The 72,089-nt window shown below is 38.4% G+C and overlaps 1 pseudogene; it reads left to right on the top strand.

Annotated features, from left to right (window-relative positions):
* The first annotated feature begins 28,312 nt into the window (after positions 1-28,312).
* Positions 28,313-70,790, top strand: LOC127227316 (sorting nexin-1-like; annotated as a pseudogene).
* Positions 70,791-72,089: the final 1,299 nt, after the last annotated feature.

The raw sequence follows: 72,089 nt of genomic DNA, 5'->3' as shown, positions 1-72,089 counted from the left end.
GTTGTCGGAGGAAACTTTGGTTTTCTGATGTTTGTGTTGATCCATTGATACCTTCTGTTATTATCGTGTTTAAAGAGACAGATCTGGGAATGCAAACAAGACCCACTTCTTAGTGCTTGTGTACATTGAGTACATCATTTAACACCTCAGCTCTTAATGTTCCTAGTTTTAAAAAAAGTCACTATCTGGCTTTTAACCTTCTATTAGAAATAAGTAATACATTCCATAGGAGATGTGTAACTAGGTGGTGGGTATATGAAAAGAGATTGTTGCTGAAAGTCTCTGGCAGTCAGCTTTTCAAACACTGTAGCAAAATACTTGAGACAAATCAGTGCATAAGGAGAAAGGCTTGCTTCTACCTCTTCGTTCTATCTATCTGTCTGTCTGTCTGTCTATCTATCTATCTATCTATCTATCTATCTATCTATCTATCTATCTATCTATCTATCGAAAGAATATGTCATGTGATGGCTCAAACTGCCAATCCAAGCCTGGGAGTTAGAGAGCTAGAGAAATGGCAGATCTTCAGTAGAAGATGTCTTACTAGTCTCTGACAATCCCCTCCCTCCATGTATGTGTGATGCGCTTGGAGCAGAGAGGTCGTCTTTGGGGCATCTTCTTCTGTCACTTTACATCTTGTTTTCTGACAAGGGTTCTCGCTGAATCTAGCGCTCACTGTCTCAGCGCTCACTGTCTCAGCTCGGTTGACTGAGCAGTGAGTTTCAAGGTTCCACTTGGCTTTTTTTCTCCCACCCAGTGCTGGAGTTACAGGCACGCACTGCCACAGTTCCCAGATTCCACATGGGTGCTGAGGATTGGAACTTGAGTCTTCAGGCTTGTGGAACAAAAGCACTCCACCCACCCAGCTATCTCCCCAGCTCGATTCTACCTCTTAACATTTGAACTATCTAGAAGTGCCGAGGTGAGGGGTAGCCCTTTAACTGGCCGAAGTATTGGAGTACCATAGTTTATTATAAACCAGAATTGGCAGGGTGTCTGGTTGGTAAAAGAGTAGGAGGACTTACTTATAAGGTGTGCAAGTTGGTTGTGGCTTACACCGGTAATGACCCACTGAAAAGGCTCAACAGGACTCAGAGTGGAGGACGGGGCTTTGTTCTCTTTTGTGGCTCTAGCTGGAAGCCTGTCTCCTAGCTTTGGCCGAAAGTCTTTCCATTCTCTATTCCTCCCTAAGGTCAATGAAATCGCACCCAAGATGAATAAGATTTGGAAATGCAGGAAGGAAAGGGAAAGGGGTGTTGTGCTGATTATTAGAGGATCCAAGCTGGCTTAATTTCAGGAATCTGGGTAATTTGATTTTTTTTTTTTTTGGCGTATTTTCCTAGCTTGACAGCAGATATATTTAGGAAAATCATCTTGCTATTATCTTAAATGTTTTAGGGGATTCGGGAAGGATCAGAGCAGTAATACTTCAGCAGCTTGTAGGACTGCTGTGAGGGAGGAGCGGGCCTCTGTGGTTGCTTTAGCACGGACATCCACCTGCAGGTGTAGAAATGCATTCTCCCATCACGCATTCCACACACAGCCCCCAAACCAATCCAAACGGGTAGCAGTCACGTCACTGAGATGCATGATTTAATAAGAGAGGCAGCGCTTTCGCAGTCAATATTTCAACTGCGACATTCTGAGAAGAGCACAATTGGGAGAGAGGAAGGCTTAAAATGGATTAAAATTTAAACAATTCCCAATCAAATGGAAATGTTCTGGGAATAGTGCCAGGGAGTATTGTTGAATTGGTTTTAATATAAGCATTCTAAATTTAACCAGCTGGGATTATTTGCAATTTGTGGGGGGAAATTATATATGTGGAGATGTTGAATGGCTATTTAAAATACAATATTTATGCTTTATGAAAAATCAGACCCAGCTCTTGTTGGCTGAGGTGTCAGAATCCATATTGTGTCCTGAATACTGGATCACAGAATTTTAAGATGAGATAGAATCTAGAGGTCAGAAAATGAAGTTCTCTTTCTTATTGATGGTGAAACAAACTAGGGAACCAGGCTCAGCTCCAGGAAGCAGTGAGCTCAGGCAAGACCTTGTTCTGCTTGTGTCCAGCAAGGGCCCTTTTTCCTGACCCAGCTGAGTTCCCAATAAATGTGCTAGGCTGCCACAGACCTGCTTTCTGGACAGCCAGGCTTTTCCACTGACCTTACTGGGTCACAGATGTGATTCTAAACAAAAGTAGTAGCAGGCCTGGAAGGTACAGAATACACTGTATTAGGCTGAGCAGGTGTCTTAGACTATCAGTGATGCAGAGATTGTTTTTTAAAAAAATAGACTATGGATCGTACAAGCATCAAGTTCACTGGACTGTCTTGGCAAATGTCTGCTCGAGGTGGCAAAATTAGAAACAATTCACCCCCAAAGACATTTAGAGTTCTTTCTCCATCATGGCTAGTACCAGCAAGAACATCATTGGAATAGCTTTGCTCCCCTCATCTCCTACACTTTATCTAAAGAAAAGATGGATTCAGGTAAAGAGCCCCATAAAAAGAATGGGAACATTAATGTTAGGGTTAGGTAAAACTGACCCAGGGTGGAGCTATGGCTGCACTGCTGGCTTCAAAACGCACATGCCTTTGCAGCCTCCTCCAGTCCCACCTAGAGCTGGCCAGCACCCATCTCCAAACTGCAGTGCAGAGAGGAAAGCTGATTTAGGTGTCCTAGAGCTCTCACCCCATCCAGCTTACTGTGCAGAACAGTGGGAAGCCTGCCTTTAGACGTGCTGGGAGCTGTAGCTTCTGCACTGTGTGCAGCTCCGGCTATAGAGTCACTTTTTGGGTGAGGGTGACAAGTGGGTTAGCAGATGGAGGCTTGTTGTTGACAATTCCCAGAGCAGGGAAGGAATAACTCCACTAGTGACTGAAGCTCGCAGTGAAAGCACCAAGGGAAAATTCTGAACCGCTAAAGTGAGTTCAAGAGGCTGGGGAAAAAAAATCACTATGAAAAGACATCACTGGCTATTTACATAGTCAGTCAAAAATGAGGTATTGCCAGTTGAGCATAATGTAGGAAAACGGACAGGAGACAAGATGTCAAGTGACAGAGTTCGTTTCCCTTTCATATGTATTCCCTTGTCTTTCTATCATTTTTATTTCTGACCAGTGTTCTATAAAACCCACATAGGGTTGTTCCATCCTTAAAAATAAACATGCACTTTGGATTGCACGTTATTGGCTCTCTTGACAGCACAGACAAGATTTCTAACCCCAGGCGGTCAAATTCTTTATTCTGAAAAGTAAGAAACTCAGCCTTCTTCTCTGACCACTGGAACAGCTTATTTGAAATGACTGGAGGTATTTTTGTACATGTAAGTTCATGTCAGCATGTATATTAATACTCATATGACTGTGGGAATGTGTACAAACTTGTGTGGGCAAGTATAGATATGTGTAAATATGTATAAGTTGTATTTCACATGTAGGAATCTGAGTGTATGTGAGTATGTGTATGAATTTGAGAATGTGGGTGTGCATATGGTTGCCTATGTGTGTATGTGAATGTATGTGAGAATGTGTGTGTATGGGTACAGGTGTGTATATGTGGACATATATGTTCATCAGTGCAGAAGAGCAAAGGGCTTAACATGCTTTGGATTAAAAGTTGACATGTTCAGACACCCTCTCCACTATTGCTATGAGTCTTAGTTGGGGTCATCCTTGTAGATTCCTGGTAATTTCTGTAGCACCAGGTTTCTCCCTAACCTCATAGCAGCTCACTCTATCAAAATATCTCTTTCATTGCTCTCTCCCTCTGCCCCTCCCCCAATGTAGTCTTCTTGATCCCTCATGTTCCCATCCCCATCCCCTTCCTTGGAGGAAACAAGATGGAAAGAAAGGTACTGGCTGATAATGTCATGTTACTGCAGTAATGACACTGTCACTTGCTTAGATGGTTGAGTTATTTTCTTTACGGCCCCTTTGGGGTCAGGAATGGCATTTAGTTTGTTCTTGTGTGTTTGATGTTTTGGTTCAGTTTACATAATGGGGCTCTCCTGTTCTGGAAGCCCAGAGTTACAACATTTGAAGTTGGCTTTTTATCTCATTCATTAACTTGGTTCCTTTACTTTGGAAACTGAAGTCTCTCAGTTCCTGGATGAATCACTTGGCTTAAATGTTTTTTTTTTTTTTTTTTCTCTAAAATTTTAGCTTTGTATTTCTGGAGTTCTCACTTTACCTAATTCCTCATGCTGATATCCTGTTTTTTTTTTTTTTTTTTTTTTTTTTTTTATCTTTCTCATTTCTGTGACCTCGTATGTGATTTCTGAGTCATATCTTAAAACTTACTGGATAGAGAAGTTGTAGATGTTTTCTTCATGAAGGTTTTTCTTTTTTAATTTAATTTTATTTCTTTTTCTGCAATTTCTCTTTTTTATTAACCTAAAAAACATTTATTTGTGTTGATGTATTGTTTATGATCTAATAAAGCTTGCCTGGTGATCAGAAAAGCAAAGCAGCTGGCCATTAGCTCTTACCTCTACCGGGGCTGGGGAGAGCTTGTCCTTATTGTGGCTAGGGACTGAATACCCAAGATTAAGACTGAATACTTACTGTCCTGCTCCTATCTTATATATGTCTCTAGTGCTGGGATTAAAGGCATGTGCTCTGTTACTGTTCTAGACTGATTCATTCTTGTGTAGTCCTAGGTGGCCTTAAACTCACAGAGACCCATCTGCCTCTGTCCCCTGAGTCCTGGGATTAGGTGTGTGCCACTATCACCCAACTTCTATGGCTGTGGTTAGTTTTGCATTCTGATCCCCAGGTAAGCTTTATTAGATCATAAACAATATATCACATTGATTTGTTTATTGTGTGGCCATGTGTCATGGAAGATGTGTAGAGGTCAGAGAACTTTTTTGTGGGTCAGTTTTCTCTTTCCATCATCCATGTTCCAAGAACTGAACTCAGATCATCAGGCTTGGTAGAAGTGTGTTTACCAGCTGGACCCACCTTGGGCCAGTGTTTTTAGATCAAGGCTTCACCCTGTTCCTTGTGACAGAACCTATAACTATACCTTGCTCTGTTCTGCATTGTTTCTAATTTTTATCGTTTACTTATTTGCCCAAGGCCCTTTTCCCTAATGTCTGGTGAATTTTTTTGCTGCCAACTCATATTGAGACTTAAGTAGTAGAAGTAACAGATGTGGTATGTGTGTGTGTGTGTGTGTGTGTGTGTGTGTGTGTGTGTGTGTGTGTTTGTGAAAATTTGAGTAACAGGCTTTCCAATAGTATATTAGTCTGGACTGTTTTACAGAATACTATTATTTTCATCCTCTTGTGATGGAAGATGTCATTCTGTAAATATGTTTCTCATACTGGTTAATGAATAAAGCACTGTTGGCCAATAGGAAAGCAAGATAGGCGGGACTAGGAGACAAGGAGGATTCTAAGAGGGAGTAAGGAGGAGTCAAGATGGAAGACTGAGAGAGCAGAACGAATGGCGGCCTCTCTCTCCGGTAAGATGAAACCACGTGTAAATACTTAGATTAACAGAAATGGGTTAATACTTAAGACAGAGCTAGCCGATAAGAAACTAGTACCAGGCCAACAGCATATCAAATACAGAGTCTCTGTGCATTATTTGGAGCTTGCGTGGCGGCAGGACAAGACCAGCGGCGGGCGGAAAAAACCTTACTCCTTACACTCTTGTACTTTTAAATTATGAGATAACGTGTTTTGTCTTAGAAAAGGCTGTTCCTTTGAGATAGATATTTTTCAGATTCCATCTGAAATACAGTATCCTGGCTTTCTGTGAGCTTAGTCCAGACTAGGTGGGAAGGATGTGGGATGCTTCCCTTCACATGTGGATTGTCTGGACAGAGACCCAGGATCTCAACATCAGCTTCTCTCTTAAATTAAAATTCTTTACATTTACTCTCTCTCTGTTAGTAGTGTGTGTGCACAGAGGTCAGAGAATAACTCGCGGGAGTTATTTTTCTTTTTTACCATGTGGACTCCAGATAGCAAACTCAGGTCATCAGACTTGGAAGCAAGCTCCTTTACTAACTGAGCCATCCTTCCAATGCTATATCTCTTGACTTTTATGGTGGAAAAAAATGTCAGCTAGCTGCACTTGGGGCCACAGTGGGGCTCCATGCCTTCTTTGAGAGCTATCCAGTACATCCCGTTCCTAGGATTTCCTGGGGTTTGTACACTCAGTCAGCAGACACTTAAGACCACCTCACTGCAGACTTTGGCCTCTCTCCTTTTGTGGTGTGCTAAATCAGTCATCACTGTTTCCAGACTTCAAAAGTTTTCTTGTTGTCTTTTCTCCAATTCTCTTTTCTTTGAGGTTACTGCCCTGTGCTATGCTCATAAATTTCATAGCTGCCCTTTCAGTAAAGTGTGGTTATGGACAAATATGTATGTCTTTAATCAGCCAATTTTTATTGGACCAGATCCCCAAAATATAAATTCTGAGCCCCATACATGAATATATTTAAAGTGTTGATACATATTAGCATTTTTGGAAAATTCAATTTATTTTACAATAGTTTGGCTGAAACTAATTAAATTACACTAAGCTACATATGCCCAATTTCATAATTCTGACACGTGTGCATACATATACACACACGTATAGTAACAATAGAATACAGGCATATTTATCATCTCCTAAAATGTTTATAATATGCTTAGACTATTTTATTTATTGATGATTTTGGAAGGAATTAATATCTTAATATAATTGAATTATCAGATACATGGATATGGTATTTTAGATTGCTCCATTTCTCTTATAAATATTTTGAAGTTGTAGTGTGTGTGTGTGTGTTTAGGCCAGAGGACAACTAGGGCTATTGTTTCTCAGGAGAAATTTACCTCACTTTTTAGATGCAGTGTCAGTCTCTGACACCTGGGTTTATTTCTTGGGGAAGGGTGGCTGGCCATCAAGCTTTGAGGATACTCTTGTCTCTGCCTCTCAATGTTTGGGGGATTACAAAAGCATTCCACCACACTGATCTTTTTATATGAGTGTTAAGGATCAAACTTGAGTCATTGTGTTTGTGTAGTAAGTGCATTTCTGACAGCTGTCTGACCTGCCCAGGACTGTAGTTCCCTTTGTCAGATATAACCTTAAATATATCATATGTACTGATACCACTGAAATAATATTATAAAGATTTTTCCAATTTTCTTTTGTGCATTTTTAGTATATAGACATACAATTGATTCTGTTGGGCCTAAAAAGGCCTGGATTCAAGGCCTAGTGAAACTTCCTGAGATTGGCTAAAGTTTGGAGACCCATCTTTGGCCTATAACATCCACATGGGAGTGACTCAGCAAGGCCTAATGTAAGACTGACCCCTGTCAGCTAACTGCTAGCTTGGTAGAATATTATTGGTCCTTACTCCTCATATCACCTTACCCCATCCTAAGATTCTCACCCCCTACCTCAACCCTATAGTCACTGCTTGACACAATAAAAGGAGATCCTGCTTTGACAGTATCCTGGCTCAGTGTGTATTCCTCCCTGGTAACTAGGAGAGGGAGGTTCGTCGACACCCACCATCCCACTCAGCCCCGGGAGGAGACAGGCTGGACCAGCCCTTTCCAAGCCCTACCTGCTAGAGATGCTTGCATTAAAGCAATGTAGTTAAGGAGGCAAGACTTATACACACAAAATATTCTCAAATGCCAAGGTGATGACCTACAAGGCTCTGGAACATCTAGGGGCAAAGTCTGGAGACAGTGGTAATAACTGCAACTATAAGGTGCTTTTCTAGTGTGTGGAGGTCATGAATGTTGCCATATAGAAAACTGCCTTGGTCAAAATAATGATTATGCCGAGGCTGAGAAAGGCTTCTCTGAACACTCATTGGAAAAGCCTGTGTGGGGAGGAGACACCAGCAGAACTTCATTAAAGAGCTGTGCTTTCCACCAGCCTCTTGCGTGGGGACATCTAGAGAACCACAGCATAAATAAGATTCTGGAGGGGGAAATCAGCATTGTTTATTTTGAGAGCAACAAGAAACCCAGTGCAGCGAGAATGGAAGGCTCAGATATCAGCTGGAGGACTAGGTTCCTGCTGTATTGTGGACAACCTCAAATGCCAGCATGAAGATTTCTTGCTTTATTTATTAGACAACAGGGAGCCATTCTGTGGTTATACTTTAGAGTAAGCAGAGTTTAGTTAGATTAGTCTGGCAGCGGTCTGAGAAACTATTGTAGTGGAGAAGTTGGGAGACAATCAGGATATTATTACAACAATCCAACCTTGAGGTATGGTGTATTAATTCAAGCAGAACTGTATTGAACTGCAATGCTTATACCACATATCCTTGTTTAAATGCAATTACAGGTTAGGGTTGTGTCATCCGCAGCAGCAGCATCAAGTTGTGTCTTTACTAAGTGCATAAATGGTACTTTCCAGGTGACATGGCTTAGTTAAGCCTTGTGATTTTGCTCATGTGTTTACATCAAGTGTGTTTGATACGTTTAAAAAATTGTGATTTTTATTTTGCCAACATAAGAGAAGAAGAAGAGGAAGAAGAAAAAGAAGAAAAACCCAAACCCTTTACAGACACATTATCTTTTGTGGCTCTGATGTAGATCCTTTTGTCCCTTGTTTCTGTGTTCTGTAATGCTACTCTTCTTAAACATTGGGGTTTGTGAATGACAGCAGTCCACAGAATACTTTACTTTGTGTGTTTACCACCAAGTTTGTTTCCTCTCATCTAGGCAAAATAGTCACCAGAAGTTCACCCTTCAAGAGACTCTCAGTGGGAGGCAACAGGAGGATGCTGGGAAGTTAGTTCAATGCGTCTCATGACTGACCTAGTATCAGTGAAGGGTGGGTGACAATTTTTCCTCTTTTATTATCTACTTTACTAAGTACCATTTGAACAGCTAACATTCCTTATGTCTGTGTAATTAATACTTTGAAACTTAGATTGGACCAGAGGATTAGTCCTTAAAATTGAAAAGAAATAATCTTATGATAGTTACTCTTAAATCAAATAGTTTTAATTAATGATTACCTTGTTATATTCTGTTTCCAGCAGGACATCGATAAATACCAAAGAAATGGATGAACGATGAATGAATGGAATGTACTCAGTACAGATACTAATTCTTATTTATTATGAAAAATAGAATTTTTTTCCAGTAGAAAGAACATTTTAGGACAGCGCCCCTTATCAGCAGGAAGTAGTTTGGAAAGAACAATGCCCAAATTCCCAAATATTGTGTATAAATGTTTGGACTTTGTTATATAAAATAAAATAAAAAAGAACATTTCAGGATATTTTAAATATAATTTTATAACAGTTAACTTTTGGTTAATTAAGTAGTAAACTATAAATCATGTATATATAAAGTTGAGTGGTTTTTAAAAATTATTTTTATATTTAGTTATGTGTGTTTGAATGTGTTGGAAGGTGAGTTTTGGACCATGAGTTCAGGTGCTCACAGGGGTCAGGAGCATTGGGTCCTGCTAGTTAGAGAATAGGCAGTTGTGAGTTGCCCAACAGGGATGCTGGGAGCCAAACCCACATACTATACAGGAGCATCACATGCTCTTAACCATTGAGCATTACAGCCTCTGAAATGAGTTGTAATAAATGAACAGCATGTGCATGCCATTACATTTATTCATCTAAAATGTCTTTTGAGTGATTACTATACAATAAAGACAAAATGCAACCCAGCAGACCACTTAGTTGATAGGATCACACCATTACTCTATGATAGGTCTTGCACCAAGGAGCAAGAAGATAGCCCTTACCTGAGAAAAGCTGAAAACTTCATGCATGCTGAAACATCTCGTTGTATCAGATCACGTGAGAATTCCACTGAAGCCACCCTCCCATGAGCACTGGATGGATTATGTTGCTTTGAACTCTGATCATAAAAGAAGAATGTTGAGGAGACCAGTCAGCGTTATAGTCACAGGAAGTGCTGGAGGTGAAAACAATAGATAGTATACTTGGCTATGATCACTCATTGCAATATTGAAGTTGTCAGGAAACCAGTGCCTGTCATTGAGGACACTATTTCGTTACTCTTGTTGCTGAAGGTCACTAAAAAGGCTGTAGCTACTGCTGGGTGTGATAAAACCATTATCTTTGATCACACATGCTCATTATTTTTCAGAATCTTCTTGAAGGAGATTGGTAGAGATTGATTGACTGCCAAAATCTGCATCCTTCATGCCTACGGTCTTTAGGAGTCACCTGGTGTTGACTAGTTAATGTTCATCTCCGCCATTGTAGGCTGCCCTGCCATGGTAGGCCTCAGTGTGAGGAGATGTCACATTATTTTAAAGTTTATGTGGTAGACATTTGGCAAACTATCGAGAAACTTGTAAAAATGGAGGTAAGTTGTACACCAGAATGTTTTTTGAGAGTCCCAGTGGCAGGTGTTTTGTCCTGTGGTCCAACTATGTAGGACCTGATTTGGGATCCAAAGTTGTAATCAGACCAGAGTGGCAATTATTTAAGATTGATTTGCTCTCTGGGGTCATGGAGCATGCCTTTAATCCTAGCACTTGGGAGGCAAAGGCAGCTGAGTCTCTGTGAGTTTGAGGCCCAGGATAGACAGTGTTGTTAAAAGGACATCAAAAATTAATTTGAATATGTCATCTTAGGGTCTTCATCTAGTAGCTGATGGAAGAAGAAGCAGGCACCCACAGCTAAACACTGAGCTGAATTCTTGAAATCCAGTTGCAGACAAGGATGAGTGATGAGCAAAGGGGTTAAGACCAGGTTGGAGAAATGGATAGAAACTGCTGATCTGAACAAGGGAGAGCTCATGGACTCCAGTCTAATAGCTGGGAAACCAGCATAGGACTGACCCAGACCCCCTGAATGTGGTGTTAGTTGGGAGGACTGGGCAGTCTATGGGGCCTCTGCTAGTGGATCAGTATTTATCCCTAGTATATGGATGGACTTTGGGAGCCCATTCCACATAGAGGGATACTTTCTCAGCCTAGACACATGGGGGAGGGCCTAGGCCCTGCCTCAAATGATATGCTCAGAGCAGGATCTGGAAATTAAGTCAACTTTAAAAATCCTATACAGAGATGTACACTTTACAACTTCGACTTGTTCAGAAATGAGTCAATACTCCCCATGGAAGGCCTCACCCTCCCTAGAGAGCAGAAAGGGGATGGGCTGGGGTTTGGTTGGGGGTGATAGGGAAGGATGGGAGGGTGAGGGAACTGGGATTGATATGTAAAACAACCTTGTTTTAAATTTAAATAAAAAGGATAAAAAATTAATTTGATCATCCATAAACTTAAATACTTGGCTTCAAAGGAAGAATTTTCACTTAAAAATCATGGTAGAATTATTTATCCTTAAAAGTTAAGTTTCACACTAGGAAAATAGTTACTATTAAAACAAAAGTAATATTAGTTTGAAGTATGCCTTAGATTGTAGAATAATGTAAATGTGAAATAGATTATGTTCTATGATTAAGTAAGACAACCTGAGAATTCTACATATGACATTTAGATAGGATAAGCCACACAAAAGGCTTAGGCTTAAGTCTTAGTGTGTGTGTGTGTGGGGGGGGGTATAATTTAAGAAGAGGTTGGGACTCAACAGATCTTACTAGATAAGGACAAATGAAGTTAGTCCAATGACTCAATACATGTTGTTTGGAGTGTGTGTGTGTGTACATTGTTTACTTCTTGATGGCTGAACCAAGGAAGTTGAGAATGGTACTGAAGCTGTCTCCTTCCAAGAACTGCTTCCATTGGTCCATCACTACCAGTCAAGATTTATGTCCTAAAATTTCTAGAATCTCCCCAAATAGCAAGACAAGCAGGAGACTAAGTGTGTAAAAATGAGCTTGTGAGGCATTCTAGACATTAACCATAACAAATAGTAATAACTAAGGGATATTGACAGTAAAATGTTGACTACATATTTCCTTTAGTGGCTTTTGTAATCTAGTCTTAAATCACACTCTCCTACACGTTTAGTAAAAACAGGTGCAACCAAGTTGAGCTAACGATTCTGAGAAGCACAGGAGGAGAAAGTCGGTCTTTCTTTGGGCCCTATAAAAAAGACAGGCACTATAGAGGCAGGAACACAAATCTAATCCGGTTGCTCTTTTTTTTTTGTTTGTTTGCTGGGATAACCAAAAGCAACTTGGGGGAACAAACAGTTGATTTGACTTACATGCACGGTCAACCACTGAGAGAATTTAAGGCAAGAACCCCAGGAAGGGACTGAAGTAGTAACCATGGAGGATAGCTGCCTACTGGATGCCCCCTGGCTTGCTCAGCTCTCTGCCCCGGCCCACCTGCATAGGAGGTCTACTAACTACAGTGGGCTGTATCAATTAATAATCATGACTACTCCCCACAGATGTGTCCATGGGCCAATCTGATTGTGATAATCCCCCAGTTCAGACTCCCTCAGAATACTCCTGGCTGTGTAAAGTCGACAGCTGACACTAATAACTAGGAGATACTTTCTAAGAATTCTAAGGATGAGATACTTGTTGGGCTTTCACTGTACCAAGGATATTTTATCTTCTGTACTGTTCTATTGCCAATTAGAAGATTAGACATTAGACATAATCCCAAGGGGCAAGGGGACAAGGGGAATGGAAGAGATGAGGACCAGAGCTTCAAACTCATGCATTTGAATGTCTTTTATCCTCTTAAGAATTTCATGTAGATCAAGTCAGATTAAATCAAAGCCAGGCATAACCTTGAGGAGAAAAGAAAACATTTTAAAAGCAGGAAGTCTTGAGAAGACAAAAGGAGGCAGGTGAAGATCAGTAGGCATCTACGGAAATCTTTTTGAAGGGCTTGCAGCATACTTCCTGCTTTTACTTAGCACCATCTGGCAAGGCTATGTCTTCTCTCTGGAGGCCTGGGACCTTTCCCAATTTAGTTTTACTGCGTGCTCTCAATATCTATGATTAGCATAGACCCCAACAAAGATGATGATCATGTCACTCTCTTATGGCAAGATGGTTTGGCGATGAAACCACATGCATGCATTGTCAAGCAGTGATTCAGAGGGGTAGGAGTGGGAAGACCATCCACATCAATCTCACTGAAGTTTGTTCTTTTTCTTCTAAAGAAAAGATTTTGTCTCTTTCCCCTTCTCTGGGTGCTGACGTATGTCTCTCTTAGGGTCCTTCTTGCTTCCTAGCTTCTCTGGGGTATGTGAATTGTAGGCTGGTTAGCCTTTGTTCTAAGTCTAAAATCCATATATGAGTGAGTATTTACCATGTTTGGGTTTTTTTCTTTTCTTTTCTTTTTTTTTTTTTTTGCTATGTTACCTCACTCAGGATGGTTTCTTCTTGTTCCATCCATTTGTCTGTGAATTTTTTTTTTCCCACTGAGTAGTATTCCATTGAATAAATATACCACATTTTCTTTATCCATTCTTCAGTTGAGGGGCACTTAGGTTGCTTCCAGATTCTGGCTATCACAAATAATGCTGCTATGAGCACAGTTGGACAGATGTCCTTATGGTATGAATGTGCATCCTTTGGGTATATGCCAAGGAGTGGAAATGCTGGATCTTGAGGTGGACGGTTCCCATTTTTCTGAGAACCCACCATATTGGTTTTTAAAGTTGCTGTACAAGTTTGCATTTTCACCAGCAAAGAAGGAGTGTTCTTCTTTTTCTACATCCTCTCCAGCAAAAACTGTCATTGGTGTTTTTGATTTTAGCCATTCTAACAGATATAAGGTAGTATCTCACAGTTGTTTTGATTTGCATTTCCCTGATGCCTAAGGATGTTGAACAATTTCTTAAATGCTTTTCAGCCATTTTAGATTCCTCTATTGAGAATTCTCTATTTAGTTCTGTACCCCACTTTTTAATTGGATTATTTGGATCTCCTTAGCAAATTGGGAGCATGAGGGGCGGGGGTAGGAGGTAGGAGGAAAAGGATGGGTAGAGGAGAACAGGGATCAAGAAAATTGAGGTGAGGGAAGAGTAGAGAAAGAGAGCAAGGAATGAGATATCTTAATAGAGGGAGCCAGTACACAGTTAAGGAGAAATCTGGTAGTAGGCAAATGTTCAGAGATCCACAAGGATGACCCCAACTAAGAATCTAAGCAATAGTGGAGAGGCTATCTTAAATGCCCTTTCCCCTAAAATGAGATTGATGACTACCTTATATGCCATTGTAGAGCCTTCATCTAGTAGCTGATGGAAGCAGAAGCAGAGACCCACAGCTAAACACTGAACTGAACTCCTGGAATCCAGTTGTAGAGAGGGAGGAGTGATGAGCAAAGGGGACAAGATCATGCTGGGGAAAACCCATAGAAACAGTTGACCTGAGCAAGTGGGAGCTCATGGACCCCAGTCTGACACCTGGGGAACCAGACCCCCTGATGGTGGGTGCCAGTTGGGAGGCCTTGGCTATAGTCTATGGGGCCTTTGGCAGTGGAACTTGTATTTGTGTCTAGTGTACGAACGTACTTTGGGAGCCCATTCCCTATGGAGCAATACTCTTTCAGTCTATATATGTGGGGAAGCACCTAAGCCCTGCCCCAAATAATGTGACAGATTTTGATGAACCCCTTGGGAGGACTCATACTCCCTGGGGAGGGGATGGGGTAGGATGGGGGGCATGGGAGGATGGGAGGGAACAGGGATTGTTATGTAAAATAAGATTGTTTTCAATTTAAATTAAAAAAAGCAAAAACAAAAAAGAACCTTTGAAATTGTGTGTGTGAGTGTGCTTACATATGGGAGCATGTGTATGTTTATGCATATGAGCACAGGTCCCCAAAGAGGCCAGAAAAGGGCTACAGTTCCTTTAACTCTGGATGAAATTATGAGCAGCTGATGTGTGCTGGAACAAAACTCTTGTCTTCTGAAAGATCAGTGAATACTCTTTACTGTGCCATCTCTCCAGCCCCATCTACTGCATTTCTAAAAGTACTCTGAATACTAGGGTGGGATTTCGGAGAGTCATCTTAAATGTGCATTGTCTATTTAAGTACCTTTATACGTTTGTCTTTTAATGGGTCCCAGTTTTCAAGGAAATTCCCGAAAATACAAGTCAATCTTCATATGATGAAAGGTCTTCTGGAAGGAAAAAAAGAAAAAAAAAAAAAGTAAAACTTTATGTAAGGTCTGGAAAGTTTAAACATCAGAGCTTAAGTTTCTTCATCTGTGAAAGAAGATGATTAGAATAAATGATTTTTTTTATTGCTTCCAGTATTGCTTTGTTAATGTTAATTATGTAGAATATATTAACATTGAGTACAATTAAACTCAAGGCCTTTTAAGGGTTCTAGTGATGGGAGTGATCTTTGGCCATGCCCATCATCTTGTAAGTGTGAAGGCAGAAGGAGGACCCCTGAGATTTTCAGGCTAATCCTGTCCACATAGTAGGTTCTTAGCCAGCCATTACCACAAAGTGAGTACCTCTCTCAACATTCTTCTCCTAAATAAAGGCTTATCTTTGTCTTTAAATATCATAAAAAATAATTGGCAAACAGGGTTGAGGATTGTGATAGTTAGCTTTCACTGTCAAATTCTTACAATCTAGAATAGCCGAGGAATAAAGTATTAATGTGGTATTATGTTGGGTTGACCTGTGGGCATGTTTATAGGGAATTATTTTAATTAATGTGGGAAGACCCAACCCACTGTAGGTAGAACTATTCCCTGGCACGAGATACTGAACAGTGTAAGAGTGGAAGAAATCAGTATGAGCACAACTAAGCATTCAACTGGGCATGGATAAATTCCCTTTTCTCTGCTTTTTATGATGAAAGGGATGTGACAACCTGTTTGAAATTCTTCTCACAATGATGAACTGTAACTTGGATAGTTTGAATAAGGATGGCTCCCATTGGCTCATATATTTGAACACATAGCCAAAAGAGAGTGAAACTGCTTGAAAGGATTAAAAGAGTTAGGAGGTGTGGCCTTGTTGAAGGAAGTGTGTCACTAGAGGTGGGCTTTGATGTTTCAAAAGCCCATGCCAAGCCCAGTTTCTCTCACTCTGCCTGTGACCCTGATGTAAAGCTCCCAGATAGTGCTCCAAAGCCTGCCTGCATACTATCATGCTCCCACCATGATGATAATGGACTAAACCCCTGAAACTGTAGGAAAGATCCCAATTAAATGCTTTTAATAGTTTCCTTGTTCATGGTGTCTCTTCACCACTGTAGAACATTGAGACAGTAACCTAGAACTGTGAACTGAAACAAACCCCTTTAGCTTTTCAGTTGCTTTTTGTCAAAATGTTTAAATCACAGCAACAGATATTTAACTAAATCAAGGAATAAAATGAAAAGAAGAGATGAATTCTATTCTATAAACTCAACAAAACTTAGGCAACTTTTTAAACCATTAACACAGCAAGGACATTTAATCTTAATAGTTTTGGAAACTCCTCACCCTTCCACAGGCGATACCCCACATAGTTCTTGGGCTTATGTAAGGGTTGGCTGGAATAGAACTTGACATGCAATTATCCATCTATATAAGTTAAGCATACAGAATTTGTGTTCCTTGTGTACAGGCCTCTTTTGATTCTGTGACAGCCTGCTGCACCAGTGGGATTAAAAAAAAAAACATTCTCAAGGTCCCTTTGTGACATATGTCCCCCCACCCCCCAGGGGCATTCTCTGGAATTCTGTGCTGCAACTGCATGCCCTCCAGGGCCAGTGTGGTCTGAACCCTGGATCTGTCTTCTCTTTTTATTCCGCCACCCCCAGTAACTATCCTTGGTCTATAGTGAATTGTTTCCAGTATTTTTTTTTTCAAAGATACTTTTTGGTCTACCTTCCCTGTAGGCAGCAAACCACAGGAGCTGTTGCTTGATTTAATTCAAGAGAACTGAAGAGGAATTTTGTGAAAATATTACTGCCTTAAATAACTTGATATGATCATGATTGAAAGACAATAAAAAGCATAAAAGAACAAGATTCTATTACTGCATGTGCACCTTTTCATTTATTAAAAGTTCTTCTTGTTATGGTTTTAAGCAGTTAGCTAGCTTTCACATATGTAACTTGCCTCATAGCCTTTGTCTACTAAGGTTCTCTCCTTCTAAGCCCACTGAACTTTTTATTCTGTGTATTCATCTGGTGGCATTAAATACATCACTAATGAATAAAAGTGCATTTTGACAGTCCTTAATTATAATACGCAGAAGAAATTGTCAGCTTTTCTCAGAAGGGTTGGGTGATTCCATTCTGTGTTCCACAGATGGACAGAAAATTAAGGCCCATCTCTCTGGGGGAAGGAATGACCTCCCAAATGAGGGCCAATGGCTTATGCATCAATAGAGGTAGGGATCTACATCTGTGACTTGCTGAGCAGGGGGGCAGGCATAGGCAGAAAAATCTGATCCCATTACAGATGTTTGAGAGCCACTATGTGGTTGCTGGGAACTGTACTCATGCTCTCTAGAAGGCAGACAAGTGTTCTTATCTGCTGAACCATCTCAGTGGTATCAATGACTGCAGACTCATGGTTGAGAAAGAGAACACAGAAGGGTTCTGTGACAACTACTACCCCCACAAAAGAATAGCCTAGACAGAAAGCCATCAAAGACAATTCTTAAAAATTATGATAAGAATGCTGAAATGTAGCTCTCCACAATTGATGGCTTTTGGTGGGGGGTGGGGGCGGGGAAGGACTCAGTTTTTTTTTTTTTTTTTGGGACTAGCCTCCTGGATTTGACCATAGTCCAGTGAGTGTATGGATAACAAAAATTGGACTTTTTTCTTTTTTGGGGGGGATACATAGAAATGGGAGGAGGCAGACTTGGGAGGACTGGGAAGTATTATCAGGGTGCATGCATGTAATTCCCAAATAATCAGTAAAAATATTGCTTTGGAAAGTAAAAGGTATTTCTCCACTTTTTAGGAGCTACTCATTACCTATAGTGTAGGTCTTTACAGGCAGCCATATTGTTTAGAGTTCATAGGAGAAGCAACCTGTTCTTTCAGAAGATGTTGTATCAATCATCTTGGTCCCATGGCTCTTACAATCTTTCCATCATGTCTTATTAAATCTTAGGTGTCTAGTACATTAAATCTTAGGTGTAGGGGTTGTGTTACAGATGTCCTATTTGGATCTGAGAACATTGTGATTATTTTTAGAAGTTGTAGATCTCTCTAATTGACTGTCTTCTGCAAAAAAGAAGTTTAGGTGAGGTGAGAGCTGCATTTATCTAGGAGTATAAGAATAAGTATTTAGAGGGTAGTTGGAAACAAATCCTTTAGTAATGTGGTAGTAGTAGGTGCTCTTCAAGGGCCTATGACCTCTCTGGATGTAGGTTCTTGATTAGGTTTACAGTACTATGTGTGAGTTCTCTCTAACTGAATGGTTATGTCCAATTACAGAGCTATTGGTTATCTCAGAGAAATGATTATCACTATTGCATCATTGAGGATATCTCACTGTTCTATTTATTAAAGACTAACAAAAGCTTCAGTGCCAAATAAGAATATTTCCCTTTGAATTGTTGGTCATGGGATCCAAGAGACCCCCAAATATAGGCTATTGCCACTGTTGTTGGTTGCCTGCCAGAACATGAGTGGAAGATCCTGTTGTTAAGGATACTACCCACTTCAGTCATGGGACTTGAAAAGATCAAGATGGTTGTGATTTGGAATCCTCCTCCCAGAGAGCTTGGTCTCATAGTATTAGAAGATATAATCTTCCAAGGGAGAAAATTTATCAGCAGTCCTACCTAACTGTAAATCATGAGAACTACACGTGTGACTGGAACAGCATAATTAAAAATTAATTAAAGCTTGGTTTGGTGGTCCATAACTATAGTCTCAGCATCTGGGAAACCAAGGATGCAAGAAAGGAGGAAATTGCATTTGAACCTGTCCTAGTTACTGTTCTTGCCATGAAGAGGCATCATGATCAACTCCTATAAAATAAAGCATTTAGTTGGGAGCCTCCTTACAGCTCATGAGTGGAAGTAGACAGGCATGGTGCCAAAGCAATAGCCGAGGGCCCACCCCTAGTGACGTACCTTCTCCAACGAAACCAGACCTAAAACTCTCTCAAATAGTTTGGCTCATTGATGACTAAACATTCAAAGATACAATGGGGCCCATTCCTCTTCAAACCACCATAGAGGCTAATGCATTATATATCAAGTCCCAGGCCAACACAGTGAGATCTCATCTCTGAATAAATGAACAAACAAATAAGTGAAGTTGTTTCTACATACAACCTTTCTACATGTGACACTTTGTACAAGTTCCAACATTTGTGATCAAGAGTGGAGCTCCTTATCCTCTCCATATTATCTTTCTCCTTCAGGGTTGCTGTAGGTACTTATACAGCATGAGGATGACTATCCTCAGGGCATGTTACTTGCTAGCATAGTTGCTCAGTGTGTTTGCCCTCATATCCATTTTTAGCAACTAATCTTTATCTTTATCCACTTCTTTGTTAATATAATGTTTTCAGTGAGAGTTAATTTTTTTTTTTTTTTTTTGGTTCAGGTTTCTGAGACAGGGTCTTACTATATATAGCCTTAGTGGGCCTGAAATTCCATGCATAGGCCAGGCTGGCCTTGAACTCATGGAGATCCACTTACTTTTGCCTCCTGAGTGCTAAGGATTAAAGGCATGTGACACCATGCCCCATCTAGAGTTATTTTTAAAAAAAAATACAGTCTTTTCAAAAGTAGATTTATTACACTCTTTCTATATGCTTTAAAGTGTGTACATACTAGTTTTGAGAAAGGGTATATGTAAATTACCACCTTTGCCACAGCTTATTCCGAGCCTCTGAGATGATGGGTTCTTCAATACGGTGGGAATTTATAGCCTTGGTTATATTTGTAGCTACTGAAATTTATATCATCATTCCAGAGTTATTACATATTTGTAGTTTACACATTACATGATATTCATAGTCTTAATTTAATAGCAAACACAGAGTTTCCATGCAGCAAATGGGTATTAAAGTCACGGGAACTATGGAAATTAGATTTACTTGGGCTTCTGTGGTTGCTTGAATTCCACAAGATAAATGCCAGATTATTTTTTTTTATTGCCAGACCCCATACTTAAAGAGACCATGAAAAACTTGGAATTTCCTAAATAACTGTCACAAAGATATAGTTCAATTTAGACCCTAAAAATGCTTTATTATGCAGTTCCCTCTCTTTCCCTGAACACTGTGTGCCTTCCTTTTCTTCCAGCCCCCAGTATTCCTACTTCTCATTTTATTTGCTTCATGTTGGGCATGATATTTAAAATTCGTGACTATGGCTACCCAGACTTAGTATTAAATACACTCTGGTTAAATCTTGTCATCTTAATAGTCTTTTGTTTTCTGGACTAGATTCTTGAAGAATTTCAATTGACATCTGTAAATAAGTGTTTGTAAATCACCTGTTACAAGTTTAAAACTACCCTTGATTGGTGGGTACATAACAAACTTCTGAGATTTAGTCCTCATGCTTATGGTGGCAGATATGATAAACTATTTAGAAAACGGAAGTTGAAAAACACATCTCAGTGTCAGACTTGGTGGCTTATACCTTTAATTCCAGTCCTCAAGAAAGAGAGTCAGTTGGACTTCAGTTCGAGGTCCAGGCCTTTTAAGACTACATAGTATTGAGGTCCTGTCTCACAAAACAAGACAAAACCAACAAAATCCACAACAACAAGCAAACAAACAAACAAACGCAAGTCAGATTATTTTGGCCATGAACTTTCATCAACAATGTTTATTATTAGTTTAGCATATTTACAGGAGGATTACAGATTCTGGAATCAGACTTACACCTATGATTGCTTGTGAATGTGTGAAAGTAAAAAACAAAACAAAACAAAACAAAACAAAAAAAAAAAAGCACTAGAATTAAGAATTTGTGGCATAATCACAAAATAAATAGTTTGAGTCCTGACTTAATACATAGATAGCTTTGACTATCCTATTGAGCCTTCAGATGGTCATATCATATACAATAGAAACAGTCTGTGAAAGTGTAAGGTATGTATATGTGTATGCATGCATCTGTAATACATGTTTATTTTGTCATCTATTACATATATTAAAGTCATACCTATTTCAACGTCTGTCACTCACCGTCCTAGCTAATTTTTAAGCCGACTTGATACAAATTAAAATCATCTGAAAGAAGGGAATCTCAGGTAAGAAATAGCCTCCATAACATCCAGGTTGTAGGCAAACTTGTAGGGCATTTTCTTAAGCACGGCTTCCCATGGGAAAACCCTTAGCCTCCTGTGGCTGTAAGGAAGCAGAATGAGTATGCCATGGGGAGCATGCCAGTAAGCTGCTCTCCCACAGGGCTGTTGCATCAGCTTCTGCCTACATTTTCCTTCTCTGCTTGAGTTCCTGTCTTGACTTTTTTCAAGTGATGTGGAAGTATAAATACAATAAACACTTTCCTCCCCAAGTTGCTGTTTCATCACAGCAATATAAATCCTTACTAAGACACCCACACATCTACCACCTATCATAAATCTATTTATCTCTGTTTATGCCTTTGTTACCTATCCAACTATCACCTATGTTTCTATCACATATGAACACATCTTATTACTGATTTTTCATATATATTTAGTATGTATGTCTATATGTATGTATGTATGTATCTATGTCTATTTATCTAATCATCACATCTATAGACCTAGAATACACATATTTGCACACACATATTATAGAGGTAACCCTTCCATAGTTATCCAATACCTGGCTGTATTTCATAATAAAGTTTATCTATAAACCTTCTTTCTGTTTTTAAGATCATAAAGTGAGAATCCATTGAAGTCTCCTCATTAAGAGATGAAATGGAAATAACACACATATGAATACAGAATGAAGTGGCACAGCAGCCTCTTTGTCTACCAGGAAGGACGGGGAAAACTCCAGACTAGGTCACTAAGTTGAGGTATCAGGAAGCCTTCCATGTCCAAGAGGGGCATGTGATCCCCCTCTCTTGCTTTTTAAGGGGTCATGTATCCTCAGAGAAAACCAAGCCCATCGGGCTGACCCACTCCATTCAATCAGTCATTAGACTGAATGGCCAAATCCGCACAACAAGATCCTTAATCTAATGGGTGGGTGCAGATATTTTCCCCCTAAAGAGCCATACTTTATTCATATTACTTGCATTGAATATACTATTAACATTAGCCTAATTTTCACATATGCGTTTCTCATTAGTGGGAAGATAGCATATATTCAGTCTTCCATGCTATAAGTTTAATTTTTTTGACATTATGGTGTTTTTGGCATACTCCTTTGGAGAAGCTTATATTTTAATCTATAAATATGTGATAGAATCAAGTTTCTGCTCCTTTCCTTATTGCTATATTATTTTTAAATTAAGGAGTTTGGAGCTATATAAACATTAATTTCTGGTTGACCACCTTCCAAGGTCATATTATTTTTCCTTCAATTAATATTACATTTGAAAATTTGCATATCTCATAATGTCATTGGATTAAATAGAAAACATGTGATTAACTCCATTGGTAGCCAGATCACTGTTCTTGGTACCTTATTAACATATAAATGATTCAGTTGAAAATGGAATGTATTCCCACTACATTTAGTCTGAATATGCTTAAAGCCACCTCTTAGTAACATTTTCCATGTATTTCTTTCTCTAACCCTTGACTCTCCATTTGTGTCTGAGTGTGTGTGTGTGTGTGTGTGTGTGTTACTTGTTACTTGTTCTTGTGAGAACCTCACTGGTAAATATTACTTTTTTTCTTTGATTCAATTTTTCATCATGTTTCACACAAAAAATGCTCTACTAACTAAAAACAAAGACTCAGAGTCAAGAGAGTGACTCAGTTCTGGTGCTTTTGCTGTAGGCACTCTGTCCTTAATTGCAGGGACTGAAGGTGGGCTGCCACTGGGAGCTACAGTATGGCTTCTATATATCAAGGACTAGTAGCAAAGAAAGGGAGAGGTAGGAGAGTGAGAACAGAGAAAAGGAAGAACTTGTGGAAAGAAAGCTTGCGACAATAAGTATGACAGGCCAAAGTAGCTAGACTCAGTACACATACAGCATTGGAGTTAGAGTTCAGAATGCAGAGCTCTGAAAAGCCAGTTAAACAACTATACGGTCAAATTTCATGACAAAAGTCAATGAGATGAAACTAATCATCAGTGTACTGATGTAAATGAAGTTATGTTAGCCTCAGCAATAACATGATTCATCCTTTTCTTTTTATGGTCAAGAGGCTCTTGCTAACAACTGAAGTGTTGGAGAAAGTTCAACTTAGAGATGAATGACAGTCCATCAAGGAAATGTAACCCTCTAAGCAGAAACTACCTCTATGAAAATGACTTTATTGGACATTTCATGGTTCTGGATCCCTTTCCTGCTTTAAGCCAACTAGTTCAGTTCCAAGGACATAACTGCCCTGTAGTGAATTCTTGTTAACTGAAATGATACTTCCAATTATTCTTGCTTCTCAAAAATGTCTTTTAGGAATACTTTCTTTTGAGACAAGCAATACAATTAAAGAAAATGAGTTTTCTTTTAAGCATTTTTATTTGAAATATCAGTATGCAGGATATTGTCATGGAAACATTTTTAAAAAAGGAGAGGAAACTTAATTATTTAGGAAAGAATTGGGAAATACCTTAAAAGCCTTGGAGGAAAGTACACACTGACATTATTATAAAAAGTAAGAAATGAGTAGCTGTACACACAGCCCCTCAGGTGTTTGGCATTCTCAACTGCCTGAAATAAATTAAAAACCAGACATAATTAGAAAATAAGGCTACTGAGCAGGGGCATCCACAAAAATGCCTTTAAAAATACCCACACAAAAACTGAGGATGAATAACCAACTATTCAAATATATGGTGCTTGCTTTCAAAACCAGTATTTTGTTTCATGAAAACAAAGACACATGAGGACTTATTAAAAAATATAGAGGAAGGCTGGAGAGATGGTTCCATGGGTAAGAACTCTTCCCCTATGATCTGAGTTTGAGTCCTACACCCACGTTGCATGAATCATAATTATCTAGAATTCTAGTTCTAGAGGCTATCATCTTCCTGCCTCTAAAGGTACACACACACATAAACACACACACACACACAGAGACACACACAAACACAGAATAAACATACACATATGGCATAAACACACACACACAGGGCATAAACACACACACACACACCATAAACACACACATACATACACATCCATCAGTGTAGTGAGATAGTCCTTCTGTGGCACTGACCATGCCCATTGGGGGTGGAGCCATGGGTGGAAGTGACCTGTGGAAGGAGGTCGGAGAGAGAGCCGGGAAAAGCTCTCTTGCTGGCGTGACTCGGACAGGAGAGCATCAGGTGGAATTCCCTGGTGTTCATCTGTCTAGGTTGTAAGTTATTTCTCCATGAATAAACATCTATTCGGCTTATTTGTTTATCCTGATCCTTATTTAACCGTAATACATCAGTAAAATTGAAAAGCAAATATAAAAAAAGAGAAATTCAGGGCAAGCCAGACATAGTAGCATATGCTGGGGCTGAGACAAGAGTTGTCCTCAGTTGTATAAGTTCCTGCCTTTCTGGGATACAAACAACACCAACAACACCAACAACAAAAAGACAACATAAGAAACCACACAGGGGAAAGTAAGAACACTTTATGGATGGACGCGGAGAAAATGAACAATAAGATCCAGGAACTGGAAACTGAAATTAGTATCAATGAAAGCTACTTTTCAAAATATGGAAGGATGGACATTGTATGAAAAGAATAAATACTAATGCTAATGCAAAAATACTGGTTCTGAGCTGCATGGGAAGATAGAAATGGGATGTATACCTGCAGTTCTGAGCATGGAACCTTGGTCATGTTTGAAAGCTGTGGTAAGTAACTGGTCAGTCTAGGGACAAATACATTTGCTACATAAAAATACCCAATATCTGTAAAACGCTTCACTCTTAAGAAATAGATCAGTTTACTCCATTTCTTCTGTTAAAATAATAATGAAGAGTGCAACATGTTTTAAAATTTTTTTTTATATGAGAGTTGAAATGAAAAGTTTCAGAACTTGAAGTATCAAATCTCCACTTGTGTGAAACTTATTAATCCAAATAACCCCCTTGCAAGGCCTACTCATGCCTAGAACTACATTTGGCTCAATATTGGTAAATTAAAATCTGTTTGTTAAGTAACTGAGCTAATTTTATTATTGTTTCATTTTACCCATCGTCTCATTTCGCACAGATAAAAGCAGCCCAATTTTCATTCTTATTACTACATCCCGTCTTTTCTATGTAACTAATTTAATGGAAGGTCATTTAGAAAAATGTTTCAAAGAAGGATATCATCACTTGCTTTTTCAACCATTAAAAATTAGAAACCAAGTTATCAATAATACATTATTCGTTCATCTGGAATCCAGAGCTTTGGATGCTAATGGGAATTACAATAGTAATCCCCCGTGTGTTAATATACTGCCTGAAGAGTCAAAGGAGAAGAAATGCAAATGGAGAGACGCTCCCACAGTCAAAGAGTTTGGCCATTTCCCATTTTTATCTGCTCAGAGCACGCAGCCAAAGGCTGCCTACATTTTCTTATCTTCAGTTTCATACCTGAGTTGGATGCAGTTACTTGTTTTTTTTTTTTTTTTTTTTTTTCTTCCATTTTCAATGTGTGATTCAATTTTGAGAACTTCTTAAAAATAGTCTGGGGAGTGTAAAAATCCTCGGAGCGGGGCCAGATTTCCTGGAATTAATATGCTCTCTTCCCTGCTCTCTGTTACACATGACTGCCATTGACATTTCTTGTGTACCTTGTCCTACCCATTACTAATGTGCCACATGATGCCATTGTACTTTCACAAACACTGCTTCAAGTGAGCTTTACGCAAGTAGATTTCTCTTTCATTTCTTGTGTGGTGATCTTGGTAGGGAGCTGTGGTCACAATACAGCACAACAAACAGAAGCGAGTAAAATTAAATTCTAGAGGGTCAGTGGCTTCTCAGTGCTGCTGGGTCCTTTGTGTTTCTGCTGGTTAAAATTTGTGTACATGTTGTTTTTATTCCTCTGCTTATATGTAACCCAGAAGAAGAGTTTGCTTTGAGGATTAAATTTCACCTCCAGTGTTCTGGGACACCCTGTGTTATTCATTTTAGGAAATGTTTGGAAATTTTAGAAAATGTTTGCAAGAATTCACTAATTATGACAGGAGATGAAAATATAGCTGAAAGATAATTTTTTTTGTTTGTGTGATTGTATGTGGGAAGGCATGTCTAGATATTGCACAGATATTAGTAAAGATCTGTTCAAAGTGATGTTTCTGTGGCCAGCAGATGCAAGTCTTGAAAAGGCTTCTATCTTGAGATAAACACCTTGACTATGATGATGTTTCCAAGTATCCAGGGAATATTGCAAAGCCCTAACAGACTTAATATTCCATAGACTTAACAGTGCTATGTAGATTTTCAGGCATTTTTCTTATTAGGTAAGTAACTGTTTGCTTCAAATATGGGATGGCATATATGAACTCCAAAATTCAGATAGAACAAATGGCACTGCTCAATGAAACCAAAAGAGATCTATGCTAATTTAAAAGACTAAGTCACTTAAGGAAATATTCTTGGTGTGTTCTGGGGACTCAGGTGTTACTACTCAGATATAAGAATAGAGAATACTACACATTGAAGCAGGTATCCACAGGAGTTTTCTGTTTGAGCTGCTTAGAAATATCCCTTGGCAAAACTACTGCCTCATTTTCGTGTATTGCCTCCATAGTGTGTTCAAGTCACTGAGGAGGCTTTACACAGGTTGAAGTTACACGCCCTTCAAGTAGATAATAGAGACCACTCAAACCTATTGAGTTAAAAAAAAATAGTAGTTCAAGGTTTAGGGCTAGTGGTTTACCAAATTAACAGAATAATTAGATAGGACAAGACAAAAACAAATAATAAAATACCCTCCCCTCAGATAACATACTTCTGAGGAGAATGTACTGAAGATTCTAGTAAAAGGTGGTGAAGTTCCACATAGACCGCGTCAGAGATGCTGCTGTGGTGATTTTGAACTTTTGAAAGTTAAGGTGCTTCCCTTCACAGAGAATTGCTTTTGTTGATGAAAACCACCCCGGGTGACTTAGCTGCTGCGTCTGGATTTGAACTGTGCTTCTTGACATCAATACGCTCTAGCTTCTGGCAAAGGGCAATAGTTGAGTAGCATGGAATTCCAAAAAATCTGAGCATCCTGGTGCAAACAGACACAATTCTGCATGCCACAGAATGTGCTAGAGATCTCACTGGGATTAGGCACAGCTGAAACCAGGGTCTGCTTAGTTTCTCTGTTTGCTACATCATGATGCCCTTGCTGCCCTACAGGTGTTTCCTAGGGATGCTATGTCAACACATCTCCTGTGCAGAATTTGGTCTTTGGACCCAGCTTCCAGACAACTGGACTAGAGACAGGATAGATTTTTACACTGTCAGTTCCAGAACCCTTAATTACAAATAAGAGTTGCAGATATTGCATCCACACACAAAACTAATGAGAAATGGTTCTTGTTTAAATGCCCTGGGGTGGGGGTGAAGACCATTTGATGGATGAGATAGAAGGATTCTCCTCTCGAGCAATATGCAGATGAGGAGCCTGTGAAAGGACTACTAAAATCTGTTAAAAACACTGTTGGCTATAATAACTTTTTTTTTTTTTTTTTTTTCCAAGGCAAGGTTTCTCTGTGAAGCCTTGGCTGCCCTGGAACTCACTCTGTAGACCAAACTCACAGAAATCCATCTCCCTCTGCCTCCAGAGTGCTAGAATTAAAGGTGTGAGCCAGCACCACCCGACTGATAATACGTTTTTCAAGGTCTTTTTGTAACCATTCCTTCTGGTGCTTACTTTGTTTGTAAACAAAGAGTTGGATGATGGGACTTTTTGACTCCGTTATTATCAGCTGTTAGAGTACCCCTCACTGTTCTAGCTGCTTTTAAGAAAAGGAATGTCATCTATCTATCCACAGTAACATCGCTTATGTCCCCGTCAGCCTAACTGCACCTTCATGGATACCTTGAGAAAACTGCACAATAAAGGCCTCTGCCATGGCACACCCTCGGATAGGATGTTTTAAAAAGTTTTAAGAGGCTTCTAGTGACCTCTAGCTGACTCTTCAGCCACTTCCTTGTTCCCCAGAGAGAATGTCTCCAGGCGATTATAGAGTTTCTGTGGTATGGTTTAGCCAGGCATCCATTTACTGGCTGTGTTTTCATGATACCCAGGTTCACTCAGGTGATCCGCAGAAGACTCTTGTGCCTCCTCCTCCAGTGTTGCAACACATGCCCTGATAAGATGACAATTGTTACAGACGGAGCAGGTAACCTGGAGGAAGACAACTGAAATGCGAAGATGGAAACAGCCATCAGCTGCTGGATAGCTGAAGGAGCAGAACCTGGAGAGTTCTGGAGCAGCAGGGCAGAAGAACAGTGGAAGAAGAATTCAAGAGTGGGTGGAGTTGAGAGTGAGGGATACAGAGAAAGCTAGATGGGAACAGGAAAGGGAACCTGCAGGCCCTGGTCACCAGAGGAATTCCACAGAGAGCTTTAACGTTTTCAGTCAGCATTCTCAGACTACAAGGTAAGAGCAGTAACTGGCTACTGTGAAAGGATTAAGGAGTTCTGATAGCTGGAGCAGCTTGGAAGTTTCCATGCCCGACATTGGCCAAATTTGAACACTTTTGACTTCCTAGGGTTACACAAGAGGTGTATGTGTAGGGTGGTCCAAGTGCCTGAGTCCTTCTACACCTGAGGGCTCTGTTTAGTTCTGTTTCCACCCACCAACTGTGTTTGTGCTCTGCTTCTAAATCCACTGGAAACAAAAAGCTGTCAATCACTACCCCTTGGAGAACTTCCCTTGACTGACCTTAGCCAACTGATTGACAACACAAAGTATTTCAAGGGTGATGATAGATGACTGAAAAGAGATGGGGACAGCAGCATATTGCCTAATAAAAGACTTGCTAGGCAAAAGGAAAGACAGAAATTTTGGACAAAACAAAAAAGTATGGTGACTTAGGAAGTTACTATAAAAACATATGTAGACAGTGAATATGGAAAGCACCAAAGGATAAACTTTCTTTGGGGTATTGTGACAAACCATATAGGTTACATGCTCTACCTCTACAGACTTTTTTTTTTTTTTTTTTTTTTGAGAGAGTCCTCATGTGTCCTATGCTGACTTTGAACTTAACTATGTAGCCAAAGCTGGTTTTCATCTTCTACTTACCTGCCTCCACCTCCCAAGAGCTGGAATGGCAGTCATGTGCCTGGTACCATGCTTGTCTTTGCTGCTCTATAGAACATGGACTTCAAAGAAATGTTAAGTATAATCTATTTAAAATAAAAATAAAGCAACTTTAAAGTATTACTTTAGAGATGGGATGTCATAATGAAATAAGAAGTAGGGGGCAGTAGGAAGTAACAGAGATCACTCTTTGAAGATGTAGAAAATGAGACAGAGACCCAAGGCTTCCAGAACGTGATGATTTATTAGCTGTAGAGGATGAGAGACAGAGTCTATGATGAGCTTGTGGGTTTGGACTTGACTTGAGCAGCTGCATACCTGAGGTCCCTGGGGACAGCGGGAGATCTGCACATTCTACATCTGTCCTTGCAAATCTGTAGATGTAGGAAGGAAGATCTGTTTCCACTTTTAGAAAACCATTCTCTGTCCCTCATTCAAGTTGTCCTAGTCAGCAATTTTAACTCTCTCCCCCCCATTCTCATTACTCAACTAACTCGCTCTTAGCAGTTGGGAAATCCTATCCTATAAAAATTGTCACCTTATTTTAAAATACATTAAACACTACAAATTGGGATTTTGTTTCCTTTTTCCAGTATTGCTTTTTTTTCTTTTTGAGCACAGAAAAATACTGTCATAGCTTTCTCCATCTTGTTAGCTCAAATGGCTCTGACCAAGGATCCTAAAGTGATGGTTTTTCTCTGTGCTTCCTTGAGTGCCTATAAATTAGAGGATTTATATAGTTATATTATTATGAAGTTTATATGGAGTTTATATGGTACTTTTAAGTTTATATGGTGTTTTAAATAGTGACATAAAGCGAGATGTTACAAAAATACAAACGGAATGACAACTTAGGAAACTGTGCTGAAATGTCATGAACATAGAAGGTAAATCCACTTTCTTGTGGAAGATTTCAATGGCAAATGCCCTGGATTGCTGACTATAACTATTGATCTGGAAGCAAACAGCTTCATAAATAGGCAGATATATACAGCCAAAATGATTTGACATCTGTACTTTGTACTATTAACCCAATGATGATTAATAATTTTCCCAAGGAGTACTGAGGAAATCTGTTAGTTTTTAAATAAAATGTGTGGCCAAGCTCAGTAAATAAGTATATGTGTGCTACCACCTGCCAGAATAAAGTAAGAAGGGCTCTGATTACTATTTATAAATTATTAGTTTTGGGTTGAGAAGTCTACTTTTAGGATATATGCTATAACAATCTTTACTTATTAATTGCAAATTATGTCTCCAGTAGCCCCCACCCTGAAAGCCCCTAAATAGCTAAATTATTATAGGTCAAAACTGTTGATAGTTACAGATCATTTACATACATTGAAACCTGTATTTATTTCTAATAATTTTTACAAGAAATTTCAGAGTACATGTTAATATGGGTGGATCGTAATTTATGAGTACACTAAAAGTAAAAACACCACAAGTTGGTAAGACCATTTAACCCATACAAATATTTCTGGAAATATGTTTTGAGATATGATCCATTAGGTAACTTCGTCATAGGGAAAACATCAGAGTGTCATGACCCAGCTTGAAATATATAGCCTTCTGTACACCCTGGCAGTATGATGGGTTTAATGCATTGCATGATAGTTGTATCAGGGGAAGTAAAGCGCAGCTCTCTAAGATGTAATATAAAACTAAGTTAAATCAAGGTGTCCTCATGTTTTTATTACTGCCTCTTATATGTATATAAGCTAACACAAACTCTTATGCAACCTTAAGCAGATTTTTAACACTTTAGTGATTTGTAAAACAATAGCACTCTCTATAGACTAGTTCCATCTTAGTGTTGGTTGATGGGCCTTTGATAACTCATACCAAGCTGTATGATACTTAATTTATGAGATCATATAGTAAATCAATATAGAAAACAAAGGATTTAAAGACTGCTTGTTCGGGTGGATATAGTTATTATGTAATATTGGTGTTTACTAAGAATTGATTAACCTTCATGAATTATTTTTGAAGTAAAAAAAAAAAAGCACAATGCAGATGATTATTTTTACTCAAGTTCACTAAGGCATTTGTATCCTACCGCAATCGACTTTGCCAACCTTTGGATGGTTTTGATACTTGAACTTGGTGGTTCACATAATACAAATGCACTTATGGTTTTAGGTTTGGAAATGGACAGGGGCAGGAGACCAGTGCTCTATGCAATGTTAGAGTGTAGAAGAGTAGACATGACAGCTGAAAGATGAAAATGTCCTGGGATCCACTCCGCAAAGTGTGAAGGGTACCAAATTGGTCCCTAGCACACAGAAAAATATTCTAAACTGGAAAGTAATATATTTGGAAAGATTTCCCTCATGACAAAATCCAGGAAAATAACTTGTATGTATTATGGTATATAAGGTGGAATTTGATGCCCTGTATCTTTAAGTAGAATTTTCCATATATGGGAAAAGTCTCTGGAGCCTTCATAATTAAAACTACCCTATAATTCTGGAAAAGTGGATGGAGGTTGAGATTTTCCACCACATAAGTATTGGCTAAGTTTTATTGGCTGAAAAGAAATTTTTCTTTATTAGCGAGTTTCCCTATGCTTATTTGGTGCCAGTTCTTATATTTATTTTTGTTTTATACTAGTTTTGACTTTTATTCATATAATTCAATTCAGATTTCTATTGGTTGTAGTTGGTTTCTTGGAAATTTTCATCTCCAGAAAGATTCCTGCAAGTCCTCTGTCTGGTTTGGTTTTATATCATAGAAACGGTATGACTAAGATGCAGGGGGAAAGGTGAGGCATTAGAGGAGGTTGAGAAACAAGTCATTTTTTTTACTGGGTTGTCCCCACTGGTGGCCCTGCACACACACACATGGGCATCACTAGCTGGATTTACTGACTTATCAAAAGAAAAAAAAAATACGTGAAATTGGGAGAGGTCATGTTGAGGAGTATAAGGGAGGAGTTGGGCAGGGAAATGGGGGTCAACATGATCATATTTCATTATGGACATATATGAAATTCTTAGAAATAATTAGTAAGAATCTAGTGTATCTCAGAATACTAACTAATTTGCCACTGTGGTTCTTGCATCAACAGACAACATTGCAAACCCATCTTTGCTTTTTATCTTGCTACCAGTATCTATCTCCCTACCAGGATTTGTTCAAATTATCTTCTTTCTAGTCTGAAGATTCATCATGATCTTCCTATCTAAAAATGTTGGCTTCTGCCCATTTGAATCTTCAATGTTTTTCAGAGCCTTGCTAAAGAATACTTTCTAAGAGGGAGGGAGGGAAGGAGGAAGGGAGGGGAAACTGGGATCTTTATGTTGAAAAAAAAAAAAAAAGAGAGAATATTTTCTACCCAAGGCTTTCAAAAAATTTCTACCCAGGAAGGCTGTTTGGTATTATTATTATTTTAAATACACACACACACACACACACACACACACACACACACACACCTTAAATATTTGACACTGTTTCTTTGTTTCAAACTTTATATGCCCACCATTCACTAATTATAAATAACTAGGAGTATCAAGGGAAATTTATATATTGATTCAGATTGGGGTGTATTTATACAGAAATTCAAATTGGGTTATTTTGTTTCTAGTTCTCCCAAAATTTTTCATTCGTGATTTGCTATCTGAGTGATAGCAAATCCAGTTGCATACCCAAGGGAGAGTGTGCTCTAAGCAGGAGAACATAAAAATAATTGAAAACACACACACACACACACACACACACACACACACACACAGAAAAAGATGTTTCTGCAAACATCAACAGGTTAATTTACAGTCAACCACAGAATGATTGTGACCCTAGCTTTTATTGGGTGAGCCATCTTCGCAGTCCTCAACTGTAGCATGGAAACTCATTGTACCTAATGGCCTTATTTTCCAAATTGCTTTCTTTTGTTTGTATTTTTGTTGTATGGAAGAGTGAAATGCAATAAGATAAAATGCATAGCATGAAACATTTTTAATTTTGGAGAACTGTGAGCAAGCAGATTACATTGGCTCAAATATCTGATTTCTGAGTGTTTTGGTTAGGTCTATTAAATTCTGATATTTAATAGCTGCACACATATCATATTGATGCTCAATCCATGATTAACACTTAGTATGCCCAAGTCTATCCTAAGAATTAATGTTCATTCAACATAATAAAAAGAATTTTTGTCTCCTGACATTTATCCTAAGTGCTAGACAGCTATCATAGATTATCCAAGCTGTCACTTTGTACTATGAAGTTTCATGCTGTGTAGATAAGACATGTGCCAAAATAGGATTGCCAGGGGAAATTCTATTTCATCTTACTTTCTACATCTTATCTCACCCTGTTTCAACTTAGTATCTTTTAATTTTGTTGATTTAAGAGCGGAAATGAGAGTGTTAATTTAAGACAATACTCATTACCTATCATTATTTTATCCAATGAATATTTATGAGTGCCTACTATGTGTGATGGGTATTGTTTGAGCACTTGTGATACACAGGTGAATTAGATAACACATACACACACACACACACACACACACACACACACACACACACACACAGATCCATTTTGACCTTAAACTTGCTGTGTAGTTGAAGATCACATTGAATCTCTGATGTACCCACCCTGACTTCTCAGTGCTGAAATTATCGGCATGGGCCACTATGGCTGATAAATTGGTAGGGAGGATTAAACCCATGATTTGTGTATACTAGACATGTACTTTGGACACCGAACTTGGACAGATTGAATTGTATTTAATCCAAAACCCTCCTCCCTGAACACCAGCTTTCATAGTACTAGAAAGAGCTGTACATCCTGCCAGGGAAGAAAATGTAACAATGGGTCCGCCCAGCTGTGATGTCCATGAATACAATGACTGTCATGGGAGGATATTTCACTCTTGTTTTGAACAGTATTCCCTTTATGTAGGTAATGGATAGAGTGAAAATAACTAAAACATAGTTTGCTCTCTTTTAAGTTCTGAACTTGGTGGCAGCTTTTCGGTGTACATTTAAATTTGCAGCAGCTAAGCCTTTCTTTTTCTTGGCATTTATTTTTTACATTTACCAATCAAAACTCATGTCAGAATGAAAACCAATTCACATACACTTTGAAAACCACTTTAACAGAGACACACAATTTCCCCCAACCCATATGGCCTTGAAAATGAGCACGAGGGAGAAGGAATTGGTCTGTACAAATGTGTCTGACTCTTGGGTGGCTTGTGGCCAGTGGTGGTAGTTTAATGAACTGATTTTGGCTTCTGTGGTCCATTGACCTGGGTATGGAATCAAAGCAAACATTTTCTACTTTGTGGGATGCTGGGCCAAAAGAGGTTTTGTTCCCTTTCCAGTAACAGTTCTTACATAGGATGATTGGACAGCCTCCCCTCTGTTTGAGACACATGCTTTGAACAAGCTGTTCGTAATCTGGAAGGCTAACTTTCAAAAACTATAAGTCCATTGCAAAGCCGAATGAGCAGTCATCATCTTGGCATGGAGGGCCCGCTTTCTGAACACAAGTGAGTGCCATTCTCAGCCTAGGTCCTCAACAAATTGCTTAAGTGATACTGTCTAGAAGGCGACTACTAGCATCTTGTTAGTTTTAAGCCATTGTCAGTTTGGGACAAGATTAGTTTATTGGACTGTTTAGAAAGATGCTAAGGGCATAAAAGATATGTTCAAGAGGAAAGAGAAATGACAAGCCAGTGTATTGTGCCCTCGAATGATGGAGAGTTTGGGGAGCAAATAAGTTGATACTTACAAAGAGACAGATGGACTACAGCACTGAAAATTGATGCTCTTGCAAATGATCCTGATTTTGTTTCCCGTATCCTTGTCTAGTGGCCTACAACCTATTTCAGGGCATCCAATATTCAGCCTTCCACTGGCACCTGTACACACATGGTGCACATACATACACACAGGCCCCCAAGCACACTCACAAAATCAATCAATAAAAATCTTCAAAGAGGCACAAGATCAAAAATAAGAAAAAGGAGATGATAAGAAAAGAGGACCCTCAGAACAAATTGGCCACACAACAAATATATCCACAGGTTTCTCTAATTAGAGTGATATGCTGTCTGGAGTTTCTATAATTAAAGGGAGGTCACCTCTGGCTCACTGGGACCCTGTCTCTGAGCTAGCTGCTCCGGGCATGCTGGCAGTTAATGTGGAGTCAGCACTGAAAAGCTTGAGCAGGATATCTCACTCAGTGCCTTGATTTTTGCAAAAATGAAAATCCTGACTGCCGGCTTCACTCTCTGTAGTCCAGACCATTGTCCCTTGTAGGCTATCCAATATACCTGTTTTCTTCCTACAAAGAAACAACAAACAAACAAAGAAGACCTAAAGCCCTTTCGTAGTTTCATAAAAGCTGGCATTTTCTTTGAAGTACGAGTCCTTAGAGGGAGACAGACACCATGTGTCTCATTTGATGCTGGTGGATGAACTAATTATGATGGACTCCTGCAGTAGAACTGAAGGTCCGGTTTCATACTCTCTTTGCCTTGTGTGTATAACTTTTTCTTTGAATACCCAACCAAAATATTGCCACTAAAGTTTCTGTACCCTGACTCATTTGTTGAGTCGTATCCCTGTAATTCATGAACAAGCGTAGTCGCAGAATCTTTGGTGCCTGTTCTGTGGGAATTAGAGCTAAGTCTTATCACTGGCTTGGCCCACACTGTTTTGACCCTGAACTTCAAGGGCTCTCTGGTGCCACTGACTAAAATAGGACATTCTTTCTTCCTGTGGAGTATCCCAATTTTATATATATATATATTTGCTCAGGCTAACACTTTCCAGGGAAGGATGGAAACCTAATTGACGTTAGACTTCAGACACAATGACCCTTATCATGCCCATTTGTTGCTTATAATATTTACATATGTGACTGAAATGGCCATTTTTTATGTTTTCTCAATAATGTTCTTTCCATTTATATTTTTAATTGAAAATAGATTTTTTCCATACAATACTTTCTGATTATGATTGCTCCTCCTCCAACTCTTTCCAACTCTTCTTCCCCTTCCCATCCAACCAAATCCACATGTTTTCACTTTTTCTCATTAGAAAACAAACAGACATCTAGAAAAAAAATAAAAAAGAAAAAAATAAAATATAAAATAAAAACAAATGAACTATAATAGGACAAAACAATCAAAATAATAGAAAAAGAGCCAACAAAAAGAAGCACAAGAAACACAGATAGATGTAGAGACACATTGGAGTGCACAGAAGTTTCCTAAAAACACAATGGGAAGCCATACTATATAAGCAAAGGTCTTACAGGGTAAGAAAAGAAGTGGGGGAGGGGAGTTGTGAAGTGCCAGTAAGTTCCTTTTGAATTGGCCATTTACTGCTGAGTTATTCAGTTTCCAGGAATTTGTTGTAAGCTTTATATTGTTTCTGTTGATATTCAGTTTTAATCTATGGTGGCCAGATATGATGCACGGTGTCATTTCATTTTTTATTTTTTTTTTTATCTGGTGAGACTTGCATTGTGTCCAAGTATGTTACCAATTTAGGGGAAGTTCCAAGAGTTACATTACATTCTTTGTGTTTGGGTGAAATGCTCTGCAAATATCTCTTAGGCCTATGATTGCCAGCATTTCTCTGCTAAGATTCTTGTTTGTTTTTTTTGTTTTGTTTTTTGCTTTTTTGTTCTGAATGACCCGTCTATTGGTGAGAGTGGGATATTGAAATACTCTACTATCAATGTGTGAAGGTGCCTTTGGGATTGGTGCATAAATATTAAGAATAGCAATAGCCCCTTGGTGTATTTTTGCTTTTTATGAGTATGTAGTGCCTTTCTGTATCACTTCTGATTAATTTTGGATTGCAGTTTATTTTGTCAGATATTAAAATGGCTACAACTTACTGGGTACATTTGCTTGGAATAACTTTTTCCATCCTTTTACTCTAAGATGATGCCTATCTTTGATGTTAAGCTGTGTTTTTTGGATGCAGCAGAAGGACGGATCCTGCTTTTGTATTCTACCTGCTAGTCTGTATATTTTTATTGAAGGATTGAGACCTGATGTTAAGAGATATCAATGACCAATGTTTGTTGATTCTTATCATTTTATTGTCGTAGTGTGGGATTTTTACTCCTTCTTTTCATGTCCAAGATTGTTTATTCTGTGTTTTCTTGTGTGTTATTAACCTCTTCAGGTTGAAGTTTTCCTTCCTGTTCCTTCTATAGAGGTGGATTTATAGATAGATACTACTTAAATCTATTTGATTTTATCATGGAATATCTTCTTTTTTTCCTACCTATTGTGATTGAAAGTTTTGCTTAGTATATAAGTCTGTGGTCTCTTAGGGTCTATAGAACATCTGTCCAGGTCCTTCTGTCTTAGAGTTTCCATCGAAAAGTCAGGAGTTATTCTAATAAGTTTGCCTTAATATGTTATGTGGTATTTCCCTTTGTAGCTTTTAATAGTCTTTCTTTGTTCTTTACATTTAATGTTTTGATTATTATGTGTTATGGGGAATTTCATTTTTGGTTTAGTTTATTTAATGTTTTGTGTGCTTCTTGTGTTTTGATAGGCACCTCCTTTTTTAGGTTAGGGCCATATTCTTCTGTGATTTTGCTCAAAATATTTTCTGTGCCTTTGGCCTGGGTTTCTTCTTATTCCTTTATTCCTATTATTCTTAGTTTTGGTATATTCATAGTGTCCTAGCTTTCCTGCATGTTTTGTGCTTGGATTTTGCTAGATTTAGCATCTTTAAACCAAATTATCCGTTTATTCTATCTTGTCTTCACTGTCTGGGTGAGGCTTCCCTCCTAAGTTCTTGTTTAAATTCCTAAATTTCAGTTTTCCTTCAGTTCCATCTTTTTGTTGATTTTTATTTCTACTTTCATGTCCTGAACAATTTTCTCCATTTTATTTCACTGTTTGTGTTTTCAAAGATTTCACTAATTGTTTTATTCATATCCCCATAAAGGTCTTTGATCATATTCATAATAGCTATTTTGTATTCCGTGTCTTGTACTCCATCTATATTTCATTTATCAAGGCCTACTGCAATAAGGTTGCTGGGTTCTAGTGGAGAAGCATTGTCCTGACTGTTACTGATTTTCTTTTACACTGGCATCTAAGTATCTGGGTTTGTTATGATTGTAATCAGAGCATTGATACCTGGTTTGCTGTTGTTGGGTGACTTTCTATTCCTTGGTTTCTGTTGCTTTGTCTGGACCTTAGGAACATGTGGTGGCTATGGGTTGCCTGGTAGGGAGCACTTCTGAGACCCTGTCATGTGTGACTGCTGGGGATCCTGAATAGAACTGGTTTCTAGGTATTAGAAGCTGACATGCAGGAATGAAGATGGACTAGAAGTTGAGAGTGTCCATGAGGAGGATAAAAGCTGGTTCTGCTTGGAGAATCTGTCTCCCTAGCAGGAGTGGCCTCCACAGGGACATTATTTAGGGTGCAGGGGGTGAGATAAAAGGGTGGTGAGGAAGGAAAGCTGTAAGAGAGGATTTGCTTAGTTCCCTGGGAGTAGGGACAGAGTGGAAGGAGAGTTCTGCCCCCAGGTACAGCTGATGCTCTGCCCCCAGGTACAGATAAGACTGAGTAATTAGAATTGAAGGGTGGGAAGGAGAGGGCAAATTCCTTACCAAATTTCCTGTCCAGCATGGCCACTGAGTTTCCAGGGATAAAATCATGGGGTGAATTAAATTTGATTTTTCTTTGTCCTCAGCTTTTAAAATTTATGCTTTTATCTTAACATTGAGTTAATTTACTTAGTTTTCTATTTATATATTTATTACATATTCTGTGTTCTATTGGACTTTCTTGCTTTTGAACATTGAGATTATAGAATTAGGCAAGTCACAAAAGTAGCTTTTCAATGAGTCCAAGTGGCCTGAGAGAGCTTTGTTCTGGTAGCTTATGCTATGGAGCGCATTGCTGCTTGTCTATGGAAGTGCCCGAGACCATGAGTCTGCTTTTCTCTGACTACACAAGATTATGTTTGTATTGGAATTGAGTTTCACTGCTTCAGAAGCTGTTGGATTTCTAGTTGTTTTCTCCTAAATAAAGTATTCTGAACTTGAAGAATTAATGTCAACATCTTAAGTTTTGAAATATATTATGCAGCAAATATAAACTCACAAGTTTGATTGATTTTATAGTTTCCTCAAGCAAGTTGTGAATGCCAGGGTCCTGGGTGTGTTTACTTAAATGATTGATTTCCTACCCTGCACATCTTTCTGCTTTCCTACCTCCTCACAACTCTTACCTGTCTAGTGGGGGGGGCATTGATGGAATAAGCTCCCAGGTATAATTGTCCTGAAGCTTCAGAGAATACTATCCTACTGTGATTCTTTTCCTAGTTATTAGCTTCAAAGTGTATCTGACCTAATGACATGCAATAACACATCTCTCAGCCTTGTACAGAGCAAGAGGCTTGACTCCAATTCAGAAGTTCAAATTTCACTCACTGTACATTTACTTTCTAGTGCTGTTAATTAGCTAATTTGTGAGGCACAAATAAGCTATAATTAGCATGGTGCTTTGATATTTTATTTCTAACAACAGGAAGATGATTACCTTTGAAAATAATAAAAGCTTTAAATCGAAGTAAGGATCTAAATTACAGTGGATGAGCAGTGTAGCAAAGTGAATTCTGTTAATCCCCAACTGCAAGTACCAATTAGTTAAGTATTAATCAATTTCCTATATAAATGGAAATGAGGAGAGGTAGGAGTCCTTGGTAAGATAATGTTTCTCATTGATGCAGACACCATCTGCTGACATTTTGTGAAAAAAAGTTCAACTTTTTATTCTTTTGTCCATGTTATCATGACTGTTACTGTTGTTCTTGCTAAACTCTTGCTGGGGCAGACATGTTGGTGAGACTTCATGGGTGTAGCTCCTATCATTCCTAGGAGACACAGTCTCATAGCAAACTTCTGGTTTTCTCTCTCTCATAATCTCTCTGCTCCCTATTCCACAGTGATCTTAAGACCTAGGTGCAGGAGTTGTGTTGCACATGCATCAGTAGGGACTGGGCTTCACAACTCTGCATTTTGATTGGTTGTGGTTTCTTGTAATGGTCTCCCTCTTCTGTAAAGAGAAACAACCCTCGATGGGTGGGGGTGGTGGATCTGTATTTCTTTAAATATTGAAGGAGAACATCTTCAAATATTTGCCCATCTTCCCTTATTTGTAACTGTATTTTGAACATAAAGAAAACAGTAACATCAAGCAATTTGTCCTTAGTATGAAGCCTCCAAATACAGAATAAAGTTTAAATTTTGAAGGATTTCTTAGTCATATAATAAATTGTTTTTGCTATGTGTTTTGCCATCCTCTTTGGATGGGAAATTTAAGTTTGGTCTTCACTGGGCTAGGATATGGAAATAATTGCCTAGTAGTATGATCTGTACATCTACAAATTAAAAGTAATGAGGCACATGGTGTCTAATCAGAGGCACATGTCTTGTGATGCTTTGAAAGATTCAAGATCTCTCTTCCAGCTTAAACAGTCACTATCTAGATATTAACAGTTCACTCAAATCCCAGAGCTGAACTACTCAATTGCTAGAATGTGATTTTGGTTCTCTTAACAATTTATCTATCTCTAAGGGAGCTCTTTCCTCTTGCCCCTACATAAACACACATAGTTGAGATAGGTGAAATATGAAGTACTCCAAAATGCATGTGAATGCTGGTGTGTTGTCTCAAGTGGAAGATAAAACAAAGTTTCTCACTGAAAAAATTGAAAATATTCCCTAAAATCCCATTTAGAATTTGAGTATAAGAAACATACAAAACACACAAAGCATACAAACACATCCTGTTCAGAAGTGGATTCCATTGGCAAGGTATCACAATGAGTATTTGCAAAAGCTTCCAAATGCAAAAGAAAAGCCTGAAATCTTGTCTCAAACATTTAGGATAAGGGATACACTCAGCATGCATGTATATGCAGACAGGTATATATATGCATGCACAGGTACATATTTGTAAAGGCTAGGGTTTTTCTGACCGCCACTGGTCTGGTCCCGCCGCCGCACCAGCCTCAAATAATGCACAGAGACCCTGCATTTGATATAATGCTGCTGGCCAGTTACTTGTTTCTTATTGGCTAGCTCTGTCTTAAGAATTAACCCATTTTTGTTAATCTAACATTTCCACGTGCTTTCATCTTACCGGAGAGCCAGCTGCTGTCCTGCTCTCTCCAGACTCTCCATCTTGACTCCTCCTTACTACTTCCTCTTTCCTCCTTGTCTCCTAGTCCCGCCTATCTTGCTTTCCTATTGGCCAACAATGCTTTATTCATTAACCAGTATGAGAAACATATTTACAGAATGACATCTCCTATCACATATGTGTGTTTGTACTGGTAGATTGTTCTTTCTGTAAATTTCATTTCTATGGGTCCAGCAGAACATTTGTTTTAGCATAGATGAGAGATCATAAAGTGAATCCATAAAATCAAAGTTTAATTTTGTCTACTTCAATAACTAATAAATAAATTAACCAACTCCATTTTCAAAGTATCAAAACAAAATGTTTGAAGAATAAATCTTATAAAATGTGTCATATCTTTATGTAGAAATGATGTTGTTGGTGACATTTAAGTATACATATGAAATTCTGATGGTTATGCTATATTTGTTCATGAAAAATTTGTATTATAGAAACTTCATTTTCTAAGATAATGTTGTGTACAGTCAATAAAAGTTTATTTTTTAGTTTACACTTATTTATTTGAGTGTGTGTGTGTGTTTGAGCAAGCATGGCTTGTTGCAAATATAGAAGTCAGATAATTTATGTTAGTCCTTTCCATTTTATTATGTAGGTTCTTGGGACCTAGTTCAACCATGACATATATTTCTCAGTTTCCCAATAAATAACTTAGCGTAATTAAAAAAAACAAAAAACAAAAAAACTAGGAGACTGACATTGCTAGGATTATATTATACATCATAGTTTGTATGTTATATGTTATATATTGCATAGTTGTAGTATTTCATAAAATGTGAATATTAATGAGAAAGTTATTTTTGCTTATTAATATTAACACCAATATTTATTTTTATTAGTATTAATATTAGTAGTAAAATATTAATTGAAAAGACAGACAAATAGACATTCCAGGGTCCAGAACAACTCTTTACTGACAGTGGTTAGTTACTTTAGTGTGATGACTGTATTTACAATGAAGAAATCATTTCACATTCAAAGAACTTTATTAGGTTGGATCTTTATACAAGTATTTGGGTCAACTCAGTTCTTATATACAAAACTTCTTGATTTTATTAAATATTGTTGGTAAATCAGTAATTTATAGAATAAAAACAATAAAATACATGTTCTTTACCTTGAGTATTTGTAAGAAAGTTCATTCCTGTTTACTTCATCTAGATTTCAATGGAAATTTGTACATCAAAACTTTACAGAAAAATGTTAATAATCATACTGTATTTGAACTGTGACAACCTTGAACTGTGACAACCCAATTGCATTTGAATAGCAGAGAAAACCAGTAAATCATGGAATGTGTACACACACACACACAATTTGTTTTTAATTTTCAACCATATTGCCACTTCAATTTCTTTTTTCCTTTTTTTTAAATTTTACATATCGATCCCAGATCCCTCTTCTTCTCTCCCTTCCTCACTTCCTTCCTCCCTCCCTCCCTCTTTCCCTCTCTCCCCCGATTACATGCACCCTGACCACCCTCCCCTCCCATCTTCCCCCCACTCCACATGTAGGGTGATGCCATCCAGGAAGGTTCATCTAAATCTAGTCAAGTCATTTGAAGTAGAAACTAGGACTTCTCTCCTGCCTCCAGGTTAAGACAGTATACCTCCATGGGGGATGGGCCTGCAAGGTCCTTTTGTGCATCAGGAATACATCCTTGTTCCACTGTCTGAGGTCCGTTAGACTGCACAGGCCTTCTAGCTGAGACCCATGTTCAAGGGGTCTGAGTCAGTCCCATGCTGGATTCCCAGTTACCAGTCTGGGGGCCCGTTAGCTCCTCCTTGTTCAGGTCAGTTGTCTCTATGTGTTTCTGCAGTGTGGTCTTGTCCTTCCTCTCTACATCTAGATTCTAGTTCGACTCAATGTTTAGCTGTGGGTGTTTGCTTCTGTTTCCAACAGGTACCAGATGAGGGCTCCATGATGGTGGATAAGTTAGTTGTTGATCTCATTATTGGGGAAGGGCATTTATGGTAGCCTTTCCACTGTTGCTTAAATTGTTAGTTGGAGTCAGTCTTGTAGGTCTCTGGACATTTCTTTAGGTTCAGTTTTCCCTTCAATCCTATAATGGCTCCCTCTTTTATGTTTTTTCTCTCTCTCTTCTGTCTTCTATTCCTCCCCTGACTCAATCTTCCTAGTCCCATGTGTTTTCCTCTCCTCCCCTTCTCTTTTTCCTAGTTCCCTCTCCACTCATTGCCTTTCCCCCCACTCCTCATGTGCTCTGGGGTCTTGTCCCTTCCCCCTTCTGTGAGGGACCTTATATGAATCTGTTAGAATCCTCCTTGTATCCTAGTTCCTCTGGTGGTGTGAATTATAGGCTGGTGATTTTTTGCTCTAGGTTTAAAATCCATATATGAGCGAGTACATACCATGTTCCCGTTTTTTTTTGTGATTGGGTTACTTCATTCAGGCTGGTTTCTTAAGTTCCATCCACTTACCCGTGAATTTAAAGATTGCATTTTTTTTTTTTTGCTCAGAGTAGTATTCCATTGTGTAGATGTGCCATATATACTTTATCTCTTCTTCAGTTGAAGGGCATCTAGATTGCTTCCAGGTTCTTGCTATCATAAATAATGCTGCTATGAACATAATTGAACACATGTCTTTGTTGCATAGATGTGGATCATTTGGAAATATGCCTAAGAGGGGGATTGCTGAGTCCTGACACACACACATACTTTTATGTAATACTACAAAGCAACAGAAATAAATAAACCAGTTTACAAAATACCAGGAAGAATTCTGGCAAAATATATTGAGAGAGTAAAATACAACAATAGGAATAAAGGCACATCTTGCATAATTACACTTGTGTAAAATAAAAAAAAAATAGATAAAAATGATTAATGGCTATAGGAATAAGCAAGGACTGCATCATTTAGAATGCAGTGACATAGTTGAAGGAACAGGGGACGTGGTGTTGTATGCCTTGATATTCTGGTGGTTAACCATTTGTGTTTACTTTGTAAAAATTTAATAACTGATTTTATATTCCTTCCTCAATGTATAGTTTACTCTCACCATCTGCTTTAGTCTGGATATTATATAGAGTTTTATGATTATCGGATTAACAATATCATGGAATACATGAAATAATAAACAAAATTATAATAACACTAATGGCATTCCTTTAAAAACTTAGGAAATATTTATTGGTTATATTTTGACTAATATTTAGAAGAATAACCTATTTGCAGAATAATCTAGGTATTTTGGTTAATATGGTTGGTTTTAGAATAAGAAATATAACTTTTCCAGTAGTGATTATTGTTTTCAAACATTTTGACTGATAATCCTTTTTTTTTTTTTTTTTTTTTGGAGACATGGTTTATCTGTATTGCTTTAGAGCTTGTCCTGGAACTCTCTCTGTAGACCAGGCTGGCCTTGAAGTCACAGCGATCCACCTGCCTCTGCCTCATGAGTGCTGGGATCAAAGGCGTGCACCACCACCGTCTGCCCAAAAAAGTTCTGTTTTAAAACTTCAGGGAATTTCTACTTACTAAAGAGTTATGTGTTTATAATGTAGAGTATTAGGTAAAATTAGTTCACAGGAGAGCTATCTGAGAGTCACCAAGCTTACCAGAATTACTGGCAGTTGCAGTGTGTCCTATTGGACACTGGAAGAATGAGTGATCATCCTGTGAAATGCCATTGAGTCCGGTGTCTTCCTTCTGTGAGGAACATACAGTAAACCCCCCTGCTACAGCCACTTAGGGAGAACTTGCCCGAGGTATTCATACTTAAACTTCCAAAGGCTTTTCATTGTCATAAGCCACTTTATTTAATTCCTTCATCTCAGAAATGGGAATTCAACCACCTTTCTGACATTGCAGTGACACGATGATTAATTAGCTAATGTTTGCGAAGTGCTTTGAGGATATAAAGTGCGAAATAAGTGTTGAACACAGTTAAACCTCACAATCAATCAACACAATGCTTTATTATGCAACATCTTCCAGTTCAGATAGAGTCAACTAATTTACTTAATGCGAAAGTTAGAAAATATACACAACAAGCTAAAATTGTAAGTTATAAGATGTAGCAGGGGTCAGGGAGGCATAATTTATTTATTAAATGTTTTCATTTTCATTTATTATAAATTTTATCTTAGTTTAAAACAAGAAAACATTCCATTTCAACTTCTATCTCAGATTTTTCATTAAGCCCATTCACATAATTGTATATGGTGGAGTATCCTTGAATGTCCTCAATTCTAAACACAGATTTAACTCTCCAAATTACTGTTGTTCTCTTCCAAAGTATGTCTGAAGGCAAGAACTACAAATCATAAATCACATTAAGAGGCTTTGCATTAGTAACAATATGTGGAGAGCTTTTTGTTATGTGTGATTTGAGTAGTATATAAAAGAACTTACATAAGATAGACATGGTCTCCAAGTGATTATGGAAAATGCTTGACAAAGTCCATATATATCACCTCTGAGCCCAGATGCACAGAAAAATGAGAATGAGAAACAAACTCTTTCTTAGTTATTTAAAATCCTAGGTGACACTATGTAGGATTGGGGAATTAAATCAATTTTATTTGTCCACATTTAATATAGGATAAATAAATGCTAACTGGAAAGTGAGTTATAACTATTAAAGATACTTAAAGTATTCTTTAAAATGCCTGAAGCCTATCCTCTAACTGCATGAAAAGACACCCTTTTGTCACATGTGATTTCTTTATTTTTTGTGGGAAAATTTAAGATGCATAATGAACAAATGTGAGAGAAAATCCAGGGCACTGGTAACCTAGACACTTTCTCTTGCCTCTGTACACATAAAGGCATTCTTTTTCTGTGTTAACATCAGTCCTTGCCTGAGGATAATCAGAGTACAGCAAAGGATTCAATTAGGTAGCTGACTTTGTGAAAACAAACCACATTTTAGAAAATATACAGATCCCAGAACCCTCATTCATTCTGGGAAATTCTTCTGGGTTTCTGAAGATCATCTAGGGTAATCTTTGAGACAGAACACCGAGTTTCAACACATTCCGGTAACTTGCCTTGGGAGAGTTGAGTGTGTTAGGGGGTGTGGCTTAGGTGTGTGTTTGGTGGAGGAGAAAAGGGGGCTGCATCAAGTCCTTTGTCCTCCTCATCTGTCTGTTGTCTTTGGAGGTTTGGGATTCTTGCAGGTTCTGGAATTTAGCAGAACTAGACTGGGGCCAGCTGCTGGCTTTGCCATTTAATAACATTCCTGTGACTTTGAGCTCATCACTTCTGGGCTTTAGTTTCAGTCCCTGATAAAATGGAGAGATAATGCGTGCATTTCAAGGTTGCCCTCACAATTACAGAGGTGCCCCTGAGTGGAGGGCCAACAGACAGATGAGAGGTCAGTGGGTAATGGATGGATGGTGAAATTATCCCCTGCTTCTACCTCAGTTAGAAGATGGAAACCAGTGCCATCGTCTAGTTCCTTGGTAGCTCTCACTGCACATCACTCTACATATAGGCATCTAATTTTGCAGCTTTTTATATTTCAGTTTTAAAACTTATTTTTATTTGATTTTATGGGTATGAGTCTTCTGCTGCATGTATGTGTTTGTACCACAGACATTACTTGTGCCCACTAAAGTTGTAAGAGGGCATCAGATCTCCTAGGACTGGAGTTATAGATGGTTATAAACCACCATGTGGGTGCTTAGAACTTTGTGTCCTCTAGAAGAGCAGCCACAGTTCTTAACTGTTGAGCTATCTCTTTAGTCCGCATTTTCTTTCTTTTTTTTTTAAATCAGAAAAGTGATCCTCAGATAGATTAATAGCTGTGTATAACACAAGTCATGTAAATTAATTAAGCAATCCAACATGACCATCTCAGAAACTGCCCTGCCTTTACATCTGTACCTTTGGTGTCCTGTTGAGATGATTTATTAACTTTACCCCATAGCTTAATTACATGTATAATCAGGGAAAAATAAGGCTAGAAAAAAGATGGAAATGGGTAGCGGAAAAAGTCAAAATGCTGCATACAGGGTTCTTAAGTGACTAATGTCATCAATGCATTCTTTCACGTTCATGTCAGACTTTTAAAAAGTTACACTTGATACTATGGTGTAAAATTAATTCTACAAGAGTTAAACTTTCCCTTAGTCATAGTGTGGTATCAGTCAGATGAGGTCAGTTTATATAATGTCTTCCTTGCCACCAATTTTATGGACTGAAATGAAACTAGTGTAGTATCCTCTTACTGACACAGTTCTCATCTGTCACTGCTGAATGCACATCTTGTGGCCGTGACTTTATCCATGGTTCCTTGGGGAAGCAGAGTGTATCACTTACAATGCTTGGTGAGCTCATAGAGCTATTTATAATGTGTAACGCAGCCATTAATAGCTTAAATATTTATAACCACATTTATTAGCTATATATCACTGGGACAACAAATAATGCATATGGAGGAAATAGCTGCTTTCTCAATTGCAAAACAGGCTTTCTTTCTTTCTAACTGCTCTGGGAAGGAAATTACATTGTCATTTCCACAGAACACAGGGCAATGCATCCTAGGATCTTTATACATGTCTCAACAGCATTGTTGTCCATGAGACCACTTTATTCATTTTGGGAGGTTTGCTTTTTCTTACCACCCTATGTCCAGATCATGTTCACTCATTTGTCTCTGCTTAGACTGTCACAATTCTGGTCACCTGACCCACACTTTCCTAAGCCCTCTGCTTGGAGTTGTGCTCTATTAGTCTCCCATGTCCTCTCAGTAGAAAGATGTTCATCAACAAGAGATACTGGTTCGAAGGCCTGCAGGTGCTTGGAAGTCTGAAAACCTCGTATCAATCTCCTCCCTTCCATGTTTACAACTGTATTATGCTTTTATATTTTTGTAAAGAAATACAAAGTAAAAACAGTATTTAACTTTCCTAAAATCAAATGATCCAGTGATAGTTGGCCTTTTTTTAAAATTGATTTTTCTTATTTTACATATCGATTCCAGTTCCCCCTCCCTCCTTCCCTCCCTCCCTCTCTCCCATACCTCATGACCACTCTCCCATCCCACCATCCCCCACTCCACATGTAGAGTGATGCCTTCCAGGAGAGGTCATCCAAATCTGTCAACTCATTTGGAGTAGGAACTAGGCCCTCCCTCCTGTCTCTAGGTTAAGGGAGTAAACAGAAGCAGACACCCACAACTAAACACTGAGCTGAACTGGAATCTAGATGCAGAGGGAGGACAAGACCAGGCTACAGAAACCCACAGAGACAGCTGACCTGAACAAGGAGGATAGTTGGCCCTTTTAATAGACAGTAACAGCTCAATTAGAACTGCTTTCTGTTGAAGTTGTGGTAGTAAGAAAGTTTTACATGGAAAAATCTCTGTGACAAAGCTTTAGTTGGGTAACAGCTTCCATGTCTGCCTTAGAGAAGGATAGAAAACATTATGTATTCACGGCAGCATTTCTAGAATTCTTTGAGCCTAAACACCAATCTGCAATAGGAAAAGGGTACTACCTGTCATGCTTGCCAGCCAAAGATATGAGAAGCTTAGTTTTTGTAAATTAACCAACAGTGATCAAATTATTTTTATTATTAGAAGTTACAAACTTTTTTTTTTGATAATTTGATACATGAGTACAATATTCATATCACACCCACCTCTTTTGGAACCCCTCCAGTTCCTCTTGTGTTACCCCACTCCCTCTCAAACATATGACCTTTCTTTCTTAATTATTATTATTAGATACACACACACACACACACACACACCATTCTGAGTTCATTATTGTTGCTTTAATGTACATATGTTTATGGCTAACCCTGTGATTGGATAACCCATCAGAGGCTCATCCATGGACAAAACAGATTCTTCTTTTCCAAACAGTTATTGGTTGCTGGTAGCTCTTCTTCTAGGAGTGGGACCTTGGGGAATCCTAGTCACACTGGCATGTTGATTGGCTCTGGTGTGTATATGCAGATACTATTTTAGTAAACATAGTGTTGAGATTTCATGAAGCAGGTTCTTGTAGTGCCTATAAGAAGCTATCTTATAGGAGATATTGTAGTCCTCCAGCTTTTACTATCTTTCCATTGAATATTACCCTATAGTAAGAAATGACAGATTCTTGATGATTCATAAAATAAACACAATAATTTTATTTAATAAAGATTTTATTTTGTAACTTATATTAAGTTAAATAGATCAGAATAATTGCATATTGCATAATCATAAAATTTTGGAGATATATGAGATTCTAGAGTTCATCATGAGCATAGCAATATACCACAATGTATTCAATATTAGCCTTAAAAATTCCACAAATATTTTCCTTGATGAGCTGTATTATGTACTATACAGCACAAGAGAAATAGAATGAACCATTTTTAATCACTGCCCACAAAATACACCAAGAGTAAAATGTTTTCTCTTGCCCTCTTCATCACCAGCAGCCATTACTAGTTGAAGACTGCATGCATTTGCTCAAATCTTGGCATTCTACCTCATTAACATCTAAAATTGCATTCACCAAGATAGGCACTCCCAGCTGATCTGAGTTAACTAATAGGTGAAAGTATTTTGTTAAAACCATCCTCTCCCCAAAGTTCAGCATTTCCAAATAGTTTACGATGTGGTTTGGCTAGAAAATATATTCTTAGTTTTTAAGGAAATATTTGAACAATGTATCATAACATCTTCTGTGCTGCAGGATCTTTAAACTCCATCCTCTATTTCTTCTTCACACAAGGGTGTTCTACCTTTTGACACTGATATGGTCTTGTCATCTGTAAATGCCTAGTGCTGAATCCACGGTATCTTGGGATGCAACTGGCTTACAAGCCACAGGCTGGACATGCCTGGAACAGCTTTTCAATTAACCCAAGAATATATCTTTCACATTTGTAGAAAGTGATAGTAATCTTTTTTAAGGATTTTCCTCAACTATCAGTTCAAAAACTCTGAGTATAAAAAATACCCTAGAAATAGTATCTAATAGCCAACAAAGTCTGGATAGAAAGTTCAGCAAACTTCTTGCTTTGTAATACTCTAGTCAATTCCCAGAATTTATATGGAAACAAAACAAAACAAAACGAAGCAAACAAACAGACAGAAAACCAGAAACCATGCCCATGCTTCTAATTCCATCACTCAGGAGGTCGCAAGATTATATAGCCACCTTACTGAGTTTGGGGTCTGTTGCAAAAAAGTGAATGAGAGTGAGGACAAACATGTAAGGTTGACCTATGACCTCCCCATATACATACAATCACATACACCAACACACACATGTGGACCTGTGTATTGCAATGTCCTCTGATACAAAATATCCTGCAGGGAAGTTTCTAAGACTCAGGAAGTGAGCAGACTGAAAGCTTCAGGAAGTTCAGACCAACTGAAACTGAACTACTTGAAAAGGAGTGTTTTTTTTTTTTTTTTTTTTTTTTTTAACTTCTTGAGGTCAGTGAGCTTTTCAGGTTTAGTGAGTTGTCACCTATGCTGGGTGGACTTTGGTGTGCAGCTGTCTTTGAATCATTTATGTTCTTACAAAGTAACCCCCTTACCCATACTTCTATAAGTAAACTTAATAAATTCACTTGCTCACCACATTTGATTTTGGTAATATCCATATTTCGTTCTGTTGTTAGTTCCTTGTCTGGGGTGGTAAATATTTGTTCATTTCATGTCTTTCCAGGAATAGTGTCTTACAGCAGCATCCTCTCCATAAATGTACACACACACACACACACACACACACACACACACACACACACACTTAAATAATGTCACATCTCAATATTCCTACTAAACAATCTGTCCATGCTTAATAAAGCTGTGTTTTTTCCTTATTATTCTTAATACTACTTAAGAATCTACATGATGCCAAAAAACCCTAAGAATAAATAACATGCATATATTTGTTATATTTTGCTTTTATAAATTCAATGCATAAAAGCCTCTCAGTAACCGATGTTAAATTCTTAAAGTAGACTACATTATCTTCAACCATATTATCTAGTGCCATATGTCATAAAATGACAGTTTCCAGAGAATAGCAGGAAATCCACAAAAGGATGCAATAAGTGCTTATTTTCCTAATACTTTCTTGGAGAGGCATTTGATTTGACTTGATTTTTTTGATTTTTAAATTTGATTTTTAAATTTTGCATAAAAAGTGAATTAAAAATACATAGTTGTTAAAATCATTGCAGGCTAGAATACAGCAGGTTATGCGTTCTGTGCTTTTGAGCATCATATTAATATGTGAAAGGGCACTCCATCACTCACAAGCTAGGTTTTGAGAGGTGCCTTGTTCTTGGTTGTTTCAGGTTATAGCAATGAAAACGTAAGCAGAGTAAATCTCTTATCTGGTAGGCAGCTACTAACCGTGCCCGATGGCCTCTTGGTACTCACACCTTTTTTTTTTGACTCTGCTCTGAGTGTGTGCTGCTCTCAGCAGCTGGAATACAGCAATAGTAAGTCCTGACATTAGATTACAAACAGGTTGAACAGAAAAGATGACTGAAATTAGTCCCGTGTGAGGTCCAGGCACCAAAGATCTGCTCATGGTTTCACCTAGTAAGGGCCGCAACATTAATGACAGCCATGGCAACAGTTTGAGAATGAGAACTTGGCAATGCATCTGTACCTTCCTGAACAGACATAAGATGATGAATTTGGCTGACAACAGCCCCCTCTCCCCCTCACCCCATTCCCAGATCACAGGACCCCCTATGCTCAGATTCTTGACCAACAGAAACTGTATGGTATATTTTTGTTTAAAATGGTAATTTGGGAGGTCATTTCCACAGATAACACATCTGCTCTTATTTATATTGAAGTAGATATACTTAATGTGAAGAGAAATGTTTTGGGATATGGTAGAGCAAAGGATGAATCTGAGTATGATCACTCTTCAAAAGAGTAAGCAGTATTTCCACTAGATCCCCAAATTCCAATTCTAAATATCTAAACACGATCTTCGGTATGCTCATCTTCATACCAGCCTTCTTCACAACAGCTAGAAACTTACCCAGGTTTCAATAGATGGAAGAGTGAGTAAGAAACGCGGTATATAAGAACTACAGGCAGATAAGAAAAGCTGGGAGTGGGAGAGGGAGTCCTTCCCAGGGATGAGACCACCAGCCTAAGGGCCAGTTCCAGATAGTCATCCCTGAAAATATACATGCAAGTATGGACTCAGCAGGTTGCATTTAGGAATATATATAAGAGGCCATGAATTTGAAGGAAAATGGAAAAGAGTATATCAGAGGGTTTGGAAGAAGGAAAGGGAAAGGAGAAATGTAAGTAAAATACCCAAAAAGTAAATAAAAGCTATGGTATCCATTAGCCATGGATTATTATATAACCTTAAAAGGAAGAAAATATGAAGTATGCTACAACATAGTGGAAACTTCTCAGAAATATGCTATATTAAATAAGTATACAAATATAGTATGATTCAACTTATATGAGAAGTATCTTAATTATTTATAGATATATAAGTAGCTTTATCACAGGTGGAGGGAAGAAAGAAGCAAGAATGCTTTTAACATGAGTATACAGTTTCAGTTTGAGAGGATGAAAAGTTCTAAAGACCGATGGTGAGGGTGTTATATCCTTACTGTTACTAAACTGGTCACATAAAATGAGGAAACTTGTTAATTTCATATTATAAAATTAAAAAAAAAAACTGAGAATTGAAGGTTTTATTGAATAGGTAAAATTTCTGAGATAGTTATTGTAAGATTCTCTGAGAATAAAGAAAATACATTGTCATCTTATAAGTACATTAATCTTCATTTTAAAAACATCTGTAAATAAAAAGTACAAAAGATCACAGCATTCACGGTTGGTACATTCACGGTTATTACATTTATCTCTTTGTGAATCTTGCTGTTTTTTGCCAGTTATAAACATACCCACACATAGAAGAAGAAAGAACTAAGAATTAAATCAAGCCATCTAACCTTTGACCTATAAACTTTCCTGCCTTGAAGATGTGCTGGGGCATTAGTGCCACAGAACTTGTGGGCTTGACCAACAACTGTTTGGTTTAAATTGAGGCCCACTCCATGAGAGGGATTCCGTGCTTTATACTGCCTGCATGGCCAGGAACTAGAGATTGGGTAACCCAGAGACCTAGGGCAGAACCATACATGACTGGCAAACAAACAAACAAATAAGTAATAAAATCAATGAAATGATTCCTAATGTTATTCTGCTATACTCACAAATTGGTGCCTTGTACCGTCTTCATCAAAAAGGCTTCCTCTGGCAGCAGATGGGAGCAGATACAGAGACCCACAGCCAGATACTATGCTGAGAGGGAATCTAAATTCTAAGTCTCCATTGGGTCTCTCCCCTTGAAGAGTTGGGGAACCCCTCAGGAAGGGGGGGGATAAAGACTGTAGGAGCAGACGCCAGGAGAACAGAACCCATCGAATCAACTAGGCAGGGGTCAATGGGCTCATAGAGACAGCAAGCACCTGGTCTGCAGGGGTCTTCAGGTGGTCCTCTGCGTACATGTTATGGTTGTTAGCTTGGTGTTTTTGTGGGCTCTTAACAGTGGAAGTGGGTGCATCTGTGACTCTTTCCCTCCTCTTGGGTTGCCTTGTCCAGCCTCCATTGAGATGAGGGCTTTTGTCTTGTCTTTCTGTATCTTGTGTTTCCCACTTTGGCCATTGTGTCTAGGAGGCCTGCTCTTTTCTGAACAGGGAGTAGGGGGAGGGGGAGTGGTTCGGGGAGAGAGGAGGTGGAGGGGAGCACTGAGAGGAGTGGATCGAGAGGAAACAGGAGAATCTATTTTCAACAAAAATAAAAGTCACTTGGACTTCAGAACCTATCAAAAATTAAAAAAATAATAAAGGAAAGAAAAGGAAATGTTCAGTAGTTTCCCCGAGCTTAGACAGGCAGGGGTAACAACAGTAAATTTCAAAGTTTGGCTGTACAACAGCAGTCAGTGTGCAGCATCAGTGTAGTAGTTGCTGATCGGGAGACACTGAGCACACTTACTGTCCTGCAGCCAATGCAGAAATCAGTGACATGGGAAGCTCCCAAGCCAGGGTGGTCCAGTACCATACAGAAAGAGCCAGGAAGCTCGAGATACATCGTCACAGAGAGTGTGCTCTAGCAACATTAAGCTTTGCGTTGGTTACAGATGTGGTGAGGATGTGGAACCAAGATGAACAAAGGTACACCCAGCCTTTGAGTTGGCTCAGTGGTTAAAATACTTGCTTTCAAACCTGAGGACCTGAGTTTGAGCTCAAGACTTGCAAGGTGGAAAGATAGAACTGACTCCAAAGCTGTCCTCTGACTTCACTGCCCCAACAGCAAATCAGTAACCGTAATAATAATTATAATAAACCTCTGGATTTCATTATTAGGGGGAGATTATGCAGATGTTTTGTCATTTTACCTAAGGACAGGGAAAACAGGAGGTCAGATTAAGAATACACTCAGCCATTTACTGTGCCCAGTCTGAGCACAAGGGTATGTTCTTTGTTTTTATACGTATAGGAGGGATTAAGGGAACAAAAGTAAACAAAAAAGGCTTCCAGCTTTCAGACATTGGCTCATTGCTGGGCTGTTCTGCATGGAGAGCTAGAGTATGGTGACCTGTTGGATCACAGCCTGGGGGTGGCACATTAAATCTACTGAACCAGGGACAAAAGTTTCTAAATCTCGTGCCACTTTATCAGCATCTACATTTTCTGGTTTCTTTTACTTCAGAATAAACTGTGGAGAGAACTAAATAGGATTATATCATGCTGATTTCTCAGGATTTCACTTTCGGAGTCATCTTCCTTGGTGGTAAATGTAGAGCATTGTGATGGCAGATTGTAAGGGGAGAAAACTAGCAAAGCAGTCAGGGCAGCCCTGGAGGCTCATGGGCAATGCTAAGAGTCTTGAGCACTACCAGAGGACAACAGCAACAGCAAATGGAGACAGCAGTAGGCATGTGATTAAATGGCAAGTGCTTTGCTTGGTCTGCCCATAGCTTGCCTCTTCATTATGGGTACCTCACATTTCTGTGTTATCGCTGGACACCGGCATCTCAATTATTAATAAACGTTTGGTTTAGACTCTATCAGCTTAATTGCAGGAGGAAGTGGATCACAATCTCACTGTCTTCATGCTTTTACTATTATCAGGTCACACAGGACACTCCAGTTGATCACTAAGATACACAGACAACAGGGAGAATGCTGTTTCAACATCCTGAAGTGGCAGGAAAAACACAACAAAACAACCTTGCCTTGCCCTGTGGTCTCTAAGGCCACACAAGAATGGAATAGGCACATAAGGGATGCCCCAGTGAAACATTTCCAGGAGAGATGATTCGTTTTTGCTTATATGGAGAAGTTGAGAGATAAAAGAGTCTGAGACAGTTTGAAGTTTTAATATCACTATAGTCTTGGATCTGCATTGGAGAGCCTGGAGCATGTCTGGAGACAGAAGTCAAGCTGGTGCTCTGGGTCCTGCATACCTGGCTCTGATTCTCTGTGGGAGATATGGCACAAGAGTTATAAGTGAGATGATAAAATCGTTTTTGTTTTGTTTTGTTTTTTTGGTGCGTGAAAACCATTGAAAGTAAATTTCCAGGAGAACTCTAAATGGCATCAAATCGACAACTTATGCCACCACCTTCCTCCAGCCTCCCTGGGTTTCCGTATATGTTATCATAGGCCAACTGTGGTTATGTGCATCCTGGAGAATTACAGGCAAAAAAAGAAAAACAAAACAAAACAAAGCAAACAAACAAAAAACACCAAAAAACCAAAATGGCCCTTTAAGCTTTTGATTTATCTATTTGGTTTTATGTGCACGAATGTCTTCCTCACATATGTATCTGTACACCACTTGTATTCCTGGAACCAACAGAGGTCAGAAGAGGACACTGGATTCCTGAAACTGGAATAATGAATAGTCGCGAGCCACCATGCGGGTGCTGGGACTCCAGTCTGGGTTATCTGGAAGAGTAGTTGTGCTGTTAACTGCTGAGCCATCACTCCACTCTACCCCATGGCTATTTTATTTGTTAAAAACTCAATTAAAATAACCGTGAGACTTCTATTTTTATATTGAGGTTTCAAGGTTTCTATATTTCTGAACCAGAGGAGAGTAACAACGACAATCTCTCTTTAGCCAGAATTTAAAGTCATGTATAAAGCCTAGAAAGAAAATAGCCCTGCTAGCACCTTGAGTTCAGCCCTTAAACATTAGTCTCAAGCTATGACATACAGAGCTGACATGTGACATGTGTTATATTAAGACAAAGAATAGTCATAGAGGCTGGGATACTGCTTAGTGGCAGAGTGTGTTTGTAGAGGTAGAGGAGCATAATATGGTAGAACCACTTTGGAAAACACTTCAGCCATTTCTCTAAAAATCAGACATGTACTTCTTATATGGTATAGAAGAAAATTTGCTTACTGAATTTGTTCATGGATGTTTGGCAGTTTCATTTATGAGAGTCAAACACGAGATAAAATCCTCATATCCTTCAATAGGTGAGTAGATAAGTGAACTGTAGAAAACTCAAAAACAAAAAAAATAAAAATAGAAAGTTAGTCACAAATTAAAAGTAACATGTTAATAATAATTAAAAAGTTAAAAGTCCTAAATCTTCTGTTCTGTTATATCCTCTGTTCCTCCTATACATGATGTACATTATTATTTTTATTTTCAATGTCTCCAAATGCTACTAAACTCAAGGTAATATAATACATTCATATAAAGGATTATCAGATGAGAAAAATGAAAATTCTCCTTCCTAAATAATGAGACAAAGCTCTGCCTCTTTGGACTACTTTCTGAAGTGTATGTGTAGACAAGCTTGTTTAATACTGTCTCTTAAATTATTGTAAATGTAATGTGCCTGTATTATAAAATGAAACATAAGATACAACAGTTGCCAAATTATGAAAATCTCATAAAAGTATTATTATCACCAAGGTAAAAATAGCTTGAAATCTTATAACACGATGATTTGTGTCATGATAAACCTGACAAAGATTAGTTACAGCTAAACATTTTGAATGATTTAATAAAGTATTCTGTTCCTATTTTGGAGTTGATTTCCAAGAATAATAGGGGTGGAAAATCAGTTTCAAGCAAATATTCAAAAAGTCTCCCCTAAGGTCCAGTGAAGGAATATTTCACAATATCAACAAGCAGCAATAGCAAAGCAACAGGAGACTAGGAAAATAAACAAAAGTATAATACTAGGCATATCAAATTAGTCACAGGTCAAGATCAAGGCCTTTATCTTTTAGGATAATGTATTTTCCTTCCTGGAAAGTCTGTTAGGATTACTGCCTTTTCTCTCCACCTTTGTATTATCTACTCATTAAAACACAGAGATGGTGGGCCCTTTATACTTCTTACTACCAATAAATTGACAAATGGAAGATGGAGACTGATAAATTAAAAATAGATAATACCTGAGAAGTTCCCACCAGACAGCAACGAAAAGGCTGATCTTTTTGAAGAGTTCTTTCTAAGGATGATGATCAGAAGTGATGTGGATGTAGGGATCCTTAGAGATAGACAGTCCATGGTGTGGTATTTTTTTTAATTTTATTTTTGTTGTTTGTTTTCTGATTTTTTTTTGACAGAGTCTTACTATGTAGCTTAGTCTGGCCTTGAAAATATGATCCTCATGTCTCAGCACCCCAAAGATTGGAGCTGTAGCAACACCTTACCATATTCAATCTTGGAGATAGTCTGTAAATATTTTCTTTTAATCCAAAATGAAGTTATTCTGTGAAGGTTGAATATACATGAGGCAGTAGCTTACCAAATGTTTAAAGATGGAAATAAGACATGTATTTAAATATTAAGGAGAGTAAAGGCCATCAAATGAAAACAGAGGAAATCTAAGCAAGAGAAGACAAAAATATTGAAAAGACAATCACCGCATTAAATGACATACTTTGTGTGGAAATGAAACCCACAGACTGATAATAGTGAGGATGTTATAGAACTGGAATTAAATTAAGAATAGTTTGAGCATCCTTAGGATTTTAATTGAAGGGAAGAGCAGTTGAGCATATTTTTCTCAACACCTCCCTTCCTTATTTAATCAGCATTCTATAACACATAAAAGCAACGGGACAAAGGACACTTTCATGCCAGGATCTTCTACCTTACACTTTGCCCACCTCCACAGTGGATGTAATAACTAGTTCCAAAATGATTATTTACAAAGCATTATGTCTAGAATAGAGCAGTGGGTATTCTTAGGGGATATCATATACTTCAAATGATTGTCATGAAATTAAATGTGAAGTTATGTATCCAATGATGTTTTAAGATGATATTCTGTATTTTTCCTGTCTTCTGTTTTTGTTTACCTTTTGTCCACTTAAGGGGGCTGTTTTCTAATGTGGTCATCAAATCAGACACGGTAGAATGGAAGGGAGACAGAAGGTCTGGATGTTTTATGAAAGCCTGTGTTTAAAAGTCTCAGGAGGAAATCACTGTGTATTGTAGATACAGAGTCATACAGTACCCATTGTACTTGAGAGTAGTAAATTGACTTCAGTCTGCAAAGACTTCTTGTTTTAGCAATTAGGGAATGTTGCTTAGAAGGAAATCTCTGGGATTGAGGTGAGCAACATTTATTCTCTGCGTTCATTTTAATGCTGAGGAGGCTGAAGAATTAGAGGGTAGAATGGCTTGTGAAGTGCTGTTGTGGTTTGAATGTGGTAATGTCCCCTTTAACCACATGGCTGGACCACTTGATTTCAAGCTGACAGCACTGTCTGGGAAGGAACTCGTAGGAAGTAGAACCTCAATAGAGGAAGTAGGTCACTGAGGTAGATGGAAAGGAAATGCCCCCAAAGGAGAAGGTGTGGCCTTGTTTGAGGAAGTATAAGTATATCACTGTGGGAGTGGGCTTTGTGGTCTCATATATGTGCAAGCCACGCCCAGTGTCACAGACCACTTCCTGTTGCCTGCAAGTCAAGATGTAGGGCACTCGACTTTTTATCCAGCATCATGTCTGCCTTCCTGCAACCGTGTCATACCATGATGATAATGGATTAAAGCTCTGAAAACGTAAACCACCCCAATTTAATGATTTTCCTTCATAAGAGACCCTAACTAAGACAACTAAGACAAGTGCTTTCCTAGTGTGTGTGCGGTATGACCAATCAGTCTCTTGCTTATCCGGTCATGTCTTCCTTGCCGGCTGCCATGACTTTTCCACCATGTTGGACCCTATCCCTTTGTCATTGTAAGTCAATATAAACCTGTACTCTTTTTAAGTGGTTTCTGTCAGATTGTTTAATCACAGCAATGCAAAAGCAATGAAGACAGGTGTTTTGGTCTGTAAAGGTCACTGTGGCCTCTAACCGTGGATGATCCCTTAGTTCTGGCAATGCTGTACAGTAGGAGAGTTGAGAACACTAGCAGAGGTTTGGGATAACTCAAATCTGAAGACCAGATACCTATAGTTTAATTTATTGACACCTGCTTCAGTACTCCTACAAGTCTTATCTATAGTTCCAGAAGGGGTATGTGGTAGTTCAGAGGTAAAGCCCTGCCCAGCACATATGGGGCCCAAGAAATGAAAGAAGAGAATACTTCTTAGTCTGGTAAGTTTTGAAAGACTACAGAGATAAGACCTAAGGGGGATAGAAAAAAATCAGTCATGTGGAAACTATTTTATTCAAATTTGTGTATCTCCAATGAATACATTTATACTGAAGTCTCTCACTTAGGAGTATATACAGGCTTGCATCACTAGCACAGAAAGGAACTCAAACTCTAGGTCCATGACCACATGTTTTCATTCTTGCTGCTAAAAATCCATCTGCGTCATCAGGCTTCTACATAAAGAATTTAAGAATTGAAAATGACTTAACACTCAGGTGTTGCATGTCATAGAAAGTCTGAGTTGACAGACAGCCTCTTCAGCCTCTTTTTTCTCTGGTTCTATTCTTTGCCTTAACTTTGTTTACATAGCAGCAATATATATATATATATATATATATATATATATATATATATATGCCAAGAATCAAAATAAATTTTATGTCTTTAAAATAAGAACTTAAGAGAAACTTTTAACATTTATCTTCAAAATTAGTTGTGAGCTACATGATGGGTTTTATTGTAAGACTTGTCACATTACATGTCAAGAGCTGACAATGCATCAGTCACTGAAACTTATCATGGGCTTTGGTACTGGGTATCTGGTGGATAACTCCACAAAATGCTTAGAGGATAACAGCTAAGAAAATAACTGATATCTGTGTTGTTTTCAGAAAAAAAAAATCTTATGTACTCCTTAGGTAATTAAGAAAAGCTTGCAGGCTGAGATCATGGTATTTGGGAATGAAACAGAGCTCTGTTCAATTTCTCATTCAGCTTGAAGGTAATGTTAAGTGGTTTAAAGATAACATAAAGATTATCACATTAGAAACACAAAGTTACTCAAGACAATGTTCCCTGAAAAATTCATTTTCTGTCTTTACACATTCATAAGACGTTTAATTCCAAGAGGAGATTTAATGTCTATCTAAAGCTAATGGAAGAGTGAAGACAGATTTCTTCTTAATCCCCTTGAAGCAATGAAGGTAATTTAAAGCTTAATATAACAGTGAAGATTAAGAATTTTATGAAATCCAGGTGGATAAACACTATCTATATTATATCATTAAAATGCATTCATTTTTAAAAATATGATTTAATTTGGTTTTAAAATATAAGTCAAGAATTAAATACCCTGGATTTTAGTAATTTATTCTTTACCATTACTTCCTGATAGAGAAATTTTGTCGGTCTTATATTACCCTCTAATGAAGTTAAAAATGTTTGTGTAGTTCCAAGCCTCAGTTCTGATCACCACTTTTGTTATTTTGAGAGCTGTTCAAAATGAAATTTAAATTTGTTTAGAAGAGCTTTTTTTCTCCCTGAGGGGGAAAAAATCCCAATACTACAGTGCTGTTAAACTATCTTACTAATGGGATGAATGGGAGCTTGGATTTTATTTAGAGACATCAACCAAACAGTTATTCTTAACTTTTAAAAAGATTTATTCATTTTATTTTGTGAATATTTTGTCTGCATCTTTGTCTGTACATCACATGCATGCTTTGTGTCTGTGTAGGTCAGAAGAGGGCACAGATTCTCTGGAAGTGGAGTAAATAATGGTTATAAACTACCATGTTCATGGAGCCTAGCTCCTCTGCAAGAGCAACAAGTGCTCTTAAATCTTGTCATCCCTCCATCCCCTAAGTAATAGTTCTTAATGTTTATTACGTTTTTAAAATATGCTAGTATTCTATGTAACAATGATTAATTTCCATTTCTGGATTAAGTTAAGCATTCAGATGAGAGATTTTTTAAAAGTCACATATAAAGATGTGTATTATCCTGGGAGTAGTAGTGTTGGTTCGCTACACAGAATATATAGTTAAAAATTGCTTTACAAAAATCTATTTCTCTTCAAAATATTTTTATTTATTCTTTGAGAATTTCATATATACATATAAAAAATTTGATTACATCTACTCACATTCTAGTCACATTTCAGTCCCCAATTCTCCCATGTACCCTACCACAGTGCCTAGCTTTATAATCCATTTTACTCTTTTTTTTTTAAAATAACCTACTGAGTCCAGTTTCTGTTGCCCATAAGTATGTGGGTGCAGGACCATTCCCTGAAGCACCAGGAGATCTACTCCCTGAATAGACTGGCTTCTCCCTCCCTAGAAGCACAAGATCTTATGAACCTGGAATTATAGATAGTTTGGGAGATGCCATGTGTTGCTGGGAATTGAACCCAAGTTCTCTGGAAGAGTAGCCAAGGCAATTAAACATCTGACTCATCTCTCCACCCACAATCTGCTTCTCTTTGAAAAATAAATTATATCAAAGGAGATGTGAAAATTACGATTAAATTTGAAATTAGACAAATTATTTTCAATTATTCTTTTAAGTCTATTTTTGCTCAGAATTAAATGTACAGAGAATTATTATTGATTTTTAATTTAGCTTACAAACTCAAATGTTTCCATATGGGATTTTGTATATTGTTCATTTTGATTGATTGTCTCAAGCTCCCATGATGGGACATGTCATTCTGTAAATATGTTTCTTTCATTGTTAATTAATAAAGCACTGTTAGCCAATAGGAAAGCAAGATAGATGGAACTAGGAGACAAGGAGGTTTCCGGAGGAGGTAGGAGGAAGATTCAAAATGTAGGACCTAGAGAACACAACTCCGGAGCCTCTCTCCAAGTAAGATAAGACCACGTGGAAATACATAGATTAATAGAGATGGGTTAATATTTAAGACAGAGCTAGCCAACAGGCCAACAGCTTTATATCCATACAGTGCCTCTGTGTGTTATTTGGGGCTGGCACAGCAGTGGGACCAGGCTGGTGGGAAAATATGCTCGTAATACTCCCATATCTCTCTTCCCCCTTTCTATTTGCTCTGTATTCATCCTCCACATCTTCCCTTAGAGTTCCCTCCTTTCCCCCTTGTCACTGGTGTCCATTTCTTGTTTCTGACTTCTGCCTATATCTCCTCCTACGTGGATATGCATATTACTTGTTAGAGGCTAGGATCCATATACAAGATAAATGTCTATGTTTATCTAGTTTGTTAATGAAGGAAATATTTAGTTGATTTGTTTTTGTAGAACTGGGGATTGAACTCAGTATCTTGCAAGTATTCTACCACAGAGTATGTACATCTCTTAAGGAAAGGCTTACAATAAAGACTCAACTATTCTTTTAAATAATTCTTTCAATGGTATATGCCTTTCCCACCAACATTTACAGACTTTCTGGGATAAGACTACTCTAAATTATGTTCATTATGATTTTTTTTAAGTTGACTAAAGCCTTCTGAAGATAGGAAATGTGACTTATTTGTCTTGCTACCTGTCACATGTAGCATAATCCTTAAAATTTAGCTTACCTATTTAGTCTAACACATAAGTAGATGAAATATGAATTTTTCTATATTAATCATCTTTAGGACATCTACAGATTTTCAAGCTATTGTATTTTTATTTTCTACTAGAAACATATTTTCCTGTTTGCTAATAGAGTTTTAATCCAATTAATTTAAAAGAAAATATCAACTAAATTATATCTAAAAGTTACTTATTAGATATCCATTTTACAAAAAAGAAGAAAAGAAATACAAGTTTATAGTATCTGAGATGTTTATGTACTTGGGGAGTTATTAAATAATAGTACTGCTTAGTAAAGACAATGTTAACTAGACTATGAAGCTCTTTAAACTAACATATGACATGTAGATTTAGTGAAAAAGGCAATAGAATCAATTTTGGTTCTTAATCAGGAGTTTAGGATTTAGAATAAATGAGTTTCCAAATGTGATAAGAATCACTTGAGTGTTGATGCAAGTAGGTATGAGCTATAGCATGAAAACTCGATATAGAGAGATCTAAATACAATGTGTGTAATAGGAAATATTGACAAGGGAGTATACAGGGTAAAGAGACATTGAACTTGAAATTTCATGTTGATGAGGATGACAACATGTTGGCAATATCTTGATTAATAGATGATATATAAAATAAGATTGTTTCTAATTTAAATTTTGAAAAGGGGAAAAAAGAGCTTGGGCTATTTTTTAAGCTCTTTTAAGCTCAGTACACTTGAAACAGCAGCAGTAACTCAAATGTACACCTTGAAGTCTGTAAAAAGGAGCATGTTTGGGAATATGGAGGTCGGCACAGAACTATTAACCCTCACAAGTTAGGAAGCATGCTTCAGTCGGTCAGAGCTGTTTAGGAGAGAATGTTTTTTATATGTTAAGACATAAGAACAGAGTTGCACTGACTTCAACAACCAAAAAAGAGAGCTAGAAGCTTCGAGTGTGAACTCTAAGGAGATAGAAGGAGAAAGAAATGCATGCTGTAGAAGAGACAAGCAGGCTGTGATCTGAGATGTAAGACTTAGTGGGTCTGAAGGAAGGAGATGTGGTTAGTGGTACACAGCCACCCACTCCCAGCAGCGCATTGCAGACTTACAGGGATTTAATGAACCAGTTTATGCACATAATCATTAAAAACTTGAGATGCACTTAAATCACATAAATTCCCAAATAAACAACATTTCTAAAACACAAAGCTAACACAACAGAAATATAATCAACTTCCAGGTCTTTCGATATCCACTAATGTTATCCAAACTTCTTCAGCTTTAATATATATTTCACATGATTGGGTAAAAACTAGACAGCGATGCTCTGCTCACTCTCCTTCTACTAAGCCTGCAAGTGTGCAAGTGATATCACCTTGTCAATGGTGTGAACAGCTTTTTTTTTTCTGAATCAGTCTTAATTTTCAACTACCCAAAGAATAGTTTTTTAATGTTTTACAGTCTTCCTACATAACACCTGTACACATATTTAAGTTTCATATGCATCCCTAATCCCATCAGTTTCTTATTTTCAAATAAGAAAAATAAAGACTTTTAAAGGGAGGATACAGTAAACATTTAACCATGTTCTCTACTGTGTTGCTATGTCGTTTGAAATCAACAATGTCGGGAGCATTTACTCCATGAAGATGCTAACTATTGTAAATAAGGCTTGATTCTGAGTCTGTATTACTATAAGAGACTAGCAAACTGATTCTCTTAGGCCAGATTAACCTATTGTGTGCTTCTAAAAACTAGTTTGATTTTTTTTTTTTTTTTTTGAGGTAGGACTTTGCTTTGAAGCCCAGGCTAGCCTTAAATCTCAATATATAGCCTAGGCTGGACTTGAATTCATGTTCCTTCTGCCTCAGCTTCCTAAGTGCTAGGATTCTAAGCTACAGGCATGTGCCAACATGCCAGGCGCACTGTTTCTCTTTGTTCCATTTTAATGCATGTTGTAGCAGAAACATCCTTATTCATTCATATATTGTTCAAGGATGTTTTTGTAGTATAGTGGCAGCAAGACGTCATGCTGTGACAGAGTATATGGGTTAAAATGTTCACTGTGTCCTTGTAGCAAAAGTTTATGCTGATTTTCTATCACAGTAAATTGATGGAGAGTATTAGTATTGCATATTCCACTTAAAGATGTTGTTGTCAGTCCAGATGTTACATAGGAAAATTGCTGACGGTTGGGAAATGTTTCCTTGGCACCCAAAAATTATGGTGGCTGAGTCAGCAAAAAAGCTGCTGACACCTCTGACACAGGTGTCATGCTCTGACATCTGTCTCTGTGCTGTCATTTGCCTCATAATATAAACAAAATTCCCACTGTTATCTACGCAAGTGTTACACTTCTTTGTCAGTTACAAACACAGATTAGCTCTGGACAGACACAAGTGTTCTGGAAAAATCAACACAAGTTCTCTATGAGAACTTGCTGGGTTCATTTAATTTCCCATGGTGAGTACTGCATATTTCATTATGCTTGTAGGCTAAGTGCTACATATCCTTTATGTTGATACACTTCCCTAAGCCTCTGGGCCCACTTTACACTGACTCTGCTGTTCTGGGTTGACCAGAACTCTCTCTGCTGTATAGTGGTCATAGCAACAGTGGAGCTGGAGCTCTAGTGCCAGGTGAAAATAGAACAAGCTGGTAAGTGTATTTATCATGCAGAAAACACAGTCAAAATGTTCCCAGGGAAATTAACTGCTTATTTTAATATTTATGTATTCTTTTTTGCTTAAAGTATTTAATTGATCACTTGCTCTTCAGTGTGTGTTATTTTAAATGTGGCATAAAATATCAGTCCTTTGTATTGGTGTTTTTTATGTCTGCAGGTTTAACCAACTATAGACGACCAAAATATGAAATTTCATCTGCATTAGATGTATATATGCATCTATAACCCTTTGTGTTTAATCCCTTACTAGTATAGCATAGCACGCTGCAATTAATCTTGAGATGGTTTGGAGTTCGCTGGAGAATGTGCACAGATGTGCAGATGTTGTGCCATTTGACTTCAGCAGCCACAGCTGTGGTATTCCAGGAGGGTGCTGGATGAAACCAGCTCTAGATTTTGAGGGATTAAAATTGAGTCATAGCACATTTCATAATTTATAATCTGATACAGAATGTAAGTGATAACAATACACAAACAAATGCATAACTTCAAATTCTAGAGACCGTGGAGATGGTGACTAACAGGGGTGAGGCTGACTGGATGCTCTCATTCAGAGTACTCTTGAAGGCTTGTTGAGGAAGAGAATCCCAGCTGAGCACAGCCTTGGGACTGGGAGACTGGGCTTGGCAAAGGAAAAGTCTACACAAATATCCCTAGGACTTAATTTTTTTAAAAAAATTAATCCCCTGTAATAAAAGAAAATCACTTTCAATTGCTTCATTAATTATAAAAGAAACTTAAGTTTTAAGTAGTATTACTTTGGATATAGGGAGTTGCCTTCCTCTGAAAAGCTCAAAGTTAATCATGTGTGGTACTTAATTTCCCAAGTTTCCTTTTAAAATGGGTGTGGAATTCTCTGTGTGTTTACACATGACCTTCATTAAGGCTAATAATTTCTTCATTTAGATTTTGGCTTTACATGATTCTGGTTGCTACCCAGCATTTTATGTCAAAGAGCAATAATTCCTTTTCTTCCTACTCTGTTCTCGAGTCTCTAAGGCATCCTTCGGAGCAGACAGGAAGTACTTCACACACTCACCTCATTTTGCTTGCATTTTCTTAATTTGTCAGACCTTTAGAGCCAGCAGGTCAGGCGGCTAGCTTCTTGTTATCTTAAAAACACTGGGTAAGTTCCATGTTACTGTGGAGACCTATCTTCTGAGAAATGAGGAAGTATTTGTCTTAATTTTTAAAATTATCTTCGTTACATAATTTATTTTTAATCTGGGAATTTATCCCTTTATTTTAATCTTTCTAATATTTGGGAATATTTTCTTTTTTATTTAAATTAGAGACAATCTTATTTTATATATCAATCCCAGCTCCCTCCCATCCTCCCATGGACCCCACCAACCCCTATCCCATCCCTCTTCTGCTCCATAGAAATGGAGGGACCTTCCATGGGGTGTTATCAAAGTCTGCCACATCATTTGGGGTAGGGCCTATGCCCTCCGCCATGTGTCTAGGCTGAGAGAGTATCTGTCTATAGGGAATGGGCTCCCAACATCCATTTGTACACTAGGGATAAATACTGTTCCACTACCAGAGGCCCCATAGACTGCCCAGGTCTAATAACGGACACCCACATTCAGGGACCCTGGTTCCATCCTATGCTGGTTTCCCAGGTGTCAGTCCGGTATCCATGAGCTCCCCCTTGTTCAGGTCAGCTGTTTCTGTGGGTTTCCCCAGCCTGGTCTTGGCCCCTTTACTCATCACTCCTCCTTCTCTTCAACTGTATTCAAGGAGTTCAGCTCAGTGCTTAGCTGTGCTTCTACTTCTGTCAACTACTGGATGAAAGCTCTAGGATGGCATATAAGGTAGTCATCAATCTCATTATTGGGGAAGGGCATTTAAGGTAGCCTCTCCACTATTACTTAGATTGTTAGTTGGGGTCATCCTTGTAGATCTCTGCACATTTCTCTAGAGGCGAATGATTCTTTTTTAAAAAACAAAACACTGTCAGTTGTAAGTTGTTCAAATAATAGAGATTCAGGCTAAATTTTGTGAACATTTGGGAATGCTCACTGAAGTGCCTGTTACTTCTGTCTCTCCTATACTGATTCTTCTACATTTAAGCTTTGTTTATTTTTTTTATTTAATTTATTATTTTACATGCCGATCCCAGTTCCCTCTCCCTCACTCCCTTCCTTTTACCCTCTCTGCCCTCTCACATGCACTCTAACCACCCTCCCCTCCCATCCCCCCACCTCAATTCCATATGTAGGGGAATGCCATCCAGTTGGGGTCATATAGATCTGACAGGTCATGTGAAGTAGGGACTAGGGCTTCTCTACTGTCTCTAGGTTAAGGCAGTTATCCCTCCATGGGGGATGTGTTTGCAAAGTCCTTTTGTGCACCAGGGATACATCCTGGCTCCACTGTCTGAGGTCCCTTTGACTGCTCAGTCCTTCTGGCTGAGACCCATATTCAGGGGGGCCTGAGTCAGTCCCATGCTGGCTTCCCAGCTTTCAGTCTGGGGGCCCGTTAGCTCCTCCTTGTTCAGGTAAGCTGTCTCTATGTGTTTCTGCAGCCTGGTCTAGTCCTCTCTATCTGCATCTAGGTTCTCGTTTGACTCAGTGTTTATGTATGGGTGTTTGCTCCTGTTTCCAACAGGTACTAGATGAGGGCTCCATGGATAAGTTAGTTGTTGATCTCACTCTCTGGGAAAGGCATTTATGGTAGTCTTTCCACGGATGCTCAAATTGTTAGTTGGCGGCAGTCTTGTAGTTCTCTAGACCTTTCTTTGTGTTCAATTTTATCTTCAAACCAATATTGGTTTGTTCTCTCTCTCTCTCTCTCTCTCTCTCTCTCTCTCTCTCTCTCTCTCTCTCTCTCTCGTCTTCTATTCCTAACCGGGCTCAATCTTCCTAGTCGCGTGCGTTTTCCTTTCCTCCCTCCTCGTTTTCTCCTACTTCTCTCTCCATTCGCTGCCCCCACCCACTTCCCCTGTGCTCTGGGGGACTTGTTCCTTCCTGGTTCTGTGAGGGACTTTATATGAATCTCTTAGAATACACCTTGTATCCTAGTTCCTCTGACGGTGTGAACTATAGGCTGGTGATCCTTTGCTCTAGGTCTAAAATCCATATATGAGTGAGTACATACTATGTTCCTCTTTTTGTGACTGGGTTACCTCATTCAGGATGGTTTCTTCAGGTGCCATCCACTTGCCTGCGAATTTCAAGATACCATTATTTTTTTCTGCAGAGTAGTATTCCATTATGTAGATGTGCCACATCTTCATTATCCATTCTTCAATTGAGGGGCATCTAGGTTGCTTCCAGGTTCTTGCTATTACCTAGGAAGAATTAAAAAGGACTCCTGAAGAGAGTCAGCCCCAGTCTCCAAAGAAAACCACATCCATTTTTCCTATCAAAAATGGTTCCAAAGAAAATAGGATCTACGAGGAACATGACCAAGAGCCCCAGGATCTCTTTGCAGATGCCACGGCAGAACTATCCCTGGACAGCATACACAAAATAACCAGAAGATGATGCCAGCCAAAACTCAGTCCTCATGCTCCATAAGAAGCCGCAAATTCTCCTAAGCCACAGCCAAGCTATGAGGAGCTAGAGGAAGAAGAGCAGGAGGACCAGTTTGACCTGACAGTTGGTATTACTGATCCCAAGGAGATGGGATGTTATGAATGCCTATGTAGCCTACAAAGTCACAACACAGACTAACTTACCGATGTTCAGAAGTAAGCAGTTTTCAGTGAAAAGAAGATTCAGTGACTTTTTGGGTCTTTACGAGAAGCTCTCAGAGAAACACTCTCAAAATGGCTTCATTGTCCCGTGTGTCATCCCCACCCCCACCCCGGTCTGAGAAGAGCTTAATAGGAATGACAAAAGTGAATGTTGGGAAGGAAGATTCTTCTTCTGTAGAATTTCTTGAAAAAAAGGAGGGCTGCTTTGGAAAGGTACCTTCAAAGAATTGTGAATCATCCTACCATGTTACAACACCCAGATGTCAGGGAGTTTTTAGAAAAAGAAGAGCTGCCACCTGCCGTGGGTGCACAGGGTTTGAGTGGTGCTGGTCTCATTAAGATGTTCAACAAAGCTACAGACGCAGTCAGCAAGATGACCATCATGATGAATCAGTCGGACATTTGATATGAGGAGAAGCTCCAGGAGGTGGAGCAGCGCCTATTGAAGCTGCATGGTGTGGTAGAGACTCTAGTCAACCACAGGAAAGAGCTAGCTCTGAACACAGCCCAGTTTGCCAAGAATCTAGCCATGCTTGAGAGCTCTGAGGACAACACGGCGCTGTCATGAGTTCTCTCCCAGCTGTTTGAGGTGGAAGAAAAGATTGAGCAGCTCCACCAGGAACAGGCCACCAATGACATCTTCCTCCTTGCTGAACTCCTGAGTGACTACATTCACCTCCTAGCAATGGTGCGAGATGCCTTTGACCAGCGCGGGAAGACAAGGCAGGGTTGGCAGGATGCACAGGCTATGCTACAGAAGAAGTGGCAGTTTGAGGCTTGCCTGCTGAGGGCCAACAAGCCCTACAAACTGCAGCGAGCTAAGGATGAGATTACGGAGGGGGACTTTGAGAGGATTTCAACAGTTGTCCGAAAAGAAGTGATTCGATTTGAGAAAGAGAAATCCAATGACTTTAAAAACCACGTGATCAAGTGCCTGGAGACACTCCCACATTCCCAGCAGCAGTTAGCAAAATACTGGGAAGCCTTCCTTCCTGAGGCGAAAGCCATCTCCTGTGGGACCAAGGACTCCAGAGCCCACCTGAGTGATGCTGCCTTTATATACGCTGTACTCCTCCCCCTCGATGGACCCCACCTGACTCACCCAGCCTTGGCTGTACTTTAGCCCTTTCCACTCTGCCCCCACAAACTGTTCCCAGTTCCTCTAACCAATATTCCATTTAGCTTCCACATATATTTCTTACCTAAGAGAATAGTTTCCTGCTTTAAACAAAAGACCTACACTAGGTGGTGGAATTATAGGTTAAGGGTGGAGTGTTGATATAAATGTATAAATACAAATGTATATTTTTCAGGCTGTGGTTTGTTTAGGAGCTGGGAATAACATTTTCTGTTACTCCCGATGGTGCCATAAAAGATTATGTAATAAAATATTGGAAAATCAAAAAAACAAAAACAAAAACAAAAACAAAAAACAAACCATAAAAAACTCCAAGAAATCAATATACTGGGCATTAATATACTTTCATTGTGTAAATCACTCATTTTCTGAAACTGTTTGCTTCTATACTATCTTTAGGACTTTCTTTGAAATGCTTCTAAAACCTTAACAGAAAAACTTTAACATTTCTCTTCTGAAGAGTTAGAAGGCAGAATTAGTCATGGCCACAGATTACAAACAATGAACTGGGAAACAGAAGCACAGAAGGGAGGACTGGTCTCTGTATACAGATGTTACTAACTGCTCTCTATATATAGATGCTACTTGCTAACACTTGGTCCATTTATATTAGTGGACATCTTCAGCCGTGGCACAGGCCCATTAACATTTGAGTTTTGGAGGAACATTTTGGAGAAACAGGGCTTACAGTCTGAGTCCAGTTAAATGAAATATCTGATAAACCAATAACTGATCCTTGAAGAATCAAATATAAAATCTCTGCAGCATTATATTTATGAGAGTCAGGAGATAATCATAGATCCCATAATGAGGATCTTAATGAAGAGTTAGGAAGACAAAACCATTTCAAGATAACTCAGATTTCAGATTCTGCTCAAAAGAATGAAGTCATTATTTTAATTGTAATCACCGAGAAAAATATGTTTGTGACTACTAACATGGACGATTTCAATAAGAAACAAGAAAATATGGAGCAGAATCAGATGGAAAGTCTATACCTAAATAGCTTCATCTGAATTTACAAAAATCATGAATACATTAATAGCAGAATGGGAATGAAGAAATTGCGACTTTGAAAAAGCAAGAAAATAAGAATTCAGAAAATTGGGGTTAGGGATTTAGCTCAGTGGTAGAGCGCTTGGCTAGCAAGCGCAAGGCCCTGGGTTTGGTCCTCAGCTACAGGGAGAAAAAAAGAATTCAGAAAATTGAACACATGCAATGTTCTATTTAAAAATCAAAAGATTTGATAGAACTGCGTAGGAGTTAGAAAAAAGGAATGAGACT

This window comes from Phodopus roborovskii, unplaced genomic scaffold (genome assembly GCF_943737965.1).
Source record: "Phodopus roborovskii unplaced genomic scaffold, PHOROB, whole genome shotgun sequence".
NCBI lineage: Eukaryota > Metazoa > Chordata > Mammalia > Rodentia > Cricetidae > Phodopus > Phodopus roborovskii.
Note: the sequence above shows the minus strand (reverse complement) of the source record. Positions and strands in the feature narration are given on the sequence as shown.